We start from the raw sequence: 72,089 nt of genomic DNA, 5'->3' as shown, positions 1-72,089 counted from the left end.
AAACGGGATTCACAGCATCAGCAGTTAGAAATGGTTTGACATCACCTCCTTCCTTGGGAAGCCAAGGACCAGGGGCAGAAGAGGTATTGGGAAGGTCAGCCCCCCAGGTGAGGGTCACACAGACTGAGGCTGCTGCAGGAAATGGTTCTTACCTGGAGCTTCATATGCTTAAAATCCAAGGTTTGCACCAAAACAGGGAGGAGATCTGAGGCAGATATTAGGAGCTGGGGCATACAGTCTCAGGGTTGAAGAATGGGGGTAGACCAAACAGGTAGAACTCAGGAGACCTGAGTTCAATTTCTGCATCTGTCACTGGTAGTTTTCTGATGCTGAACAATTAATCTAAGCTTTGTGAACCTTTGTTCTCTTTATGTAACATAGGGATGCTAGCATCTATCTTGTCTACCTCTCAATGTTGTATCAAATGGGAAAATATCCGTGAAAGAGCTTTGTATACTAAGAAGCCTAGACCCAAGAAAGACATTGTTAATGAGGGCTTCCAGCCTGCAGGGGCAGGTACTGGCCATGACCTTCTTGGGCCTGCAGGAGCAAGCAGGGAAGGGGCTGCTCTTGGCCAGGGGAGGAGGTGGGCAGATTCTGGCCAAGGGCACTGGCAACAAAACTGGATTTTCTACCATTTCTGACTGCCCCCCCGCCCAAGAATGACCTAATGGGGCTGGCAAAAATCCAGGGGAGGAAAGTAAGTGGTGAGGGGAAGAGAGTAATTTCTAGAAGATCCAGCAAGGTGGTGAGGGTTCTCCCAAACAGAAAAATACTGAGGGGCAGTGAATGAATTAATAAGAGGTAACGTACTCAGCAATGCTATAACAGAATCAAGCAGTAAACAGGTAAAGTTCAGGAGGGATTTAGATTTTCACAGACGAGAAAACTGCAATGAATTTTTGAGCACCTTGGGAAATGTTTTGGGTAAACCATCATGAACTCGCTACCATAAAAGAGTCCCCTTAAAATAACTTTTTAAAGAATGTTTATTTATTTTTGAGAGGAGAGAGAGTGAGAGAGAGCTGGGGGAGGGGCAGGGAGAGGGAGACAGAGGTTGTGAAGCAGGCCCTGCACTGTCGGCAGAGCTGGATGTGGGCTCCAGCTTACAAACCGTGAGATCATGACCTGAGCTGAAGTTGGGTGCTTAACCTGGGGGTCCGAAATAACTTTTTTTTTTTTCAACCTCTCAGGAGACTAGGGCTGGAGAGCTCTGAAGTCTGACACCTATTTTCAAATCTTCCTCATTAAGGAATTGAGTGAAGAAGGGTTGAAAAATGCTCTTTTCTTTGCTAACTGGACTTCCTTGCAGTGTTCATTGTACCTGTAACTACCAGCACCATGTCTATGTGTCATGTCTTTCTGCTACGTGCAAGCTATGAGGACAGGAATAGGCCAGTCTTACTCACAGCGGTTCCCCAGTCCTGGCACAGCTCCCGGTATGCAGTGGTGCTTAATCAGTATTCAAAATTGAAAGTTGTTTTCTCAAGAGTGGCCTACGGGGTCCTTTTGTCCAGAGAAGCTGCCCATTTAGGACCCTGACCTGAGCCAATGGAAACATACCGGAATTTCACACAGAGAGATGTCGGGCCTCTGGAGGGTTTGCCATGAACCACCCACACTACCCACTTGGGCCAGCCTGCCTCTCTGTCTGCTCCATGTCTGACTCTCACTGTCCTACAGGTTTCTGCTTTCTTTTTCCCTGTTTGTGGTTATGGAGCCTCTGTTTTCTGCTTGTAAGCACAGGTAAATCTCTAAGTCAATGGCCTATCTCCTTGGGTTCCTTTTTGAGTCATCTGATTTCTTGGGCCTGGACATTTGCAAATTTCTCCCTTGGGCAGCCCTAGTGGTTTCAGTACCAAGCCCAGGTTTTGGGATGCTGCCTTCCCTTTGGCCTTGAGGAACAGGAGGCTGGGGCTGGACATTGTCCTGAGGATCCACAGAGGCACCAGGGGATCGAGGAGAGGAGAATGAGCAGAACCCAGGTCAGTTCTGTCTCTCTGCCTGAAGAAGGAGTTGCTTCGAGGGCAGTTCATGCTTATTTGATGAGGCAGTGGGGGCCCTATTGGAGAACTGACCCTGGTCCTGGGTTAAGCTCTGCCCTTCCTCCAGCACTGCCACAGCTAAAGCACAGGCTTCCCTTCCCATACAGTCACCAGCCCCATTTGTCTGGATTCCTGCAAGAGTTAGAAATTGTGTGGGTCTTTGGGCTATGACTGTCCAGGCAGGCTGAGAGCAGAGCTTCTTAGTGTCTCCATCCACAGAACCAAGAGGTTGGTAATTGTTGATTCCTACAAGGAGACCCACATGTGAAAGCTATGCTAGGCTCCGGGCCAACACGCCCCCACAAAAGTCTGCCCTGGCAAAGATTCTGGGAGGGGTACAGACTTGGGCAGGGCCTCTCTGTGATCCAACTGCTTCAAGGTAGCAGGGCCTGGCCCATTGCCTACCACTTGGCCTGGAGCAAAGTTGCCTTTTGCTTGGTTCCATGAAGGGCTGGCAGAGGCTCTATGGGATGAACAGGCATAGATACCGGGGTTTCTGGTGGGAAAGGAGCTTGGCTGAATTTACTCATCCATTCTCACACCAACGCTGCCTCCACTAGCACCCTAAGCAGACTTGTCTGCAACAAATACCGCAGATTGGGTGGCTTCAACAATCAACATTTATTTCTCACAGTTCCGGAGGCTGGGAGGTCCAAGGTCAAGGTGCTGGCAGATCCAGTGTCTGAAGGCCTGCTTCCTGGTTTGCAGATGGCCATCTCCTTGTTGTGTCTGCAAATGGGGAGCAAAAAACTCTCATGTGTCTTCTTATGAAGGCACTAATCACATTCATGAGGGCTCTATTCTCATGAACTAATTATCTCCCAAAGGTCCCACCTCCTAATACCATTCACATTAGGGGTTAGGATTTCAACATAGGAATTTTGGGGGACACAAATGTTTACTCCATAACAGGGCCTCAGCCGAAGCTGGGGGCCCAGGTTGCTTACCTGGATTCCTGAAGCCTTACAAAAACTTCATGGCCCTGGGCTTCAAAAAGTCTTGAGGGATGAACATTCAGGAGGCAAGGATTCAAGAAAGCACAAAGCCTGCATGAGGAACAAGGCAAAGTTGGCTCTGATGACAGTGAAGGAAGATGGGAAATAAGCCTGGAAACATAGCAGTTTGACCACATAGGGCAAAGCTCTAAACAAAACCACCCGGATTGGCCTTAACTTTTGCCATAAACATCTGATATTGTGTGGATGTGTTTGTTCTGGCCAGAAGTTATCTGGAGGCCGGTGCAGAGGATCAAATGTATATGTTTCTGGAGGAGCTATTTCAAGGAGCCTGGGCTCTCCACCTCTGTGTCAGGAGCAACGACAAACTGCAAGTGCTATATACATCATCTTATCTACTTGGAAAGCAAATAAGCAAAGAGCAGATAAAAACTCTGGCCAAAGTCACCAAATAACAGAAGAGATAAGAGCGTGGGGGGTGGAGGAGAACTGCAGTTGTCTGTGGTCTGTCCATTAGCTTGGGATGGCTCAGTATGATGTCAGCTGAAGGGCTATGGAGTGGCCTAAGGATGGACACCAGGACCACCAACCAACCATCAGCCCCATCTTAATTAGATATTATATTGAAAAACAGGCTAATGGCAGTCAATTATAGTGGCTTTGCCCAGGTGGTTTCTGCTAACACAAGGAAAACTAAACTACTCCAGTTTGTAGGGATATTCTTGTTTTACCCTTTTAGGTTTCATTGGATCTGAAGATCTCTGGAGTTAAGAGACTGGGCAGAAATCATGCAAAAATTCCAAACAAAATGAAAGTGGAAAACTTTAACTTTAGACTTGGTTAGTAAGCTCGACCACATACCTAAAAGTTCATTAAAATGGTTTCATATCAGGTAAGAGTTACTAGAAAGACAAGAAAGTGCCCAAAAGATAAGACTTTCCAATTTCTATGCTCACAATAATTACCCAGGGTATTTCAAAAACACAAATATAGGGGTGCCTGAGTGCTTCAATTGGTTAAGCATCCGACTTTGGCTCAGGCCACGATCTCGTGGTCCGTGAGTTTGAGCCCTGCATTGGGCTCTGTGCTGACAGCTCAGGGCCCGAGGCCTGCTTCCCATTCTGTGTCTCCCTCTCTCTCTGCCCCTCCTCCTTCTAGCATTCTGTCTCTCTCTCTCAAAAATAAGTAAACCTTAAAAGCACAAATATAGGGGCACCTGGATGGCTCAGTCAGTTAAGTGTCCGACTTTGGCTTAGTGATCTTGCAGTTCATGAGCTCGAGCCCCGCACTGGGCTCTGTCTGACAGCTTGGAGCCTGGAGCACACTTCCAATTCTGTGTCTCCCTCTCTCTGCCCCTCCACCTCTTGCTCTCTCTCTCTTTCTCAAAAATAAGTGGACATTAAAAAATTAAAAAATAAGAACACAAATAAATAAAATAATAAATTATCCTCTGTGAGGTTAGAAAAGACATTATAAGGGGATTTTCCACTTAGTCATCCATCTACCCACCTACCCCGAGAACTACAGAAGGAGCTATTTTTCCTTCTATATAATTGTTAATTGTTTTATTTTTGCTTTGACTGAATGAAAAGCCATAGAATATTAGAACCAGATCACTGGATATCATTCATTCCTTAAATGAGTATTTACTGAGTGCTGATAATGTGTCTTGTGGTAGGTACACAATGGGGGTCAGATGGCCAAAAAGAGTTTATATTCTAGTGGACAGTGAGACTAAGAGCAAGTAAAAAGAAAATACTTACAAATTATGAAAGAGTCAAAGAATGGGCTCACATAGAGTAGAATGTGAGAAAGCTTACTTTGAAGAGGAGATCAGAAAGGGGTCTGAGGTGCAGTAGGACAAAGGGGCCTGCCTGGGGTCACCATACAGTCAGTGGTAGGGCCACAACCCCTGTTTCCTAACTCTGGCGTTCTTTGGACTGTGCTGTCTGCTCTCATGTAGAGTCTGCCTCTGTTCTTTGGCAATCTGTGTGGATACTGGATGATTTCTTGGCTGGCTTTCAAAAGCAGGTGGGAGGCTGTGTAGTGGGGAGAGGCAAGGTTCACTGACTGGAGGTGTGCTACGTGCTGCTGCATGTCTCTGAATAGCTCAGAGAGAAGGGACACGGCAAACTTTTAGAGGTCATTGCCTTGTAGAAGACCGATCATGTAATGTGATTCTTAGCAGTAGAATATGTGTGTGGGGGCTTGCTGCCTTTTCTCCCATCTCAATGGGAACTGTCCTCTTGAGGGCCCCCTTCCACTGTCTTCTTCTGCTGGTTTAGGCAGGGCTGCTTGTCAGCTTTTGGATTAAGTGCTAAGTAAAATCATAGTGAATGAGGCCTCTGGCTCAAGGATATTACCAACAGGAATAGAAAAATTGGACTGATAAAGATAAATGTCACGGCCTGTAGCATTTTATTAAAGAAGTATTGAAATCATATTTTCTAATGCAACAGGCTGGGGTGGTATTTCTCTAATGATGGGGGTTTCCACTGATGAATCTAATGACCCTGAAAATGGTAATTAAAAAAATTCAATGGCTGAGTCCAGCTCTTCTGGGGTTTCCAGCCCTAGGTCTATGGCAAACAAAATTTCAAGGATGAAGCAGTGAGGCAAGAATGAGTTCACTGGCTCCAGTTACCACCCTAGGAAGTCAGTAGGTCTGCCCTGACCATCAGAGAGTGGGTCACAGTGCCCTCTGCCCAGATTAAATCTCCAGCACTCTGTAAAAAAGGACATAACTGTTATATATAGTACGTTATATATAGTAATAGGAAAGTTTCCCCCTTGTGGCCCTGGGGACAAGAACACATGCTTATCTGAGACCTCTGATTTCTTAATTCTCTCTGCCATCCTAATGGACACTTCCAGCTGGGCCTGACCACACCACAGTCTGTAAATCATCAGACCACCTTGAATAACCCTTAAGTCATAACACAGCACATTATTTTGGATAATCTACTATTTTAGATGACTTTTTAAGTACTTGAACAACTGAAGGCATGGCTGGAGTTCCAGTGAGATTTCAAAATAATTAGCCACATCCTAAACACGATGCAGTATAAACACAAATTTAAAAAAAATCAGTAACTCAAAATCCCAAACCCAAAACAATTTAGTGTAAGTAGTGCCAATCATTTTCCTAAAGGTAATGGAAATATATGGGATGTGATTTTTCCATTTCTTATCAAAAGGGCAAATACCTGTGGTTTTCTGGGCCATTGCTTGGCTTGGTCCATCTTGTGGATGCAGAAGTTGAGCTCCAGAGATACTCTCCCCGGAAGTCCAGGGTAACAGATCTACCCTGGTGTCTGAGATGCTGTAGTATCATCTGAACAGAATAAACAGATGGGTAAGACCCCAAAATGGGAAATGGTACATTTGGTAGGTTGGATTATTATTCCCAATTCTTCTTTCCCAATTCCCATTTGGCTCCCTGTTATGGAATTATAAGTCCATACATTTTGCCATTGGCTTTGTTGACACTGTGGATGGTAGAGTATATCTCCTATTGTTGATATTGGTCTTGGCTATGTGACTTGTTTTCGCCAATGTAATGTTAGCAGACATGATAGGACCAGAGTCTATTAATGTGCTTGCATGATTTGGCTTGACCTCTATGTCTTGTGATCTACTAGGAGAAGAACACGTCCACATAGGTCCTGGTCCCAGAACGAGGAGACGTGTAGAGAAAATCTGAACCCAACCTGCAGCCTGTAGCCCAGCTCAGCCAAATTGCTGTCTGAAGTGGAGCTGCCCTAGCTGAGCAAGAAAAAGAAATACTTTTTCTTCTTCTTTTTTTTTTTTTTGAGGCAGGGGTAGAGAGAGAGAGGGAGGGAGAGAGAGGGAGGGAGAATGTGTTTGTTATGCAGCATTACTACTTCAATAGCTGATTAATACATTAAACATCTGTGGATCAGGCTACAGATATCAATGGGGAAAACTGGTCTGGAATTCACTTATTCATCATATGTGAATACATACTAAACTAGCCCTTTTGGCAAGCATTGTGCTGGGCTTGGAGCATCAAATAGAAATAATACACTGTCATGGCTAGAGGGGCAATGACAGTTCAGTAACATAATCGCTAACATAACAGGCCTAAAAGACAATGCACAAGGGCAATAGTAGGGCCATGTACAGTGGGCTATGGCCACACAGCAAGCCTGGAGAGACTGACAGACGGTGACACAGGGGCTGTTATTTGGATCATGTCTTCAAGGAGGACTTTGTCAGCAAAGAAGAGAAAGGCATTCCAGCCAGTGGGAATAGTGCAGAGGCAGGGCCATTGGAGAGTTCATGAAATACCAAGTAGCTCAGTGTGCAGGAAATGAGGCCAGAAAGTTGGATTGAGGATAAGTTGGAGAGGCCCATGACTAAGGAATGTGGACTTTATTTAGTAGCTTTAGTCCATGGACTTTTTAAGGGAACTCTCTGAGATTTTTAAGCAGTGGGTAATATAATCAAATCCATGCTTTAGAACAATGTTTCTTAAGGTGTGGTTCCAGGACCAGCAATATCAGCATCACCTGGAAATTATTAGAAATGCAAATTCTTGGCCCAGACTTTGTAAATAAGAAACTTTGGGGTGGACCCAGCAATCTGTGTTTTATAAAGTACTCTAGGTGATTCTGATACCCACTGAAGTTTGACATTCACTGCTTAGGACAATCAGTCTCCTCTTAGGCATCAGAGGATAGATAGAGTGGGGAAATCATGCTGGGAAGAGTTTCTGAAGAGCCCCAGAGAATTCAGGAGGCTCCTTGCTTGAGGGTAAGGAAAGATGAGACATTCTTACCACTTACTTGGCCCCAAGGCAGCCAGATCAAGGTGGCCAGACCATAGGCAAGAGGAGGCATTCACTTTTTCACTCCTTCATTCATTTGCTCAACAAACCTTTCTTTCTTTTTTTTTTTTCAACGTTTTTTATTTATTTTTGGGACAGAGAGAGACAGAGCATGAACGGGGGAGGGGCAGAGAGAGAGGGAGACACAGAGTCGGAAGCAGGCTTCAGGCTCTGAGCCATCAGCCCAGAGCCTGACGCGGGGCTCGAACTCACGGACCGTGAGATCGTGACCTGGCTGAAGTCGGATGCTTAACCGACTGCACCACCCAGGCGCCCCTCAACAAACCTTTCTTGGCAACGACTATGATCAAGCATTGAACTGGGTCCTCGAGGCAGAATCTGGAAAAGATGTTGCTGCCCCTGGAAAGGACTCACTCCTAGTGGCATTAACCTCGCTGTAAATGGAGCAAGATTCCATATGCTTACTAACCTGTTTCTCTTTTTCTTTAGTGGTGAATGAGCAAAACTCTGATTAATTTCAAGGTCTTTGATGATTAGGATGATGATATTGGCTATCAATGATTGACACTTACCATATGCCAGACCCTGTTCTAAGCTCTTGAAACTATTGAGTCTTCATAACAGCTTCATGAAGTAGATCCTAGGATTAACCACATTTTGCTGAGAAGTAAATCGAGGCACACAGAGGATACACATCCTGCCTAATTTTATACAAAACTTGTAAGTGCAGAAACAGCATTTGAGCCCAGGTAGTCACCGTGCTGATGACATCTTTCAAACTGCTGGGCTGGCAAAAATATTGAGAATTCCTGGGGAAACTAGGTAAGCATACATTGCAAGAGCAGAGCTTTGGAGAGAACAAGGGGAAATGAACTTCATTGTTTTCCCTATCACCTGCTTGAACCTGTTCTGTAGAGTTGGTAGCTCCCTCTGTCCCCAGCTGTGCTGAGGGCAGGTATGTCCAGCTATGCTGAGGGCAGGTCTCCAGACTTTTCTAGTCACATGTAGATAATTAAATGTTTTCCAGTTACTTGTTGTCACAAACATGATGTCATTTCAGAAATAAAAAGTATCCAGTTATGGGTGTTAGTTAAAACTCTACATTTCATTTAAAGTTCTTTTAGCCTTGCTCCAAGCTTGGATGCTTGACTGGAGGGTAGCAGTTAGTTGGCCTCCCCTTTCAAGCATATTTTTTTTCTGTAGTATTTGAGGACAATAAAGGGATAGAGAACAAAGAGTCAGATTGGTGTCCAACATCCCCAATGATGGCATGACGGCCTCACTGTGCTTTTTAAGTGGAGACATCTTTTCCTCTGATCACAGCCACCTTATGGGGGTCGGGCATGTCCCAAGGCCCTGTTGGAGTGGGATCTGTTGCTAACAATCTTCCAAAAGGATACAAGCCAACATATGTAATTCAAGAGGTCAGAATAGGAAGGGAATCAAGTTCAAAGATGGAAATCTTAGGGGCACCTGGGTGGCTCACGTAGTTAAGCATCCAACTGATTTCTGCTCAGGTCATGATCTCACAGTTTGTGAGATCGAGCCCCACACGGGGCTCCTTGCTGACAGCACGGAGCCTAGTTGGGATTCTCTCTCTCCCTCTCTCTCTGCCCCTCCCCTGCGCTCTGTCTCTCTCTCAAAATAAAGAAATAAACTTTAAAAAAAGTTTGGAAATGTTTTGAGAATTCTTCACAGTCCCCATCCTCAAGGTGGGTGGCTGTGTGTGTGCGCGTGCAATTCTGCATTTGCCCTGTGGCCCCCACTGAGTTTAGTTTCTGAAGATAAACATGCATTAGAGTTAGTTGAGAAAACACCTAAATCATTATCTTTTTAAAATGTTTACGAAGAATTCTAGGTAGTCTCCCCAGTTTTTAACCATTATAGTCAAGCATTATAGTCACATAGTCGGTGCTCAGCAAACATTAATTAAATCAATGACTTAACGGGAAATTCGCTCAGAGGTAGAAAGATGACAATAGGCCAGATGACATTTGGGGACTCTCTGTCCTTCACTCAGCTTTCTGCTTGGCTAAGTCAACATCTGCTCGTCCTTAGGGGCTGCCTGCAAATGTCAGCTCCCCTAAGGAGCTTTCCACAAATCCCTCTACAGAACAAAACAGGGTCTCACAGCACTCAGACCTGCCATGACCTGCTCTGCCAACCACACTGTAATAGAGCGATTTGTTTGTGTGTTTGCTGCCCCTGTTCTGGGTTCTCATCTCCGTTCCCACAGTGCCTCGCACAGTGCCTTCCCAGGGAGGGTCAGTAGATGGGCTTTGAGTGAATAAATCCTACCGCCCATACATCAAATACTAATTGTACACACTGTTCTCTAGCACACCGAGGAGTCTGTTAGGTATCCCAACTCAACTGCCAGCTTTGAAGAACTACCTTTTCCTTTTGTAGGTCATTTAGAGCTCACAGTAATGCCTCCCAGCACCTTGTCTGGGTGCCTGACACCGCCATTCTGTTGGAGGGGCTGGGACAAAAGGAGAGCCCTTGGGGGTCTTTGCATCACCAGTTATTAGGTATAGGGAAGCTCTTTTGATTCTTAGTTTGAGAGCCTTGAGTTGAGAAGTGGACATGGCCAAACCAAGAATAACTCGGTTGACTCTGTAGCATAGAGGGAGGCCCATGCATGGGGTCTCCAATACCCTCACCCAGAACTTGAATTACCGTTCTCTAGAGTAGGAGCACTCCTCATGAAGAACACCAGCTGTTGCTAGACTGACCCGAGGCCTTAGAGAGCCTGAGGTTCTTCCATTTTTAGAGACTCCTGGGACATCAAAAAATGGTGAAATGTCAAGTGTTTCCATGCTAAGAGGTGACTATTTTACCCATAAAATTTATTTTTTAAAAACAATTACTTCATAGTGTGGTAGGTAAGCACAGGGACTCTGGAGTCCAGACAGCCTGAATTTAAACCCTGACCCAACACTTAATTAGCTGTGTGGTCTTATGAGCTGTGTGATTTTGGGCACGTTATTTGGTCTTTCTGAACTCAGTTTCTAATCTATAAAAATGGGCATAGTATTACATCCTCATAGGGTATTTTTGAGGGTTAAATACAAGTCTTAGAAGAGCCCTTGGACTCTTGGAACAGTATACATTACATGAGTGTCTGTCATTATTGTTATTTTAATAGACTCCAAGCGGTGGCATCTAGTAAGAAGCAGCTAATTTAAAGTTTTACCCTGAATGCCATTTTCCTTCACCCACCGTCAGGGAGTCTCGGTGACTGCATATACAATTTCTTTTGCAGAGAATTTCAAAATTCGAAACTTGAGACCCGGGCCACATGGTCTCTTGGTACCTCTCGTGAACTGGGAGGCCTGCCCTGCTCCTGCGAGTGGTAGATACTCCACTTAAAACCTGCCATCTGAGGGACGGGCCCCTCCCCTCCCCCAGGGGTACACCTCCAGCTTCGGGATTAGGGCTGTGGCTGGACATCCATGATGACAATTTAGTGACTGACTCCCAGCAAAAGACACAGACGCACAGGCTGTCGGATTCAATCTTTTGGCCAACCACAAGGGTGTGGCTCTTTAACCATCAGAGGCTGGTTCTCTCCCTGGCTGAAGTTCAAAGTGATTGTGTTGCCAGCTGGCCGGGAGCAAGTTCGGCTTTGCTAATAGGCTCCCTGAGCGATGCAAAGAGCTCCTGTGCCAGTACTCGCGGTCCCCACCGAAGCCTGTGCTAATCTCCATCCCCAAATATAGTTGTGGCTGTCACCTTCCAGCTGGAGGGTGGGGTACAGTCCCCACTTGTACACTCGCAGGGCTCTACTGTCACCTAACACCTTTGTGTTGCTGCCCCAGCAAGAGGCTGGTATGTAGGAAGCCTGGCATAAAAGTGGCACGGAAGTTGAGTAAGGGGGAGCTGGGTAACAGGCAGGGTGTCCTGACCTCCGAGGTCCTTGTGAATGTACCGTGACTTTGAAACCTACCCCGCAGTCACAGCTCAAGTGCTGGAGCGTATGCCCTGTGTTTAGACGCCTGCTCTTCATTCTGTCAAATCCTGGCCATGTTCCAGCGCTACCAATTATCCCTCGCCTAGCAGCGGCGAGGTGGCAGTCACAACACAGAGGTGGGGGTGGCTGCTCTGGGCTTCCGGGCCTGTGTGGCTGGGGAGCATTGCTGCACAATCCTCACCTCTTTCCCACCACTCTCCCCCCAGCAGCAGGCGAAGCAGCACTTTGCAAGTGAGAGGAAGACATTTATTTTCAGCTAAACATTCCCAGTGAGCCCAATGGCTGCGAGCAGACTTTCGGCAAAGCTTCTGAGGTGCTGATGTGCACCATTAGCTGCTAGCAAGCCATTACCTTACCCCCAGGAAGTGTGGGCGCTTGGCAGAGTTTGGGTGTGGGATGCCCATCGACTGAGTTCTTTCTAGGGCAATTATTTCCCTGGTTTCTCTTCCTGTCTTTTTTTTAAAAAAGTATATTTATTGGGGCACCTGGGTGGCTCAGTTGGTTGAGCACCCGACTTCGACTCGGGTCATGATCTCACGGTTGGTGAGTTCGAGCCCTGAGTTGGACTCTGTGCTGACAGCTCAGAGCCTGAAGCCTGCTTCGGATTCTGTGTCTCCCTCTCTCTCTGCCCTGCCCCCGCTCATGCTCTGTCTCTCTCTCAAAAATAAACAAACATTAAAAAAAAAAAAGTATATTTATGTATTTTGGGGAGAGTGCAAGCGGGGGAGGGGCAGAAAGAAGGGGACAGAAGATCTGAAGTGGGCTCTGCACTGACTGGCCGACACCAGCGAGCCCGACGCGGGGCTCGAACTCACGAACCGTGAGACCAAGACCTGAGCTGAAGCTGGATGCTCAAATGACTGAGTCACCCAGGCGCCCTGCTCTCTTTCTGCCATCTTACATGAAGTATAGATAAAGGTCAGTGGCATGTCTGAGCGCTCTACGTTCCTAACACGTTTTGCCTGGAGCAGGCAATGGGTGCTACCTGCCATCTGGTGAGGAGAGAAGGGTGGACAGAGGGGTGAGCGCGCTCAACTCCCTGGGCCTGCAGGAGAGGGGCTTGGCCCTGAAGTTTTCAAATGTCTACCTGGCAAGGACAATATTTCAAACTCTCATTCTGAATACTGAGAAAGAGCTTAGCGAAAACATTTTTTTCCTCCCAGCACTGTTCCTTTATATACAATGAGGGGAAATGGTCTAAAGGAAGGGCTTCCAAACCATGTCTTTTTTAAGCCAAAGAAACATTTTTTCCCAAGTGAAATCTTATGCTACAGCCTCGGATATAAAACTGGAACAGCAACAGGAAATCCTCCCTGGTGGCATCCAGAGGCGGCACCAACTGTTTCCCCAGCAACCTCAGCAGCAGTCACACAGACTTCCAACATCCTCGGTGCTGTGAAACCTCCTCTTGGTCTCCACTGTCACCTGTTCACCATCATCTACCTCATGCCCAAAGCTCCCAATTTGATTTCTCAGACTGGCAAGGGGGCCTTTGCCGGCAACCGAGTGTCATCAATGGGGCTTTGATGCAGGATCTCTGGGGCCCGGGCATTTTATCCTGCATGATTCAGGCACTGAGAGGTGGGTGCACGGAGATTCGAGGTTCTTCTCCCCATTTGACTTAGCAATGGCCAGGATTTGGCAAAGACAGGTAATTTGTGGAATCATTTGTCATTGGAAAAATAGGAACTGCACTCTGCCTTTATGCTGCCAACCTCCCTGACCTACCTCATGGGTTTTATATTCCCAAGTTGGGAAGATGAAATAAGTAAGGAAATAGAGAGCAAACAAAAATGACTATTTCTGGCAAGTGCTAAAAAGAAAATAGAGCAGGTTAATGGGATGGGGGTAAGGGTTGGAGGGTAGTTCTTTAGACTGGGTACTTGAGGAGGGCCTCAAAAACGAGTGACACATAAGCTGAGACCTGAACAGTGAGCAATTATCCAGCCAGGAGAAAACCTGGGGGCAGAGTATTTGCAGAAGAGGGAACAGCATATGCACAGTCCTTGAGGAGGCACGTGCTTGGCTTGTCTGAAGAGCAGAAAGCTGGCTAATGTGACTGAGACCTCAATGACTGGGGGGAACAGGGTTTGCGGGCTTAACCAGATAGCCCAAGGCTGGGTGTTTGGGTTTGAAGATTAATGGGACTGGGGTGGAGGGTTTTCAGGTTCTCCCCACTCAGGCATCACTCCCTTCTTTCAGCTTCTGGATTGCCATTTATACCCAGAAAATGAGCAAATTTATCTTTATCTGTTAATAATGCCTCCTAATTAACACTAAAACCTACAAGTACCCCAGATTGAAAATATAGTGGGTTCTCAAAGGAACCATAAATGCTAGCATTCACGTAACACGTATTAATTTCTTTTAACAGAGGAGTGTTAACTGTAGTCATCATGTACATTACATCCCTAGTACTTGTTTATCTTCAAATTGGAAGTTTGTACCTTTTGCAGAATTTATACTTAGAGCTGTGTGACCACAGGCAAGTACTTAACCTCTCTGTTCTCAGTTTTTATCATCTGTAAAAAGGGAATAATAATAGTGCTTCCATTATAGCATTGTTTTGAGAATAAAATATCTGTAAAATTCTTAGAATACATAGCAAATATGAAATGCATTTGCTATTTTTATTTTATATGCAAAGGCACAATTGACTATTTTGTAAGTATTTTTTGGGTACCTACCATGTGCTCAGTCCTGTGCTAGGGACTGAGGATACAACAATGAACAAAACCAGCTCCGTCCCTGCCCGGCACCCGGCTTCCTGCTCTTTACCGTGTAAAAGAAGGCATGGAATTGCCGAGGATGGGCTTGCCACCTGTGGCCAATGCATGTGGAGGGAAAGGTGCGGGGGCTTCTTTACTGTACCGGGAGCCATCAGGGGCCAACCCAGGTCCCGTCCCCTAAAGAGCCTCTGGACTCGGCAGAGAATGTTCAAATATGAAGAAAATTCCCTTAGAAGGACCACATATGGGGTGAGCACAGGCACCTGTTGGGTCCTCCCTGAAGCCATCTAGCTGATATTATCACTGAGCCCTCGTCTTGAATCTTGAGCCTTACCTCCAGTCCCCACTCTTGGCTTCTGCTTGAACTGGTATCTCAAACGAATGGTATACATCTCTCTCCTGGACTTAGGTAGATCCACCAGGCATGTCCTAAGAGGACAGAATCAAGCATGAACATTCAGCAAGCCAAATTACCTTCCCGAATAAGGCCAAGGGTTGCTTTTCGAATTATAATTAAAAAAAAAAAAATGGGGCACCTGGGTGGCTCAGTCGGTTAAGCGTCTGATCTTCGGCTCAGGTCATGATCTCTCAGTTTGCGAGTTCAAGCCCCGCATCGGGCTCTGTGCTGACAGCTCAGAGCCTGGAGCCTGCTTCCGATTCTGTGTCTCCCCCTCTCTCTGCCCCTCCCCTGCTCATGCTGTCTCTCAATAATAAATACACGTTAAAAAAAAATTAAGACAAAAAAATCACACCAGTTCCTTGATTCACAGTATTAGAGCAGGAAGGTCAGTGCGGTGACCTAGAGCAGAGCATCTTTCTAAACTACAATGGTTCTAAACGGTTAAATGCATTCTGTGCTCGGCATAGCTTTCCAGGTGACCTAGACATGTTGGTGTTGGGCCTTCATGACGTGGCTCCTTTATGCGGCAGCGGCCTCATCTCTTCTCACTCCTCCCCGTGTGTCCTAGCACACCACACTGCTTGGCGTTCGCCCGGTGCCCCTGGGGCTCTCTCCTTGCCTTTCTTGCTAACCCTTACCCAGATTTATCCTCCTGGAACACCTACTCAACTCTCAGGACTCACTGGGGCATCACCTCCTCCAGGAAGCCTTCCTTCCTCTGGGCATCACCTCCTCCAGGAAGCCTTCCTTCCTCTCTCAACGCTGGATCAGACCCCTCCTCTGTGACTCCCTGGGCGCCACACCGGCACAGCGGAGCGCGCCCGGTGGCGCCTGGTGGGAGCCTCTTTCACAGACCTGGCCTTCTGAGGCCCCGTCTCACCATTTCATCTCTGTAGCTTCCTGGGGCTTAATAAATGGTTTTAAATGAATAAATGAGTGAAATATCATTATTTCCTATAGTCCTACTGAAAATCTCTGTAGGTACGTTCATATTTATAACTTCTTGTGTATCAATTCTGGGGCCGGGGATGGAGGAGATACAGTCTTTACACCTGTAAAAGGCCTTAGAACACTGAGAAAGTATCTTGTGGGACTTTTTTCTCTGATACACCTTCCCTGTATCAGATCATTGCTGATTTTCCTTTCTCTGCTGCACAATGGAAAGAGTATCTTATGACTACAATTTTTTAGAATGTCCACTAAGGTATATCTCCCTAGTTTTTGCACTGGGGCTTGAACCAAAAGTAGTACCAGAAATCTTCTATAATTAGGTAACTATAACATTTACGATTAATCTCAACTACATATAACAGAAATCATCAACACAACACTGGCTGAGACAGATTTATTCCTCTCTTATATAAAAGAAGTCTGCAAGTTGGCAGGCATCTACTTTATACAGCAGTGAGAACTTGGGTGAGTTAACGACGTCGAAGCCCTCCAGATACCTGAAAATTAAGAGTGATGTCATTAAAGGGCTTTTGTAAAGATCTAATGTGATAAGCCCTGGCCTGGCACAGAGTAAATATTCAATGGATGTCAGAAAAAAAAAATCACATCTATTATTTTATTATTAGTGCTCGTTGATTCTGCGATCAACTCCTTTTTAGGTTTGCTGCTTTTTAGAACTGGTCAGCTCCCAGAGATTTGTGTAATTTTCCAGACATAGTTGGAAGGCATTGCTGTGCCATTTACCGTTTACTGCAAACATTTGTTTTCAGCATTCCGAGATGGACCCTGACACAGCAATATCACATCCTCCTGTCCTCAGCGAGTCCTCTGGAGGCTGTGCTTCTTGCAGCGAAATAAGACTTACAGGAGTCAGAAGGGGGCCCTACTGCCTCAGTGCCATGTTCTCACAGCTCACACAAATAGCTACCGTTGGTATCCAAGGTGGTGGGTTCCGTCGTTCTGGAAGAAGGCATCCCTCGTTCCTTTTGACTGGAATTTAGTAATTAAAATAAGATGGTCTAGTGCACAATAATTCCTCTGGATAATGTTTTTGGACAAAGTATTCAAGGGCAGATTCACCTACTTTGTCTTAGTCGGGGCTCTCCAGAAAGAAGGGCCTGAGATAGAGGACTTATAGGCTATTTCTCGACTAGGGATTGTGAGCCCAGTGAGCAAGATGGAGACAAAGAAGTGGGGCAGGAAGACAAAGAGAGGGACTGTTATAAGGTATGGAGGGGAGGTTACTGAGTTGGTCCATGCTAATGGTTTGATCCCAAGGGACCATCATGATTGTCCTCTAAAAGTGAAATAAATTTGGTATCCAAATAGTCCACTGGAGAAAAGAACAGGAAGAATTTATTCATTGACTCCTGTCTCCCATTGGTTAAAGGTATGTCCCTGGAGGTAATAACTCTCCCACATTTCCACATTACACATACATGGTGGACTTTCATGGCGCACAGACCTGTGTGTCCAAGGGAAGCCCCAAGGCAAGAAGCAGGAAGTGTGGAGTGCAGGTGAGGCAGGTTTTTTGAGCCTGTGTGAAGATGTTCAGAGGCTACTGTAGTGCTGCTCTATGCAGTGGCTGGAACAAGAGGTAGGGGTGGCTGACGGAATGTTAAATGGCACTAAGAAGTATCTTATACGCTTTCATTCATTCAACAAGAAGGTATCATAGACCTGGTATATTCCAGGTAGAGAGATAAGAGATGGTAGTTCGGCAGTGACCATGACAACACAACCCTTACTCTCAGGAAACTCATGGTTTGGGGGTTGTTGTGAGCATAAAAGGAGGTAAGTACTTAACACAAAATCCGTAAAGAGCTGCTCAATTGTCGTTAGCTGCTGTTAGTTTTATTTTGTGGCGCTGCTGAAAATGGGTAACACATCTGGGCTAGTTCCGAGAAACCTCCATGGGTGACCAGCTCACAAGCCAAGACCCCAAATGATTCCATCATTTTTTTTAAAGGAATAAAGTTTGTGTGTTATTTATGGTGAAAATTCTGACGGCTAATGAGCAATCAGTAGAGAGACACTTGCTCCTCAATAAAACTTCCTTTTTATCTGTAATGTTTACTGAGGATTCTAACCCAGACCAGTAGTATCATGATGGTTACAGACTTCCCACCTCCACCACTCCTTCCAGGGCAGTACTTTTATAACTTCCTCTGATTGGTGGGGGGTGAGGAGAGCACAGGAATCCTCTGCGCTTAGTAATAAAACAACGTTGGAAACTGCTGTGAAAGGACAAGTGAAAAACATCCAGCCTTTTCCAACACTCCCAGGACTAAACATTTAGGAAGTACACAAGAAATGAAAAGGGAGTCATGCACAAGCATGAAAATCAAGCTTTTTGGCTTTAATCCTACTTTGAGTTCAGAACATTAACCATACTTTGCATGCGATGAATTCGGTCTCCTAAATACAACAGCTGATGACTTACATACAAATTTTAAATTCAACATATTATGTATTTAGGATTGAGAAGCAGCCTTACACATTTTTAAGCAGAACTCTACAAAATGGTTGCAAGTGGAAATAACACTGGCAAGGTGCCCTGTGTTTTTAGCCAGTGCTAAACCAGAGACGTCTCAGGTTGCTAAGAAAAAACAAAAACAACATTTTCCAAGTTAAGAATTCTGTGTTTTGGGGAGGGCAAGAGAGAGAATAACAGCTTACTCTTTGGCTTAAAATACTCAATAGTTCAGAGCCATTACACTTAAAACCAGAAGGAGCAAGTCCTAAGGTAGTCTGTGTTCTGAAGAGGAAAATGCACAGAAACCAACACTGGCTGTTTCTTTACTCAAATCCTTGCAATATGCTCAGTCGAAGACCGTCTCACTTACAAGCTGTCAGGGACTTCAAAGGTGGATATTTGGTAGTTACAAACAAGGTTTTCATTTAACAAATTATGTTATTAATGTTTTGTTAATAAATGATGTTTATTAACTGGGATGAGTGATAACTTGTGAAATGTTCTTTTTTAAGAGAGGAGAGTGTGAGTGGGTGGGGGCAGGTAGAGGCAGGGGCAGAGGGAGAAGTAGAGGCAGAGAGAGGGAGAGAAAATGTCAAGCAGGCTCCATGCTCAGCAAGGAGCCTGATGTGGGGCTCCATCCCACAACCCTGACCTGAGCTGAAATCAAGAGTTGGATGCTCAACGGACTGGGTCACCCAGGTGCCCCAGTTTTCCCATTTTTGAAACCTAAGGGTCTGCCTGTATCCTAACACACATATCCCACCCAAAGCAGGCACTTTGGAGGGGTGGGGGGAGGGTCTACAGGCAACCCACTGGTCTACCAGTCCTGTAAGCAGAAAGCATGGACTATGCTGAAGGGACTAAAGTACGGCTGTCAGTGGAGCTAACTGTAGTCCCCTTTCCACCCTCACTTGTAAGCACAAATATGCTCTTTCCCTTGATATTCTAATCTCACAGGAGGCTTTTTATTAGCACGTTTTTCCTTTGAACACATGGTGCATACCAGATTGGCAAATTGCAGGAAGGCAAGGAAAAGCATGTACTCCTTTTCCCTGGTTTTTCTGGAATCCAGGCTGGTCCAGCATAAAGCTGCAGGTGAACCCAACTGTCCATGTCTTCAGAGAGACTTCTCCCATGGACCATACACCACGAGACACTACAAGTCTCGTCATGATTCTACTGCCTCCATCTTGCTGGCCCTGGCTGCAATTCTGGTCCAGGAGGCCAGCACAGCCTCTGGGCTGGACTGGTTACTACAATGGTATTAACTCCCTCTAGAAGAGTGGTAACTCTAAAAGCTCTGGCACACCCTCCTCAGAAGAAGGACCTGGTTCTGGAGGATCAGTCCCCTCAAGTCACATTTTTGAGCTTTCCCCTTGTCCACCTTTGATTTTCCATGGGACCTTGTCTAGATGTTGGCCTCCTTGGCTGTGACAGGAATATTCTTCTGATTTGGGTAAGTATATTCACAGAGTTACTTATGTGCTTCTAGTGTCCATCTCTGGTGCTCAGCTTTAACTGATGGTACCAGGCCCACACAGTGTCTCTGTGAAGTAGGTTGACTAGTTGTAGTTTAGAGGGTAATGGAGGAATAGGTATCTTCTTCCAGTTTTAGGCTGTTGTTGCATTGTGCATTCTCCGGTGGATAGGAAACTTGGTTATCTGCCACAGATCCTTCTTGTTTTGTCCCCTTCAATGAGGTTCTTGATAAAGCTGAGATGCTTGACTCACTCAAGCCCACTGTTCCTCTCATTTCCACCAACATGAGTTTGAATTTGACAGTCACATATTCTTCCCCTGACTTCCCTGTGGAGTCCCACTCTTTGCCTTTTGTGTTCTGCATAGTCTGAAGAGAGTTGATGCAAAGAAAATTCTTCTGACTTCTGGCTCGAGATTGCTCTTTTAAAAGATTCCTCCCACTTCTTGGGGCGCGTGGGTAGCTCAGCCTCAGTGGGTAGCTGAGCCTCTTGATTTAGGCTCAGGTCATGATCTCAGGGTTGTGGGATCCAGCCCTCTGTCGGGCTCTGCACTGAGGATGGAGCCTTCTTGGGATTCTCTCTCTCCCTTCTCTGACCCTACCCTGCTAACTCCCTCTCAAAATAAACAAACATTAAAAATAAATAAAAGTTTTCTCCCACTTCCTGTCACTCAAAGGCACTCTCAATTCCATAATTCTACATTCTAATTTTCAAATTCTTAGATTGCTAAAATGAGGACAAAAAGAACAGGCAGACAGGTACAAAAGCCCTCAAAAGGGAGATGAATTTTAGGGAACTGGGTTTAAGTGATATGGCCTCATTCTCTGAGAATGCCTTACAGAGTGAGTGATGTGAACACAGATGACCCTCACATTTTCCCTGAATGATTGAACCTTGCTGGGATAAGGGTGTAAGGAGTTAGATTCAGAGCTTCTGCTGACTTGGTAAAACCAGAATTGTGCCCCATTCCCCACTCTCTGTGTACAGCCTAGACTTCACCCCAGGGGATCCATCCAGTAAAGGACATGGTTTATACAGCCACCCAGACTGGGGTTCAAATCCTGAGTTGACCATCTCCTAGCACTGTGATCTTGGACAATCATTTCTTTTAAATCTCCTTGTGTATATCTGGGGGTTGTTGTGAGCATTAAGGGAGGTAAGTACTTAATATAAGTAAGGCCTGTTAAAGTAAGTGCTTCTATGGTATGGTCTCCATTTCCAAGATCACCTCATGGTACAAGATGGTGACTAGAATTCCGGCCACCTGGTTTTTCATTCCAGTCAATAGGAAAAAAGACAATAAAAGGGTGAAGCCAGCTGATTCTTAAAGTTCCTGAAAGGTCCTGCATGAATTGATGTTTACATCTCATTGCCCAAAAAGTAGTTTCATGGCTTCTGATAGCTGCAAGGGAAAATGTAGTATTTATTCTGTATAGCCATGTGTCTAGCTAAAATTGCTATTACTACGGAAGAGGGGGAGAATGAACATTCGACGCCAATTATCATTCTTTGCCACAGAGAGCCATTTTAGGGGCAGCCAGAGAAGGAAGAGTCTTGGGACTTTGATTAAACTTGATGGCACAGGGGAAAATAATCATTAAAAGTGGTTGATGCTGGGGCGCCTGGGTGGCTCAGTCGGTTAAGCGTCCGACTTCGGCTCAGGTCACGATCTGGCGGTCCGGGAGTTCGAGCCCCGCGTCAGGCTCTGTGCTGACACAGCTCAGAGCCTGGAGCCTGCTTCAGATTCTGTGTCTCCCTCTCTCTGACCCTCCCCTGTTCATGCTCTGTCTCTCCCTGTCTCAAAATAAATAAACGTTAAAAAATAAATTAAAAAAGAGTGGTTAATGCTGATAACTTCTTGATAAGATCAAAGGCAAATCCAAGTGATCTGGAAGCGCTCTGTCCAGTGAGGTAGCCATTAGCCATATGTGCCTTATGCTCCCTCATCATATCCCCCCTGAACAAGTTTGATCCCTAAATCTTTAGGGTTAAAGATGGAAGGTCTCATCTTCTGTAGCTTCTTCCTGCTGAATAGGAGTGTAGAGATGTCCCTACCTATGGGTCAACATTTGTAATTCCACTCTACCTTCCCGGACTGACCAAGGGAGAGGCAGCTGAATCCAATGTAGAAAACATAGTTGTACAGACCTTCTTGAATAGAAAGACTCGTCTGTTGGCTTGAAGTTATTGCAGTGAAGGAGTCCAGTGTCTGCCAGTGGTACCAGCAAGAAGATTTTTAGAGGTCAGGCTTGAAGCATCCTCAGATGGAGTGGGAACAGGCAGTAGGAATCAGATGGGTCTTTCTGGCTTGTAATTCAAATGTCTGTGGTGATCCTTTTGAATGTCCCGCTGTTAAGAAAGAATTGTGAGTATAAATTGGGAAAAAGAATGAAAGAAAGGTACGACCATCAATTTTGTTTGAAGGGAAGTGTGAGGTCTTCTATAGGCTTACAGGAATGAGAAGGCGCATTAGTTGGCTTCTGTGAAGGAGGTAGAGGTTTTATTCTACATATAGGAGCCCATGAAGAGTGCCCCTGTAATTTTACTGCAGTGGACAGTACATAATATGACCCGGTAGGGGCCCTTCCATTTTGGAGTTAAATCCCCTGCTGTATTAGACCTCCATTAAACCACATCTCCTGGGTTGATATGGGGTGGGTTTCTAGTAACTGGCCGATGAGGTGTAGGGAGGATATGGTTTGCATATTCACTTAGAGATTTATGAGTGAACCTGGCCTCAAGTGAATAATAAAGCACTATAGCCTTTATCTATTGATAGGTCTCTACAGTGAGAAAGGCTTTTTATATACGCAGAGGATGGTCTATACATGAAATATTGTGACAATTTTTCTGAAATCTGCCTCAAGTTGTTCAGCTTAGGCAAACAACAACATTTAAAGACAATCAGAACTAGAATTTAGTATCCATAAAGGTGTATTATTGAGGCATAGTTTTCCTCTCTAGAATCATCCCTATTTTTGAGACAGCCAAATCAAGACTAATTTGTTTGTAAAACAAGTACAATTTTAACTTAGCCTAATTATTTACATAGGTTCATCAAGAACAGTGATTGGTTATATAGATCTTTTATAATTTGCTTTGCTGAAACTTTTTATAAAGAATCTCAAGATTGAACGTTTAGTAGCCTCTCCAGGCCAGAAGCCAAGCCAAGCACTTGCCATCAGGCATCCCTGCAATACTTGTTGATTTGGATGAATTCCTCTTGAGGAGGTCCTCAAGATATCCTGAAGTTCCTGTGCCTTCCAGGAAGTGACATTCCTCACTCACCTGGTAAGGCCTCTGGGAACTTGGTAAGCAAGGTATCAGGCCAACATTTCCAAGTGGCTTTATGGCTCCATGTTTCGTATAGTCAACCTTAGTTCCTCAGAGCCGTATGGTCATATCCGAGTCTATGCATGTTGCTCTCAAATAGGACATTCCAGCCAAAGCCTTGCTGAAATAACCAGGATTTCCAATGGTGTCCTGTTATATAAAGGAGAAGACTCTTACTGAACTTATGCAAGTAACTGTAATTTCCATGAAAGAAAGAATACTGAGAGTTTTTGAATTTCAGAGCATTGAGGTAGAAAGAAGTTTGTTAAATGTTTCAGGTTTACAAATGAATACTTTACCACATTTTTGTATATCATAGATATCTTAGGAGAATGTTTCCTTAATCTGAAAGAGCAAGCATTAGGAAACCAGCAACACTTTAAAACAAGGGTCACAAAAAACTAATTTGCCTCGGTTCATTTGGTCCCATGTTCCTCATTCTTGTTCAGTTTGAGTGCAGCTTTTTTAGTTCTAAAAAGTCTTGCCCATTCTAGTTTTAGGATTTTAGGGATGTTAAATACCTGTATTTGTCCTAAATGTCCTTTTTATAAATCTCCTTGAAGATAAAACATGTTTTGTAAAAGCATCAGAATTATAAATGACAAAATCTCAGAAACGGGCATAGTTAACAATCTGATGAGAGTTCATTATGGTGCAACTGACGAGGTAATCCAGCTATTTCTGTGATACAGAATACTTCAATTATCAGAATATCAAGTGATGACCTTACACCAAAACATTAAAACTTTAGGTATTGCATATGTATTTGAGCAGTTCTAGCATTTACCCCTACAATACAACCTAAGGTTTACCATTCTTTGACAGTGCTTTTCCAAGTAACTTAGCATACCAAACAAAAAGGCCTAAATGGTCAAAAAGACTTCATTTACAATTTAAGCCTTGGAAGTTTGTTAAAACCTTAGAAAGTTATAAAGCACCTCCTAAATAGGTTTACAGATCATTACATAACTTAAAACTAACTTACTTCACCAAGATGGCAATAAGAGATCCCAAAGGCAAATATGTAGGGTTATATGGTTGTTAGCAAAGCGAAGCTCCTTTAATATTGAGAAGTTTTAATGAAGTAATCAAACACCTGAAAAAGACAAACATAAGCTTTGGCTTTGTGGGCAGACAAAAGACCTTTGTTTACACTTATCGAGAGCAGAACAAGAATCCAAGAAAACTTTGTATTTTGAACAGAGAGAAAAGGATACTTATCCCAGTATACTTTTAAAATCCATACATTTCAACCTTAGTCCATCCTGACCACACATAAAATTCCTTTCCAAAGATTTCCCTTCACGAACCTTCTACAACTTTCCTTTGCTTTCAAATTTTGGCCCAAGCCATTTCTTTCCAAGTAACCAGGCTCATTTAGGACAAAATTACTTTCTTTTCCCTTTAGTAAAAATTTCCATTCCTTGTATCTTTCTTACACATCTCCTTCCTTGTTTTGTTTTTTAACATACAGAATTGCTTTTCTCATTTCCATCAGTCTTAACTACATTTAGCAGAATTTTAACTCTTAGAAACCTTAGTCTCCAGTGAAAACTAAGTAGTAACCAATTGTGAATTGTTACCAGAATTTTTTGATGGCAAATTTATGAATTAATTGAGCACAAAGCAGGTTTTTCCAACAGATCCGAATATCCTTTGTTTCTCTACAATAAGAAAAGTGCAAACCTACGTTCAGTAACCAATGCTTTAGCATTCCATTTGATTTGAAGACACAGATGTCCAACGAATTCAATCCCATTTATCACACAAGCAAAACTTCAAAGTTTTAGATTACCAAAGACTGAAAGTCATCTTCACAATTACCCATGAAAACTTTGAGACATACAAAATGAACCATTATTTTAAGTCATCTTTTTGCCTACAAATTGGAGCAGAGAGAACATGAGCTTATTTGACATTCAGCAAACCTAGATAAAGTAAAAAGTTTATTTAATGCTGATGAACGGGTCTACCTCAAACCAACAAATTTAAACTAGCTTAAACATCGAATATGATCCACCTGCATCCACTTAAGTCAATCGATTTGTTCCCATTAGTTTTTACCTGGAACACCAGTGGGGAATCGGAAGTGGGCGGTCCAAGGGGGTGCTCTTAGCTCCTTGACAGTGAGGGTGGGTGGAGGTGTCGGAGACACCAACGATGGTGTAGAAGCCAGTTCTGTAGACTGCACCCAAGGTGGTACAGAAACAGGAGGTGGGGAGGGGAAGGCAAAAGAGGTCAAGTGCTAGAAGGCAGAGAACCAGTTTGTGGGACCCAAGGAATTTAACAAAAATCCCCTACCCCTGGACAAGCAGACCAAGACTAACTCCATTTTGTACTACACCCACCATCTCATGTATAACCCCCACATGACCTACTTATTGCTTAAGACACTCCCCCACCCTAGTCAATACGGAACCCCTAACCGCCAAAGAATGAAAACCCCGCCTTTTGCCCGCCAAACTTGCGCGCCAATTCTGACCAGAGTGATAGGCTACTTCAAACAGTTACTATAGGGTAAATTGTAATTCAATTGGCCACCTACGTGTGGACTGACAGGACTATGCAACTTTCTGTGTGTGTTACAATCTCATTAGCCACTGGCCCCTATAAAACTGCTACGCCTCTTAACCTAGGGGTCCAAATCCCTGCTCTGCTGTGTCGGATATACTTGGGCCCAAGCTCGAGCTTGCAAATAAACCCTCGTGCGTTTGCATCAGTATCGGCTCCTTGGTGGTCTCTTGGATTCGAAATCAGGGGTATTACACAGTTCCTGGTTCTAAACCTTGTCAGCTGAGGTGGGGGAGGGGAGCGCCTTGGTGGCTCAGTCAGTTAAGGGTCAACTCTTGGTTTCAGCTTGAGTCATTATCTCATGGTTTATGAGTTCAAGTCCCACATCGGACTCTGTGCTGACAGTGAGAGCCTGCTTGGGATTCTCTCTCCCTCCCTTTCCTTTCTCCCACTCACTCTCTATCAAAAATAGATTAATAACAACAATAGTAAAAAAAAAAAAACAAAAAAACTTGTCAACTCAAACAGAGGAGCAGATGCCATGTTTTCTTTTTTCCCCTTTTAATGTTTATTTATTTTTGAAAGAGAGACAAAGCACGAGCAGGGGAGGGGCAGAGAGAGAGGGAGACACAGAATCCGAAGCAGGCTCCAGGATCTAAGGTGTCAGCACTGAGCCCAACACCGGGCTCAAACCCATGAATTGTGAGATCATGACCTGAGCTGAAGCCGGTCACCTAACCGACTAAACCATCCAGGCACCCCTGGTATTTTTTTTTTTTTTTTCCCCACCAAAGTGGAAATGTGGAGACTATGTCAGGCTGGAGAAGACATGGGATTTCCCTGAAACAAAGGGAGTTTTGGCAGCTGCTTGGGAATATTCCTTAAAGTCCCTGTCCTGAGGTAGACTAAGCACAGTTGGTTCCAATTATCATAGTCATCAACCTGGGAAATGAATGATGCAGAGGCCCTCACATCTACTAGGAAGAGGAACAGAGGTAGCATCCCCTTTGTCAGGGATGGCCTGGGTTTCCTCCAGCAACTTGGATTTATTTAGAGGCCTATTTAGACATCCAATATGTTAGGGGGGAGTTTACTAGTCAAACACATTTGGGCAAACACCTTCTGCAAGAGGCCTTTTGGTCTGGGTCCTGATTTAGAGCCGTGAAGGTCTGGACCTAGGGTACCTCTGTCCATTCGCCCTGTTTACTGAGGCCATGCAGTGTTAGAGGAAATCAGCTCTTTTCTAAATTTTGCAATCTGAATGGTTTCCAGTGGGTTAAAAAAGCACCCCCAAGGGAGAGCCCTTGGGGATGAAGAGAAGCTCCCATGCTCCTCTGAGAGACAGAAAGCGGAGAAGGTCCATTACCATGAAAATTCCCCCCACCCCCAACTCCTGGGTGGAGTCCCACAAGCAGGATATGTCAGAGGTTCCTGAGGTGTTAAAGCGACCTGAGGCATCCCTCAAATGAAATCAGTATGATCACTGATCAGCTACTTAAGGGCCCCTGTAGGAGGGACGCTAGCGTTCCCCCCCTTCCCAATTGCACCCTAGGCTACAGGTGGGTGCCAGCGTATGGACCTAGTTTGCCTTGCTGAGAAGGCTGTGAAGAAAGCACTGTTTTTAACACATGAAAACAGTGGAAAAGTTTTACAAGGGTTGGGAGGGATTACCCAATTTTGTAATTTAAGTAGTTAGTAGAGGACAGTGACAAAACAATACAGCTAGAAATCCATCATGATCTAAGCGACATTCCAACACATATAGTCTTTATAGCCAATTTCCCTAGGAAATAGTCCCTGGTTGGGTTTTAATTCAATAGGGTACTGGGTTTCAGCTGGCTCTCAGTGGAGGTCTCACACCCAGAGACCCTTATCCTTTGTATAAGGATAGGAATAAAGAGAAGGCAGAAAGTTTCTGGGTCTTATTACCATTCCAGCCAGGGTACTAACTTCTGGCCAAAAGGCAGGCTTCTTCCTCCCTGTAGGGTAGCCACAGGTTCGAGGATTGCAGCCTGAGCAATCAACGTGAAAGTGTTCCAATAAGACCATACTTCTCGAAAAGCCCCTGAAACGAGAGTAAAGGAAGAGAAAGTACTCACCAAGTTTGCACTGGCTCAGAGTCCAGTTGAAAAGACTTGAAGTCCCACGGTTTAGGTGCCAAATGATGGGGTTTTGGAGTGAGGGTGGGGTTCAGAGCTGACGGCCAAGAATTCTTGAAAATGTCTTTGGTATAAAAAGGCAGTTAAAGTACGGGGATGAGACCCATGGGCAGAAAGAGCTGCGCTGGGGTTGTGAAGAGTGACTGCTTATATACTGTGGAGTTAGGGGAGGTAAAGTCGAGAGGAAGTTTCTTAAAGGGATTTCCACATGCTAAAGGAGACTCACAGGTTACTGGAGACCTTGGTATTGTCAAGCTCAGGTTGTTTTTCCTTCTCGTAAAGCATTACCCTTAAGACAGTAGGCGTTCCTGGAGATTAGGCCATTGATGAATTTGCCCTTTTCTTGTAATATTACTAAAGATACTTGTAAACTGATGGAGGTTCTATCAGTTTAACCATTTGTTTTCTGTCCTTTCCTTTATTCTTGGGCAGCCAGGAGTGTCTGAGGAATGTCACACATATTCCACCCGGGGGTGGTGGTGGTGATGTGCTACTTTGTGCTTTGCCCTCAGCTTACCTTATGCTCCCTCATCACCTGTGCCCTATCTTGCGTCCCCCCCCACCCGGATTCCCATCTCTGAGTGACGGTTTTTATTTCCCAGTCAGCTGTTCTCACTTTTCCACTTTAAACCATGTGAACAGTTTTATCTTGTAAAGCCCTTCTCCATTCCTAATCCCTTAATCAGTCTGTGCTTGACTCTGCAGATATCTGAACCCAGTTCTTCTAAGGCACATAATCTACGATTCCACTCTTGAAATACGATGTATAATGACAGTTGCCCCCAGCAGCAGTGGGGAGAACGTGTGGCACGCTACCCATCACTAAACTTGGGAAACTGCAAATATGCCAGGCACGCAGATGGTGGGCCAACCTCTTTGCTTGCTGAGTGGCACCCCCTAACTCCACGCCAGGGAACTGGCAATTACCCCAGAAACTGAGTACTCTTGCCTTTCTTGAATTGCTGATGGAGTCATGCCTCAGACTCAGGCTCTCCTGTCAGCAGATTATACCTTTTGGGGGTAGGGTTCAGGTGAGGTAGGAGTGGGATATTACTGGATCTGAAAACTGATGCCTTGCCCTTTCTAGCTCTTGCACAGGCAGGCATCAACAATGTGTGTGGAGCTTTATAGTTTCCAAGACACTTTCAGATTTCATCATTTAGGAAGCAACCCCACCTCTCTGAGAGGGGAGCAAGGAGTTACCGTCCTAAGTTTTACAGATGAGATAGCAGATATGGAAGGATGCATTCTTTTCCCAGGTGGCTCAAACAAGAAAAGCAAAGGTGTGCTTATAGCAAGGTTCTGTCAACTTGAAGTTTGGTTTACCAACTCCTCCTTGCTAAGTGGGTAAAATCTCACACTAACAAGCCCAAGGGGCATCTTAATGGCTTTGTTTGGTGAGGATTTGACACAAGGAATGCATTTACTGAAAATGCATTTGTATTCAGATTACAAGTGGCCATTACATCCATTACTTTATCTAGTCTCTATAGCGAACTTACACTTTACATAGATGCTATTGTGAGTCTTGGTTTACAGATGACAAAAGTCAGGCTCAAATAGGGTGAGTAAATTGCTCTACCCACAACTGAACCTCTGCCCACCACGTTCAGCCAAGTCCTCTCTGCTGGGAAGTCTAAGGAGATGAATGCAGTAAGGCAACGTTTCTCAAACTTTTTTATTTTTTATGTTTTTTAAATTTATTTTTATTTATTTGGAGAGAGACAGAGAGCAAGTGGGGGAGGGGCAGAGAGAGAGGGAGACAGAATTCCAAGCAGGCTCTGTGCTGTCAGCGCAGTCTGATGCGGGGCTCGAACTCACGAACTGGGAGATCATGACCTGAGCTGAAATCAAGAGCTGGACGCTTAACTGAGCCACCCAGGCGCCCCTCAAACCACCACGTATTTCTGTTCTAGAAATAACAGATGCTTGGGCATCTCCCACTTTCCATGAACTCTCTGAAACCCCAGGGGTGGGAGCAAATGGTCCAGGTGTTGCTTCTGATTGGCTGAGGCTGGGAGACATTGCATCTGGGGGAAAGACACATGTAGATTACTGCAATTTGTTTCCTCTAAATGCCTTGATTTTTTCATAGGAGGTGTTTCTATTGATGGATATTTTGGGTGGGCCTTTGGGAAGGAGATCAGTGAGAGGACTCGACCACTGGATCTTTTACTTTCTTCTTTATGCACAATTTTGTATCCATCTGAGGTTTGGCTTCCCTGGATAGCAACCACAACCGACTGTTAATTAAATTTCATCTGGTGCAACATTGACCTGGTTCAGTTAATTTTAGATTCAAGTTTCATCCTCTAAGGGATAGCTATTTCTTCCATCTTGCAAATTCCGTGTAGTTCTGAGTCACAATTCTTCTGAAAATAGATATCAGTTGTTAAATTAATTCTTAAATATTCCCTGTCAAAGATTCCCACTGTTGGAAGACTCTAGGACTTTCAACCAGCATCAGCATCATCTGGAGCTTGTCAGCAATGCAGAAGCACAGACTCTCTGGAGTACTGAATCCCAGTCTGCATTCAGCAAGACACCCCAGTGATTCATCTGTACATTAGCATTTGAAAAGCACTGGTTTAGGACACCTTTCCTTTCAGGAACAGTTAAAATGTATTAAGTACCCACAGTCTCTTAGGGGAGGCACTTTACACTTTTTAAATCTGGTCCTCACAACGAACCTGCAGGAAAAGAACCTTCGATTTATGAAAGCAGAAACTGCTTCTGAGAGATTTAATCATTTGCCCAATTAGTAGTTAATGACTGAGATGAAATTAAACTTGGTCTACTCTTTTTTTTTTTTTTTTTAAACTTTTAGACTTTTTTTTTTTTTTCAACGTTTATTTATTTTTGGGACAGAGAGAGACAGAGCGTGAACGGGGGAGGGGCAGAGAGAGAGGGAGACAGAATCGGAAACAGGCTCCAGGGTCCGAGCCATCAGCCCAGAGCCTGACGCGGGGCTCGAACTCACGGACCGCGAGATCGTGACCTGGCTGAAGTTGGACGCTTAACCGACTGCGCCACCCAGGCGCCCCAGGTCTACTCTTTTTTGGAACACTTGGCTTAAACCTTTCTCTTCCTTCCCTTCCTCAAGCCTCTCCACAAATCTCAGTTTTTTCCCCCCTCACAATCTCACATTTGTTGCAATTGATGAAGCAATATTGATACATTATTAGTAACTTAAATCCACAGTTTACATTAGAATCCACTCTTTGTGTTGTACATTCTATAGGTTTTGCCAAATGATGATGTAATTCACTGTCCTAAAAATCCCGTGTTCCAACTATCCACCCCCACCCCAATCCCTGGCAACTGCTATCTGTTTATTGTCTTTATAGTTTGGTTTTCCTTTTATAATAAAAAAGTGATTCTTGTACATGGGAGAGGAGTAAATAACCAAAAATCAAGGGTGGTATTTTGTCCATCTAATTCTTCACTGTGTCTCCTGTATCCAGAATAGTGATAATGGTAGCAATAACTAGGGGAAACTTCTTTACAGTTTGACATAAATACTTCCATATATGTGATTATATATGTATGTGTGGTTATGCATATACTCATATGTACAGTCTCCTGTGTTTGAAAGGATAATCCATTTATGTGATGATTTATAAAATGTTTAATAGGCTCCAGACATCCCGTGAGACACTTCATATCTATCTCTCTTAATCTTCACCTCAAAAAATTGATAAATTATAGAGAAGCTCAAGGTGATTCTTAATTTGCTGTAGGGATTTATAATTTAATTACAATAATATTTGATAATGGATATTTGTTGTTTGCAACAATTTTTCTTTCTCATACGAATGATCTTACCCTTCAAATAATCTTTTGAATTATTATTAACTTTGTTTTGCTGTGAGTTTCAGTGACTTGCCTTAGAACCACATCTAGTGTTAAGTTTTCTCGGGCCACATCCTGCCCATTGCATCGCTGATTCACAGGGAGCTTGTGGCAAACGGGAACTTTTCCCCTACTTGTCTCAACGTTTAACCATGTCGCCTTCATTCTAAACTTGTGCACTTGTTGCAATGCAGTCATGTATTTTTCTTTCAATAGATATAAAAAAAATATTTACTAAGCAGTTACAGTTCTACTGGGAGCTTTGTGTACATGGATGAATAAAAATATATTTGGTCTTTGGGGCGCCTGGGTGGCTCAGTCGGTTGAGAGTCCGACTTCAGCTCAGGTCACGATCTCGCGGTCCGTGAGTTCGAGCCCCGCGTCAGGCTCTGGGCTGATGGCTCAGAGCCTGGAGCCTGTTTCCGATTCTGTGTCTCCCTCTCTCTCTGCCCCTCCCCCGTTCATGCTCTGTCTCTCTCTGTCTCAAAAATAAATAAACGTTAAAAAATATATATATATTGGGGCGCCTGGGTGGCGCAGTCAGTTAAGCGTCCGACTTCAGCCAGGTCACGATCTCGCGGTCTGGGAGTTCGAGCCCCGCGTCGGGCTCTGGGCTGATGGCTCAGAGCCTGGAGCCTGTTTCCGATCCTGTGTCTCCCTCTCTCTCTGCCCCTCCCCCGTTCATGCTCTGTCTCTCTCTGTCCCAAAAATAAATAAACGTTGAAAAAAAAAATTAAAAAATATATATATATATTTGGTCTTTGTTCTTGTGGGGCCTAAAATCTGTTCAGTTTACACCTGTGTGATCAACTAGAATGCAGCGGAGAAGATTTCTTTAATTCTGTTTTGCCATTAAGCTAGCAGATGCACTTTCGCATCATTTGCAAATTTAGGAACCATATTTCATGTTCTCCTCCACGTCTCTGGATCTCTACGTCAAGCCATTTATTTTCTTTCTTGCTGGATTTGTAAAGGAGAGCTCATGAGTAAGGCTGTTTGGCAAAAATTTGTAGCTAACATTTCTTCATCTTGTCCCTAAGGGTATCATGAAAGACTTTATCAGATGATTTGCAGAATGTAAAGGTCACTCGGTATCAGTATTCCCTGGGTTTCTAGTGGTTAAGTGCAGGTGCTTGGATGCCTTGGGTTCAAATCCTGCCTCTACTGCTTATTAGCTGTGTGACCTTGGGCATGTTACTTGATCTCTCTGTACCTCAGTTTCCTACGTTTATAAGATCATTCATAAATTCAAATTGTGTTAATAAATTATAAATTGATAAATTTCAGTAAATCTGAAAGTCTAAACAATATGAATGATTTTCTGGCAAAATATAAGTGAGCAAAATTGGTACAAGAAGAGACAGAAAGCCAAAAACTATAGAAGAAATGAAAAAAATTATTAAATTCTTCCTTTAAGGAAAAATACTTATTGAAATAGTTTAGTTTTGCAACTGAATTCCATCTAACTTTCAAGCAAGAGTTAATCTCTTTAATAGGTTAACCAAATTATTTCATTCTCTAGAAAGGTATGGAAAGTTCCTCAATAATATTATGAAACAAGCATAACTTTAATACTAAAATCTGATAAACATAGCACAAAATGTTTCTGTAGTTCAACTTATGCATATACATGAAAAGATTCTAAATAAAAATTTAGCAAGCCCATCTGAAAAGTAAGAACAAAGTTGAGGACTCACAGTACCTAATTTTAGATTTACCACTTATCAAGAAAGTGTGATAATGGCAAAAGAATAGTCTTACAGAACAATGGAATAGAATGGAGACCCCAGAAATAGACCCAAACATATTTATGATCAATTGAATTTTGACACAGGTGCAAAGGAAATTCAATGGAGAAAGGAGAGACTTTTAAATAAATGGGGCTGAAGCAGTTGGAAGTCTATGTGAAAGCAGAACAAAAGACCAACAACAGTAACAATAAAACCTTGGCCCTTACCTCACATCTATAAACATACTAAATTGAAACACATTATCAACATAAATGTAAGAGCTAAAGCTATAAAACCTCTAGAAGAAAGCATAGATATACAGGGAAAAATCTTTGTAATGGTGGGTTAAGCAAAGATTGCATAAACAGGACATTTAAAAAACATGAACCATAAAAGAAAAAATTGAAATGAACTGAAAAATTAAAATGTGTTTTGTCAACATAGAAAACTTCTGCCCTCTGAGAGACAACATTAAATCAATGAAAAGCAAGGCACGTGCAGGGAGAAAACATATTTGCAACATATATACCTAATAATGGACCTGTATTCAGAATATATGAATAACTCTTATAGCTCAATAACAAAAAGTCAAACAGACCACTGACGATACCAAATGCTGCCAAAGATGTAGAGCCACTGGAACTCTCCTACCTTTCTGCTGGGAATGCAAAATAGTGCAGGGATTTTGGGAAAGGGTTTGGCAGTTTTAGATTGTTAAAATACAGTTGTCACACGACCCAGAAAACTCACACTTACGTATTTACTCAAGGAATGAAAGCATTTGTTCACACAAAGGCATACGCAAATTTCTATAGCAGATGTATTCCTAGTAGTCAAAAACTGAAAACAAAAACCTGAAAGTCCATCCACTAGTGAGTGGATAAACAAATTGTGGTACACCTAGAGATGAACAGTAGCAAAGAAACAAACTACTGATATATGCAGCATCATGGATGAATTTCAAAAACATTATGTCAAGTGATAAGACCATTCACAAAAGCCTACATGCTGCATGAACCTTATTTATAACACGACATTCTGGAAAAGGTGAAACTAGAAGGATGGAAATCAGACCAGTGGTTGCCAGGGATTTGGGTGGGACAGAAGACTGACTGCAAAAGGGCATAAGGAAATACTTCGGCGTGATGGAAATGTTTCTATGTTGATTGTGGTGGTGGTTATGTGACTGAAGATATTTGTCAAAACTCATCAAATTGTATACTTCGGTAGGATGAATTTTTTTTTTTTATTTTATTAAAAAAATTTTTTTTTTCAAAGTTTATTTATTTTTTTTGGGACAGAGAGAGACAGAGCATGAATGGGGGAGGGGCAGAGAGAGAGGGAGACACAGAATCGGAAACAGGCTCCAGGCTCTGAGCCATCAGCCCAGAGCCTGACGCGGGGCTCGAACTCATGGACCGCGAGATCGTGACCTGGCTGAAGTCGGACGCTTAACCGACTGCGCCACCCAGGCGCCCCAAGAATGAATTTTACTATATCCAAATTATGCCTCAATAAACTGGACTCACAGAATGTAATAAGTCTAGTAATGGTGTTGAAAGAATAATAGACACTAAGTTATGCCAGAAAATTTTGCCATTAGGAAATCCAACAATATAATTCCCTATAGCAACAAATTAAGGAAAAACTATGAAGTCATCAGTAAATGCCAAGAAAAGGTTTTGATACAATCAGTAGTTATTTCTAATTGAAACTTTAATTAAAATATTGAATGTACAAAAGAAACTCTTTCAAAGATATATCAGGAAACGTGTATAAGAATATTCATAACAGAAAGCTGGAAAAAACCCAAATGACCATGACCTTGAGAATGAATACATAGTTTATGGTTTATTCACATAATGTACTATTATATGACATTCAAAATGACTCACAGTTACACATAAGAATATGGATGAATCTTAGCAATACTATATGGAGTGAAAAATGTAGGTCCCCAAAGGTTACCAAAGAGTAACATGATAGGAAGGGAGGTAAGGTGGCAGTGTAGTAGGAAGACCCTAGGCTTGTTTAGTCCCTTGAACACAACTAGATAACTATAAAATCATTCTGAATACCCAAGAAATTGACCTGAGGACTGGCAGAACAAACTGCACAACTAGAGGGAGAAAAGAGGTCACACTGAGGAAGGTAGGAAGTGTGGAGACTTAGTTTAGGGGAGAAATAAATCACAGGTCCTGCAGTGGGGAGGGAGCCTTGGTGGTGGAGAAAAGCAGAAAGAAAGAGAGGAGTGCACAGGGGACTCCACAAGGAAAACACTTCTCTGAAGCCACTGGCTGGGAAAACAAGAGAGGTTGATTTTCGTGGGTTTTGCAACCGGTGGGACTTTAAGACTGGAGGTTTTTAAAGAATGTTTTATTTATTTATTTTGGGGGGGAGGTGGGAGAAAGTTCACAGGAGCAGGTGACAGGCAGAGACAGAGAGTGAAAACCCCAAGCCAGCTCCTTGCTCAGCGCGGGGCTCCACGTGGGGCTCGATCTTGCGACTGTGAGATCATGACCTGAACTGAAATCAAGAGTTGGATGCGTAATTGACTGAGCCACCCAGACATCCCAAGACTGGAATTTTAAAGGTTGGTGAGCTTGGCTGGGATAGAGCCAGGGTGCTGCCCTACTTCTGGAGAGAAAGTAGGCACGCAACTGGGGCAGGTGGCAAGGAGGCAGAAATCTGAGGATCGCCTAGGGCACACAGTGGGAAGACTGTTGACTCTTCTTGGAGTGCATCTATGAGAGGTGGTATTCACAGAGACACCTCTCTGGGGACAAAAGAGCCTGTGGGCACCATTGCCCTCCTCCTATCCCTTGGCATAGATGCAGAACCACCTGCTGAGAGTGGTTTGCCTGGACGCTGGCTGCCTAACCTGCTTGATGCAACTCCCATGCCCCTGCGCTCTGGTGTGACTGCCCTTCTTGGCCAAACTTGCCTCAATCCTAGCGCAGGGGGACCCTTCTCTAGAAACCCAGCAGAAATCCCTGCATGAACCATGTCTTCCAACCAGAGAGTTCTGCAAGCCTTCAGTTCTAGTTGAAGTAGCATCAGGTCTCATTTAACAAGCAAACCAGAGCACATCCAGTTAAAACTTGCCACCCTTGGACCAATGTCCAAACAGTGCCCACTGTAAGCAAGGAGAATCTCTGGAGATGATTGGCCTAAAGGATAGAGCAGCTAAAGCATAGCAGCAGAGTATATGCAGCACACACCAGAGACACTCTCTGAAGCTCCAGGCCCCGACTGTTATATGGCATCTTCTTCATAAAGCCATTACTCTCAGGAGAAGGAAATAGAACAAGCTTTTCTAATACACAGAAGAATACAGGGATGTAGACAAAATGACAAGATGGAGGAATTTATCCCAAATGAAACAATTAAGAAAAGGGCATGGCCAGAGATGTAATAGAAACAGATATAAGTAATATGCCTGATGGAGAATTTAAGGCAACAACCATAAAGATGCTTGCTGGGCTTGAAAAAAGCATGGAAGACTTCAGGGACACCCTTACCACAAAGGCGAATGAGTTAAAAAATAAGCAGTCAGAAATGAAAAATATAATAACTGATTATGAAACAGACTGGATGTACTGAACAGCAGACTGGAAGAAGTAGAGGAATGAATAAGTGATATAGAAGACAAAATAATGGAAAATAAGGAAGCTGAACAAAAGAGAGAAAGAAGAATGATAGAATATGAGAATAGACTTAGGGAACTCAATGACTCCATCAAATGTAGTAATGTTTATATCATAGGAGTCCCAGAAGAAGAGAGAGAAAAAGAAACAGAAAATTTGAGGAAATAATAACTGAAAACTTCCCTGATCTGGGGAAGAAAACAGACATCCAGCTCCATGAGGCACAGAGAACTCCCATCAAAATCAACAAAAGCAGGCCAATATCCAGACATACTGTAATTAAATTTGCAAAATACAGCAGTAAAGAAAAAAATCCTAAAAGCAGCAAGACAAAAGAGTTCCATAACTTACACGGGAAGACCCATGAGGCTAACTGCAGATCTCTCAAAAGAAACTTGGCAAGCCAGAGTTTATTCAACATGTTGAATGGGAATAATCTACAGCCAAGAATTCTCTATCCGGCAAGACTCATTCGGGATAGTGCTGGAAGGCGAGCTATCCAACCAGCTTGATGGCAGGGCCCGGGCGGTGGATGGATTGGGACTGTAGGGCAGCCCACCGACATTGAAGCTTCTCGTACTCCTGCTTTTATGTAATTTGGCCTTAATAAAAGTACCTGGGGAATTGTCTGTTGGGGAATTGCCCTGGACAGGCCCCCTGGGAAAAGAACTATTGGGGAAAGAAATAAGGTTCCGCAAGGAAATTGTGCAGCCCTACATTTAGCCTTTGCCACCCCCTATAAAGACTCCTCTACCTAAAGGAAGGATAGCCTCATATATTTCTCAGCCAAGGAAGGAATAGATAGATTTGAAAGCCCCACTCTGGCAACAAAGAAGTGTATCTATGGGCACAAGTTACTCCAACCCCTAGGCCCACTTGGCCCCCAGGAGGCATTCCAGATGATGACTGAACCTAGTCGGTTAAGGTACAGAATGGTTTATTAGTTCCTAGGTGCATTGCCTCTCTGAGAATGTATAAGGCGTGGGTTTCTAAGGCCCTCTTGGCCCCCTCCTGGCTCCTTGGACTGAGGCGAACACTTTTGTTCCTCAAGCCACAAATGGTTCAGAGAAACAACTAAGAGGTCGTGTCCCTGTAACTGTTCCACTTGAGGTGTTGAGAGATAGACGACCTTTCATGAAAACAGCAAAGCAAATGTTTTATAGATTATAGATAAACGTAGATACATAATGAAAATAATGTAAGAAATTAATCAATAAGCAAAGGGCAGGAGGAAACGTTATGAGAAAATAACCATGTTATTCCTTAAAGGGTGATTATACATAGGAACATTTTTAGAATTAGGTAATGCTAGAAAACATAGATGACGTACACTACAAGGAAATTTCTAACAATTATAATGCCACGTTTGCCACAATAAAGTGGCCAGTTCAACACACTGCTGTTGTCTGTGTCCGTTTTTATTTTTTTTATTTTTATTTTTTTCACTTTCTCGCCGACGTCGTTCATCCTTTGGGAACCCCTAGATCTGCTGGAGCTGGACTCCGGCAAGATAGGAGGAGAGATAAAGAGTTGACCAGACAAACAAAAACTAAAGGAGTTTGTGACTACTAAACCAGCCCTGCAAGAAATATTAAAGGGGACTCTAAGTGGAAAGGAAAGACCAAAAATGACAAAAGACAAGAAATGAACAGAAAAAAAATCTCCAGAAACAACCATAAAACAAGTAATAAAATGGCAATATGGCAATAAATACATATCTATCAATAATCATTCTCACTGTAAATGGACTAAACACTCCAATCAAGACATAAGGTGTCAGAATGAATAAAAAAACAAAAAACAAAAAACAAAAAAACCTAACAAGTCCCATGTATATGCTAGCTACAAGAGACTCATTTTAGACCTAAAGACACCTGCAGATTGAGAGTGAAGGGATGCAGAAACATTTATCATGCAAATGGACATCAAAAGAAAGCTGGAGTAGCAATCCTTATAGCAGATAAACTAGATTTTAAAATAAAGACTGTATTAAGAGATGAAGTAGGACATTCTATCATAATTAAGGGGTCTAGCCATCAAGAAGATCTGACAATCGTAAATATGCCCCCAGCTTGAAAGCACCCAAATATATAAATCAATTAATAATAAACATAAAGAAACTCAGATGGCTTCATAGGCAAACTCTACCAAACATTTAAAGATTTAATACCCATTCTTCTCAAACTATTACAAAATATAGAAAAGGAAGGAAAACTTCCAAATTCATTCTATGAGGCCAGCATTACCTTGATGGCAAAACCAAAGACTCCACTAAAAAAGAGAACTACAGGCTAATGTCCCTGATGAACATGGATACAAAAATTCTCAATAAAATACTAACAAATTGAATCCAACAGTACATTAAAAGAAGCATTCACCATGATTAAGTGGAATTTATTCCTGGGCTGCAAGGGTGGTTCAATATTCACAAATCAATCAATGTGATATACCACATTAACAAAAGAAAGGATAAGAACCCTATGATCCTTTCAATAGATGCAGAAGAAGCATTTGACAAAGTACAACATCCATTCATGATAAAAAACCCCAACAAAGTAGGGCTAGAGGGAACACATCTCAATATAAAAAAGGCTGTATATGAAAAACCCACAGCTAATATCATCCTTGATGGGGAAAAACTGAGAGCTTTCCCTCTATGGTCAGGAACTATATAGGGATGCCCACTCTCACCACTGTTATTTAACATAGTACTGGAACTCTTAGCCTCAGCAATCAGACAACACAAAGAAATAAAAGGCATCCAAATCAGCAAGGAAGAAGTCAAACTTTCACTATTTGCAGATGGCATGATACTCTAAATAGAAAACCCAAAAGACTCCACCAAAAAATTGCTAAGATTTTCAGCAAAGTTGCAGGATACAAAATCAACATACAGAAATCAGTTGCATTTCTATGCATCAATGATGAAGCAGCAGGAAGAGAAATGAAAGAATCAATCCCATTTACAATTGCACCAAAACCATAAGATACCAAGGAATAAACCTAACCAAAGAGGTAAAAGATCTATACTCTGAAAACTATAAAGCACTGATGAAAGAGATTGAAAATGACACAAAGAAATGGAAAGACATTCCACGCTCATGGACTGGAAGAACAAATATTGTTACAACATCTACACTACCTAAAGCAATCTACACATTTAATGCAATCCCTATTAAAATATCCACAATATTTTCCCACAGAGCTAGAAAAAACAATCCTAAAATTTGTATGGAATCACAAAAGACACAAATAGCCAAACCAATCTTGAGAAAGAAAAGCAGGTCTGGAGGCATCACAATTCTGGACTTCAAGTTATATTACAAAGCTGTAGTGATCAAGACACTATGGTACTGGCACAAAAACAGACACATAGATCAATGGAACAGTACAGAAAACCCAGAAATTAACCCACAACTATATGGTCAATTAATCTTCGACAAAGCAGGAAAGAATATCCAGTGGAAAAAAAGACAGTCTCTTCAACAATGATGTTGGGGAAATTGGACAGAAACATGCAAAAGAATGAAACTGGACCACTTTCTTATACACAAAAATAAATTAAAAATGGATGAAAGATCTAAATGTGAGACAGGAAAACATTAAAATTGAAGAAGAGAACACAGGAAGTAAACTTTTTGACATCAGCCATAGCAACTTCTTACTAGATATGTCTCCTGAGGCAAGGGAAACAAAAGTAAAAACAAATTATTGGGACTACACCAAAATAAAAAGAAATAAGACTTGGGGTGCCTGGGTGGCTCAGTCAGTTAAGTGTCTGACTCTATTTATTTATTTATTTATTTATTTATGTATGTATGTATGTATGTATGTATGTACTTATTTATTTATTCTCAAGTTAGTTAACATAGAACCCAGTGATCCATTGCTTACATATGACATCCAGTGCTCATCCCAAAAAGTGCCCTCCTTAATGCCCATTACCCATTTAACACCCCCGCCCCCCAATCCTCCCCTCCATCAACTCTCAGTTTGTTCTCTGTATTTAAGAGTCTCTTATGGTTTGCCATAAGATTTTACCTTCCCCAGGCCGGCTCCATGACTTCCTAGGGTTGTTGCCTCTACTGCCTGCTCTGGATACTCTGCCAGCTATCCCAGCTGGTCACAACAGAACCTTGCCACCATTGCTCTCTAGCTCAGGGCATGCACTCACCATTTCACTCAAAGAGGGATGGAGTTGGGGGGGTGGTGGTGCCTGGGTGGCTCAGTCTGTTAAGCACCTGACTCTTGATTTTGGCTATGGTCATGATCTCACCATTGGTGCGGCTGAGACTGGCGTCAGGCTCTGTGCTGGTGGGGCAGAGACTGCTTGGGATTCTCTCTCCCTCTCTCTCTATGCCCCCCCCAAATAAAAAAAAAAGATGGATGGATGGGAAATGACTTCTCCTTGGAGTTAGATTCTATTAGAGGGGTCTCATAGCAAGGTAGGTTGGTGCCACAGCTCTTTGGTTGTTATGTATTTCCTCCAGGGTAGGGTACTGAGTAGAGGTAGGTTCAAGTAACAGCTTCCCTGCTGTACCTGAAAACCCTTTTTTCTTTCTCAGCTCAAGTTCTGTTGCCAAGTTCAACATACCAAGCCAGTCTTTTTTTCTTATAGTGGATTTTCTCCTGGGGGCTCCACAATTCCCTTCCCTATTGTGATTTGGCCTTGTGGGTCCTCACACTCATCATCCCACATACCACAATGCCCACTATCCATGCCTGCATGTGCCTAAGTTCTATTCATTGACACCAATGGACTTCATTTTCTGGGAGCCCCATTTAATTCAGTTGATGTAAGCCACTCACACACTCAATTTTCATTTAGGTTCCACCAGAATCTTGGGTGATAGAAATGTGAATTAACTGAGCACATACCCATGGGTTGTGGCGTGAGACTATCTAGATGTGAATTCTGAATGGCCCAGGAGATTGGTCTTTATATTTAAAGTTCCCTGAGGTAGGGGCACCTGGGTGGCTCAGTTGGTTGAGCATCCAACTTTGGCTCAGGTCATTATCTCACGGTTTGAGTCTGAGCCCTGCATCAGGCTTGCTGCTATCAGTGCAGAGCCTACCTCAGAACCTCTGCCCCTTCCCCACTTGCTCTCTCTCTCTCTCTCTAACAAATAAATAAACATTAAAATAAAAGTTCCCTGAAGTAACTCACAAAATGTTAAATGTAAACATTTTGGTTAACTTGCTTCTTATTGATTATATACCTAACATAGATGGTCTGAAGGTAAAATTAGCTTGAATCTCTTACAAAATATGGTTGTGAAAACCATTAATGACCAATTTTATTCTTGGAACTGATACCTAACAAGACTTTGGCTGGTCTGTTCACCTGATCTTTTAGGAAAAGAGGAAGAGACCTTTGATCATTTGATCTGGACCACCTTAGAACAGAGACATGGGGCACTAGTTGGTGTTGAAGTAAGATGTCTGTCCTAAGGAGAACTACTCAAGGACTATGGTCTCCTTTTCACATACACCAACCCCATTGTTAGTTGAAATGTGTGCACCAAGCCGCTCTGGAAAGCAGTGTGGAGGTTCCTCAGAAAATTAAAAATAGACCTACCCTATGACCCAGCAATAGCACTGCTAGGAATTTATCCAAGGGATACAGGAGTACTGATGCATAGGAGCACTTGTACCCCAATGTTTATAGCAGCACTCTCAACAATAGCCAAATTATGGAAAGAGCCTAAATGTCCATCAACTGATGAATGGATAAAGAAATTGTGGTTTATATACACAATGGAATACTACATGGCAATGAGAAAAAATGAAATATGGCTTTTTGTAGCAACGTGGATGGAACTGGAGAGTGTGATGCTAAGTGAAATAAGCCATACAGAGAAAGACAGATACCATATGGTTTCACTCTTATGTGGATCCTGAGAAACTTAACAGAAACCCATGGGGGAGGGGAAGGAAAAAAAAAAAGAGGTTAGAGTGGGAGAGAGCCAAAGCATAAGAGACTGTTAAAAATTGAGAACAAACTGAGGGTTGATGGGGGGTGGGAGGGAGGGGAGGATGGGTGATGGGTATTGAGGAGGGCACCTTTTGGGATGAGCACTGGTGTTGTATGGAAACCAATTTGACAATAAATTTCATATATTAAAAAAAAATTCTTAGACCTTAAAAAAAAAAAAGAAAGAAAGAAATGTGTGCACCATGATCCTTTACCTAATCTAGATTTCAAACATATGGCTGAGAAATTGTTCTCTATAAAATAATTCCGCTCTTTAATTTGGGATTTGGCTTAATGGATTTGTTATGTTTTCAAGTCATTATGATAAATCCTTGGCATGAGGATGAGTGTGAGCTTTATCTATAAAATGGGGTTATGGTAATTCCTGCTCATAGGGTTGCTACAAGGATCAAATGAGTAATATAGACAGTAGCAAATGTATATGTGATCCCTGCTCAAGGTGTTCAAAGGCATGCTATTGTCCACAATAGAATCCAGATCCTTGGTGATTTGATTTCATTCCCATTTTCCTCTCCTATCTTAACTGAACTACTTAATACAAACACATACATTTCTCCACCTCCATGCTTTATTCCCTTTGGTTCCTCTGTCGAAATATCCTCCTTCCCATCTTTGCCAACTCCTGCGCTTCCTTCATGACCTGATCCGCCCACTTCAGGAGAGGTTCTTCCTATCACCTAAGCTGAAGGGAGCCATTTTCCCTCCATACACTCCAGATCATTCTATTTGGATCACTCTTACCACAACCCCTACTTTCCACTTTTTAATGTACTAATTTATGTACATATCTCATCTCCATGAAATTCTAAAGGACAGGATCTGAAAATATTTCATTTTGAATATCCAGTCATACTTGGCCTTGGTCCTGACCAGAACAGGGATTAAATAAATGTTTTATGAATGAATGGGTTAAAGAGAGTTTATACTTGGTGTGGTGGTGCCTGAAGTTTGAGTTTTCACGGGAATCAGCTTATGTGTTTAGGATTGTTTTTCTTTCTGCACTGCAAATTGATTAAGGAATGGGAGATTACTCTCTTGATCAAAGGTAACTGATCTGAAACTGGATCAGAATACCTCACAGGTCCCATCTAACTTTAGGAAACTATGAGTCTATTGTCTGGAGAGATGCCAAGATGACAGCCCTGACTCATCTTTGTAGGTATTCAGGGATAGGAGCCCACAAGGCTGTGGGTAGAACTAAATCATTGCAGCTAATAGATTAATTTGTGTCAGTCCAGAATTAACAATCTAGTGGACAGAATCCTTAAATCGTTCCTTACCCAAATTTCCAATGCATATTTGAGTTTCTGGACAATAGAATAACAGAATTTTTGCATTGGAATGAAACGCCCTTGCCGCTGAGGCCATCTTCCCAGGTAGAAGCATGCTGCCTTTAGCATCTCTGACATACCTTCCAGGCTTTGCCTGAGCACGTCCAATGAGCAAACTCCCACTAGTTTTCCAGTCCATTGTTGGATAACCCAGTTGTTAGAAAGGTTTCTCTTATATTAAGTCAGTATTTGTCACTTTATCATAATGGTGAGACTTTATCATGTTGGTCCTATTTCAGCTTTGGAGCAACAGAAAAGCCTGTTCTCTCTCCCATACGTAAACTTCAGATTTTCAAAAATGTATCTTGGGCATTCTCTAAGTCTTCGCAGGCCAAACTCCTTTAGCCCCTTAGGCAGCATGGGGGACACATTTCTTGTCCTCTTTTAAATTTCCTGTTTGGCAATGACCCTCCTAAAATGTAGTGAGTGGAACACGCTACTCTCACACTTAATTATAACTACCATTTACCACTCAGTCACCTTACTAGAGTGGCTTTGCTTATGTATTTCATCTCACTTAACTTTCCTCACAATGGTCCCATGCAGACAGTTCTTACAACTGTTATTTTATAGATAAGGGGTCTGTAGCTCAGATAAGTTAAGTCATCACTGGACTTAGGGTTAGGAGCAGTAGAAAGCAGAACTGAATGAGACGGCTTTCAAAACTCATAGTCCTCCACCAGTATGATTAGTTTTACTACCCAACAAGCCAGTTACAATAAACAAAAATCTAATTTCTTTTGCGCTGTTCTGCAGTCTACATAGTCCCTGTTTTTAAGGCAAATGTGATTCAGAAAGTCTGGTGGCTGGTAGATAGCTGGCAGTACCCTGGCCGGAGGGTCTGGCAGTGTGGCCTAAACAAATGCCAGTGAAGACCGTCATCCCCCAGCACTGCCTGAGTTCCCTGTTGGTATGCTGTAGGCATCCCAGTGTTCATTTGTTAACTATTTTTACAAGTGCTTCCTTGGAGCAAGGAGCTGTTAGGAAATGGGGTAACCGTGGGCAGGTGCTTTGGGGGAATTGACAGTGAATCAGACCCGGGTTGCCCTAGTAGTTTATTATAAAAAAAGATGACACATGCTAAGCAGCAGTAAATGGAGTGGAGGGGTGATGTTATTGTGGTGCCTCAAATTTCAGAGGAGGGAGGAATGATTTTCAAGAGTGGGGGGGTATCTGGCAAGTTTTTGTGGAGAAGGTTGCATTTAAGCAAGTTTCTTACTTTCTCTGCTTTAGTTTCTCATACTCTAAAGATGATTAAAACTGGTTCTTAACTGGTAGGGTTGTTATAAGCATCAAGTAAAACAATTCAAGGGAGTGCACGGCACACTGCCTGTCATTTAGTGAGTCATAAATAAAGTTAATTATTTTAATTTGAGAAACATTTTTAGATTGGAATCAAACACAGGATTTTGAAATCATCCAGGCCTGGTTCAAGTCCAACATGGTAGGACTGTGCGCATTTAATTTCTCTGAGCCTCAGACTCCTCATCTGTAAAAGGGGTGAATGAAAGCCCTGCTTCATAGATAGGTGGATTACGTGAACTAATGCTTTTAACACAGTGACCAAAAAGGAGTAAGCTCCAAGAGACTGTTAGCTGTAATTAATTAATACCTTTTGAGCTGGGCCTTGGAGGATGGGTAGGATTTGGGTGAGAGCAAGAACATGACAGAAAGAGCACACCAGGTGCAAGGTACATTGTGATTGGTTGGGAGGTGACTTCATCTGGGCCATAGAATGTGTATGAAGGGAAGAAGGGGGTTCAGGGACCAGAGGTGGCCGGTCTTGGAAGCCAGAATGAGGAGTCTGGGGTTTACTCTGTAGTCAATGAGGCCATGCAGTCACATACACTATGTTAAAAATCTTGCTGGATTTTTGTTGTCCCTTAGTTCCTCCTATTTCTGTGTCCTGATCTCTGTGGTCACTCTCAACTTATTCCATCATGGCGCATCATTTCCATCTTCATGGCTGCAACTGCCTCCTGACTAGCCTCCTTGCTTCTACTCTTGCACCTCTTCCCATCCGCTCTCTACGTGGCAGTTGTTCAAGTGATTTTTTTTCAATGCAAACCTGGTCGCCTACCTGCTTAAAACCTCTCAATGACTTCCCAGGTACTTAGGGTAAAATCTAAACCCCTTATCATAATTAAAAACCTTCTGTGTGATCTAGCCTCTTATTTGCCCTCTCTATCAGTCAGCATCCTGGCAGGAAAGTAGCATAAATCAAAACGGGTAATTTGATGAGTGTCTAATAAAGCTGCTATTTACATGGGTGCGGGAGGATTTGAAGAAACTAATAAGGAATAGTGAAGTCTTGGGGGGGGGCAATAACTCCAGGAATTGTTCCCCACCTCTAGGTTGAAAGGACAAGCAGATAGAGCCACCGCAGAGACAACGGAATAGATCCATGGGGTTTACTGCCTGACAGAAATCATGGCTGTTGGCAGAAGATCGAAGCCAACCAACCACAGCCACCTGCCAGGGTGGAAGCTGGGGAATAAATACTTTGATTCATTCTCCTCAAACCCTCTGCTTTCCTTTTAGTGCCTCTTGTTGACCAAACCCAACCAAAAGTCAGAGGACATGGAAGCCCATTGGTGCAGTCCATACAGGTGAGCTTTCCCAGGCAAAAAAGTTGGTTACAAGAGTGTGGCAAGTGCATCTGGAGGGCTCTTATATTTTTTCTAAGGTACCTTGTACCTTATATGCTGTTTCCTTCTGTCTCCTCAGGCCCGCCCCTTCACCTAGCCAATGCCTGCTCTTCCCTCTGCTCTCAGCCTGAGTATCAGCTACCCACAGAAGAATCTTCCCTTGACTTACCCCAGGGTAGGTCATCTCCCTCTGTCACATGCTCTCATAGCACCCTTTAGTTATCTTTTGATATGCATATTAAAATTGCATCATGATTAATTATACAATTATTTGCTTAGTAATAGTTGTTCTGTTAGATTGAGAACATAGGACCCAGTTGGTCTTTTTTTTTATTATTATTATAGTATCTTCAGTCCTGAGTACAGTGAACTCCATAGTAGCCCAGTAAATACTTGTTGAATAACTGAATAGTAAATACCAACATTGTTCAGTCTTCAAATTTCTCTTTGCGTGTCACCCAACTTCGATCAGAACAGGTCTTGCTGATTTTAGGTGTGAACCTGACACCTTAATGGGCCCATAAGACTACAGGATATTTCAACAAATATCTTTGGAGTGTCTACAATGTTCTAGGCATTGGTAAGTGCAAGGGATACAAAGATGGGTAACATTTGGTACCTGCCCTCAGCAGTTCACAGTCTATTAGGGAAAAAAGTAACATAAACAAATAAATAACAGTGTTTCAAAAGCTATTCTAGCTGTCTAAACAATTCCTCTCTGGAACACAGAGCAGAGAATAAGGAATTCTGTTCTGTCTCTAGGGCTGGGAGAAATTTAACACTGGACATCTGAGCTGGACCTTGAAGGACGGATAAGGTTTGATCAGGTGAAGGGCTTCTGGGCAGGGGAAATGGCGAGAACAAACAGAGAATGTGGCACATGAAGGCAGAGACTTGCGTGACCTATGTACTTCCCACAATTAGGGGAGTCCGATAGTCAGCAGAATTTTCCAGGAGGTTTTAAAGTCAATGGTAATTTTATATAAGTAACACAGTGAAGGACAAAAGCAGGAGACACTGGAAGGCAAAGGAGGAAGGAGACATTTGAAGTCCTGCAAAGAAAAGGGCAAGCTGGACAACAGCCAGAAGTAGCAAGAGATTCAAAGGATGACAAATGGTTTTACAGGTATTAAAAGAATCCCTGAGGAGTTACTGCCTTAAAAAACTCAAGTCTACGTCTGTCCTGGTCCTGATGCCTGACTTGTGATCTGAAAACCAATCTGCCATGTCCCAGGACAATGTGTACTTTTGTGGAGGCTCCTAAGACCGGGACATTAGGTGGTTTTGTTGGCACTGCTCTGTGGTACTTTTGAAATACCTTTTCCCTCTGAGTGCCAACTTAATGGTACACTATCTTCTTTTGGTATTTTTGTCAGTGCTCCTCGCTAGACTCTTTTTTTGACAATTCATATTCTTGCCACCTGCCTATTTGCCAAATTCACATCATTTCAATGTTATCTTCTTATGTTTTCTGTTTTGTGGAGGATTCTGAAGGCAACAACCATTTTTCTTTTTTTTTTTAATTTTTTTTTTCAACATTTATTTATTTTTTTTGGGACAGAGAGAGACAGAGCATGAACGGGGGAGGGGCAGAGAGAGAGGGAGACACAGAATCGGAAACAAGCTCCAGGCTCTGAGCCATCAGCCCAGAGCCTGACGCGGGGCTCGAACTCACGGAGGGCGAGATCGTGACCTGGCTAAAGTCGGACGCTTAACCGACTGCGCCACCCAGGCGCCCCAACAACCATTTTTCTTAATTAACACATCCAATCTACCCAATGGGCATGTGTTGTTAGTGCTAGGTGCCGAGTCCTGGAGATACACAGATGAATACGATGTTGTCCTTGCCCTCCAGGAGCTTACAATCTAGCAGAGGAGACAAATGCAAAACAGATTTTTATGTTACCGAGATGAGATTTTAATCGTTTCCACCGCAAGAACAAATGACAATTAAGTGATGTGATGGGATGTGTTACCTAATGCTACCTAGTAATCATATTGCAATACATGAACTGTGTACCTTACACTTACACAATTGACATTTTATGTCAATTGTATCTCAATATAAATAAATTAAAAAAGAAGAAAATTAATTACAAGCAAAAGAAAAAAGAAAAAAAACTATGTCAGCTTTTTCAGATATTTTTCTATGGTGTTCAACCTTTCTTATCTTTTAAAATCTCCCCTGATGTTCCTTCCCTAAGCAAATATTCCTCTTTTGAAAAAAAAAAACAAACAAACTGTGAGATCTGGAACTGTTTTCCATCTCAAAATAACCACGAGCGTTCCCATCAGATAATTCTTCCTCAGTCTTCTATAGACTTATTTGTGATAGGCAACATTTATCATCTTAGAGGAATAAAACAGAAATTGAAAAATGTCATCATTCCACTATACTTTTTAAAAGAATGAAAGCCTATTTTCTCTTTTTGATTTTTACACAACAGAACTGTTAATATTCTAAGGGTAATAATTATTACTTAAAAAATAAAACGCCGTCAAAATAATACAGATAATTCAGAGATCTCTTTCCCTAGGATATTGCAGAATAAAAACAAAACCAACCAGCCAGCCAGATTTTTATAAAATAAGATAGTGAGTGAAATGATGAAGATAATCCCAGGGTCTTAAAAAAACACAGAAGTAGTTCCATGAAGCAGTCTGGAGAGGAGGGCATGGGAGGTACTGCTGGGAAATGACATCTGACTGAACCTCAAAAGAGGAAGAGAACATTAGTCTAGCACAGGTGAGTGCAGGGAGCACCCAGGCAGAGGGACAGTGTAAGAGCACATAGAGGGTTAGGGAATGACAAATGGGGTCTGGGAACATCAGGAGTTTGTTTATTTTGGTAGATTTAGATTATAGGAAGCTATTGTAGGATTTTGTGATCGAAGCTTCATTTTAGATACACTGTTGGAGGTGAGAAGAATGTGTCTGAGTGACAGTATAGGGTGGGAAAGGCCCGTCAGAAGGCTCTTATGACAAGCCAAGCGAGAGAGGGTGAATGGCCAAAGGATGGAGAAGAGGACTTGGATTTTGAGACATACTGAGAAGGCAAAAGCAGGCAGGATTTGGTGAGGGACGCAATACGGGAGTGAGGAAGACAGAAGTGTCCCAACAGAGCACTCAAGTTCAGATCCTAGTTTAATGTCTGTGAACAAACCAGCTAATTACTCAGATGAGGTGTTGGCACATGAGGTTAGGTCTTGGCATCGAAGCTTAAATCCCATTACTTAATAGTTTCAAACCCTGCTATCATTATTCAGCCTTAGTGAGTCTCAGTTTCCCCATCTGTAAGATGGAATAAGGTTTTAATGAGAATTAAATGAAATAAAATATATGAGGCCTTTATAAAGTTAAAGGACTAATCACACGTAAACGTTTTTGCTCAAGAAGTGCCACTGTGATCTTTGCAATCAAATCTTGCACTTCTGTTTGTAGTCTGCAAAATAAGAACCTCTTTCAATATTAGCCACAGAGAGGACTACTTCCATAAATACCATCAAAATTTTGGATTTGAGGGTAAGACAGGATGGACGTAAGACAAGAGAAAATGATGCTTAGTCACTGTCCTGTTTTAAGCAGTAGGCCTCTGCTCTAATAGTAATCGACTTAAAAGAAGAATTATACTATAACAATATTATAGCCAGTGATTGTCATAAAATATAGGAAAGGACCTAATAATGCTGGATACATGATTTATTCTTATAATGTTATTTCTTTAATCCTTTCTTCAGAAAGAAAAAAAAACCTCTTTTAATCACTAATTGAGCTCCAAAACTCGGTAACAATGAAAGCTCAGTGTGTACAAGAAAGCAAGACCTGATGCTTTTTTCTCAACATTCTCACTTTCCACGACAGGAGAGGGTTTTTTGATAGGAAAAATGAAGGAATTTTGGAATATTTTGTCTTCCTCTTGGTGGTCTCAAATAACTTCTGATTTTACCAAGTGACTTAACAGTTTAACAGTTGTTCATTAAAAAAAATTAATATCTTACTAATAGATTAAATAAGGCTTGGAGGAAGTGGGCTTTGAAACATGCTTTCAAGGTTGCGGCTGCCATTCTAGAGGACTTACTACGCTTCAGATGACCTATGAAAGCTCTGATGAGAACAGTTGACTCAGTAGGATCTGGGAAATTGTTCACTCTCTCCCAACTGCCGCCCACCCCACAGTTGGAACTTTTCACCACTTCCTAGGCATATAGCAGCTAAACAGAAATAATTCTCTGATAGATGCAAAGCCATAGCTTGGGCCAAATCTGCTTTGACTATACATGGGTAGGGGAGATGCTACAGCATTCTAGTTAAAAAAGGGAATAGAGGCGCCTGGGAGCCTCAGTCGGTTAAGCGTCCAACTTTGGCTCAGGTCATGATCTCGTGGTTCTTGGGTTTGAGCCCCATGTTAGGCTCTGTGCTGACAGCTCAGAGCCTGGAGCCTGCTTTGGATTCTGTGTCTCCCTCTCTCTCTGCACACCCCCCCCCCAAGTAAATAAAAACATTTAACAATTCTAAAAAAGGGTATAGAGTTTTGAATATCCCTTGAAGCTAGTAGTCATTAAGAATTATATCCAGAGTGGGGTGGGGTGGGGTGATGTGATGTGTTTGTGTGTATGTCAGGGAGTAGATGGCAAGAGATATTTAATTTAACATATAAGAAAGGAAGTATTGTGGTATGTTATAAATCAGGGATCTGTTTTCAGTTTGGATTACTTCTGCCAAAAGTACTTTAAAACTCCAATAACCATAGTTCATAGCTGAATCCAGACACTAGATGACAGAGCAGAAAAATATCTGTCTCTAGACAAAATGAGCCTGGTGAATAAATTGTGGTTAGACAGAGAGCTGCTGCATCCCATGGGCTTTTTGAGTTTGCAAGCAAAGAATCAAGATGCAGAGTCACAATGATTCAGAATGTTAAGATTTAGCAAAATATGGGACTGAAACAGAAGGTTGCACACCCCAGCCCAAACAGAGCAATGAAAACAGAGCATCAGACCCACCCAGCATAGATGAACCCAGTCAGCCATGTCCACAGAGGGACTTATCCAGCTTTTTTTTTTTTTTTTATTTTAAAAAGTGTTTATTTGAGAGAGTGAGAGAGCATTCATGCACATGGGGGATGGGCAGAGAGAGAGGGACAGAGAGAGTCCCAAGCCAGCTCAGAGTTGTCAGCACAGAGCTCGATGTGGGGCTCAATCTCATGAACCGTGAGATAATGACTTAAGTCGAAATCAAGAGTCAGATGCTTAACCGAATGAGCCACCCAGGCACCCCTCTAGCTTTTTAGAAAGGAGGAAGTGGATACAGGGAAGAACAGAACTTAGGAGTATACAGTGTATCAATGTTCTCTTCATGAGTAGATTCAGTCCTTGCCCCAGGGCTTTCCTATAAGCCCCGAGTTAAAAAGAAAATTCTCCAAGTCACAAAAATGACAGTGCCCAGAGCAAGCTGAATCAGGCTGGTAGTCCCCTTACAGAATTTCCTTTGGAACTGCCTTATTTGTGCACGTTACTATGAAGTCCCCTTCCACAGGGGCATGAACTAAAAACAATTTCTTGTACATGTCCTTCCATTCCCACCCCCTCCAAAATGGGCAGCTAGCTGCCCAGTTATTGAACAATCAATTCTTCCCCTCCTTTTATTAGACATGCCCACCTGTAACATATGTTAAGTAGGTCCGTTTATGGACTCTTTAATCTCACTGACCTGATTCTTTTTTGCCATGTGCCAAATGATTATTTACTTTTGATTTTTTTATTGATGCATAATTGACATGTAACATTATATTAGTTTCAGGTGCACAATATAATGATTTGATATTTGTATATATTGTAAAATGACCACAGTAAGTCTAGTTAATATCCACCACCACACATAGTTACAAGTTTTTTCTTCTGATGAGAACTTTTAAGATTTACTTTCAGCAACTTTCAAATATACAATGTAGTATTCTTAACTATAGTTACCATGCTGTACATTACATCTCCATGACTTATTTCTATAACTGGAAGCTTGTACCTCTTGACACCCTTCATCAATTTCTCCCATCCCCCACTCTTCACCTTTGGTAACCACCAATTTGTTCTTTGAATCTATGAGCTCCACTTTTTTTTTTTTTGATTCCACATAAAAGCAAGATCATCCAGTATTTGTCTTTCTCTGTCTGACTTATGGACTTATTTCACTTAACATAACACCCTCAAGGTCCCTCCACATTGCCACAAATGACTGGATTTCATTCTTTTTATGGTTGAATAATATTCCACTGTGTGTGTGTGTGTGTGTGTGTGTGTGTGCATGTGAAATAATTTATTAATCCATCTTTATTCATCTGCACTTTGGTTGTTCCCTTATCTTGGCTATTGTGAACACTGCCGCAATGAACTTGAGGGTGCAGATATCTTTTTGAGTTAGTCTTTTCATTTTCTTCAGATAAATACTTGGAAGTAGAATCGCCAAATTATATGGTAGTTCTATTTTTAACTTCTTGAGGAACTTCCACACTGTTTTCCATAGTGGCTGCACCAATTCTCATTCCCACCAACAACGCACAGAGTTCTCTTTTCTCCACATCCTCACCAGCAGGTATGAGCTGCTGCTTGTGGTTTTGATTTGCATTTCCCTGATGATGTTGAGCACCATTTTGTGTACCTTTTGGCCATTCAGACATCTTCTTTGAAAAAATGTCCATTCAGATTCTCAGCCCATTTTTTAGAGTATTTCGCTGTTGTTATTTTGTTTTTTTACTTTTATTGAGTTGTCAGAGTTCTGTATATATTTTGAATATTAACCCATTATCAGATACACATCATATTTGCAAATATTTTCTCTCATTAGGTAGGCTGCCTTCTCATTTCATGTCATTCATTTCCTTTGCTGTGCAGAACCTTTTTAGGTTGGTGTAGTCTCACTGGTTTATTTTTGCTTTTGTTGCCTTTGCTTTTGTGTCAAATCCCAAACCAAAAATTATTTCCAAGACTGAGGTCAAGAGGATTACTATCTTTTCTTCTAGAAGTTTTATGGTTTCAGGTCTTATATTCAAGTCTTCAATCCATTTTGAGTTAATTTTTGTACATGGTATAAGAAGGTGGTCCAGTTCATCCTTTTATATGCAGCCGTCCAGTTTTCCCAGCACTATTTACTGTAGACACTGTCCTTTCCCCATTGTGTATTCTTGGCTTCTTTGTCATAAATTAATTGACCATATATATGTAGGTTTATGTCTCGTCTCTCTATTCTGTTCCATTGATCCATGTGCCTGTTTTTATGCCAGTACCATACTGTTTTAATTACTAGATTGTAATGTAGTTTGGAATCAGGGAGTGTGATGGCTCCACCTTTGTTCTTTCTCAAGATTACTTTGCCTATTTGCTGTTTTTTTGCGGTTCAACACTAATTTTAGGATTGTCCTGTTTCTGTGAAAAATGCCATTGGAATTTTGATAGGGGTTGTATTGAATCTGTAGGTTGCTTTGGGTAGTATGAACATTTTAATGAAAGGAGTTCTTCCAATCCATGAGCATGGAATATCTTTCCATTTTTTGGCGTCTTCTTCAGTGTCTTTCATTAGTGTCTTACCGTTTTCACGGTACAGCTCTTTCATCTCTCTGGATAAAGTTATTCTTAGGTATCTTATTCTCTTTGATACAATTATAAATGGGAACACTTTCTTAATTTCTCTTTCTGGTAGTTTGTTATTATTGTTAGCTTACTGTTATTGTGTAGAAATGCAACAGATTTTTGCATATTGATTTTGTCCCCTGCAACTTTACTGAATTCATTCATTAGTTCTAACGGGGTTTTTTTGGTGAAGTCTTTGGGGCTTTCTACATATACCATCATGTCATCTGCAAATAGGTACAATTTTATTTCTTCCTTTCTGATTTGTATGCCCTTTATTTTGATCGGATTCTTTTTTTTTAAGCTTATTTATTTATGTATTTGAGAGCGAGAAAGAGAGAGAGAAGGAGAGAGAAAGAGAGAGAAAGAGAACACATGAAGGCAGAGAGAGAGAGGAAAGAGAAGGAGAAAAAGAGAATCCCAAGCACGATCCGCACTGCCAGCACAGAGCCCTATGCTGGGCTCAAACCCACAAACCATGAGTTCAGCTGAAACCAAGAGTCAGACGCTCAACTGACTGAGCCACTCAGCACCCCTATTTTGATTGGATTCTTCATTCATGCACCAATACCAAATTTGAAAAACACTAAATTTATAATACATTTTTTGCTACTAGGGCTAGTATGTCATTATTATCTTTTTTCCCCCAGAATATTCCTTCTCATTTTGAGGTTTCTTATGCTGACATTTCCTACTTAGTACATTTTGGCTAGTTTCTATCCTTCCTCGGTACCACTCATCCCCCCGCCCATCTTCCATAATATTCATATTCAAAATGCTCTTCAGTAGTGACTTTAAGTCCCCCCCCCCATAGGTCCTTTCTGACATGTTTTCTTCGCTCTAATCCTTCAATGAATATGGAGAACCTGAAGCAATCTGGAGACGTCACCATCAACACAAGGAATGATTTCTCCTTTACACTTAGATTGTTATTTCATTATTTGCTCATTTAATTGCTTTGCACTCACATCTCTAATTTTCTTCAAGACAGTCCAGGAGATTTTCTTTTATTTTAACAGTTAAGGTTCTCTTTCCTTTGACCCGTCCCCCAGTGTACCCTCCAGCTAGAATGCACACTTCTAGCCAAATTATTCTCCCTGCAGTCAACCATACACATCCTGGCCTCTAAAGGCCACTCCTTTCTCTCAAATCCTAATGTACATACAACAAATGTATATAATGTTCATATGACCCATTTTCCACTTAGCCAACCTGGTTACTGGTCTTTTTACTTTATATCCTTCTTCCCAACAGATTAGAGAGGCCAAGTGCATCCTGTCTTATTTGTTCCCTTCTTCTTCACCTCACCTGCGATACCACACATGCCTGAGGTGGTGTCTTGCACTTTCTTTAACCATTTTAACGACTGTTTCTTTAATTACTGTTACTGTCGGCAACAACAATTGCACCTTCACACCTGCACCCGGATTGTTCTCTTACAGGGATGTTTGCAAAGTGGGGTGTGAGCTGAATCCAGTTTAGAGGCTTACTGAGTTTTGACTCCTCTTTGGAGAAAGCCTGTTTTCCTGATTTCTATTTTAAGGAGTTCAGAGAGGCGGATTTCATGGCATGAGTCAGCACCAGGGGGCAGGAGAGAAGGCAGCATGAATGGAAACAAGCATAAACTCAAAAGGACCGTGTGAGTAAATGGCATAAGCATGTGAAAGCCTCCAACACGGTTCTTGGGACCTAGTAGGTAGGCTATATAGGTTAGTTGAATGTGGAAGTTTTAAAGTCCTTTAAGAATGATTTCTTGGTTATAGAAAAAGTCCTTGTTCATGGTAGAAAAATTTAAAGATACGAAGAAGCAAAATTACAAAGAAAATTTTATTGATTTTATTTTTTTAATGTTTATCTATTTTTGAGAGAGACAGAGTGCAAGTGGGGGAGGGGCAGAGAGCGAGAGAGACAGAGAGACAGAGAGACAGAGAAACAGAGAGACAGAATCCAAAGCAGGCTCCGGGCTCTGAGCTGACAGCACAGAGCCCGATGCGGGGCTTGAACCCATGAACCGCGAGATCATGACTTGAGCCGAAGCTGGACACTTAACCGACTGAGCCACCCAGATGCCCCAAGAAAATTTTAATTACTCATAATCTGACCATCCAAAAATAAGCACTGTTAACATTTGGGTAGAACATATTCTATTTTCTATGCAGGCACATTTTCCCTCTAAAATGGGATCACAATACAGTCATTATTTTATATTTCTCCATAACTTTAATTGGCAATACCCACTTTTTTAGTTCAACGTATTCATCGTGAGTAGAGGCACAAACTCTGCCCATGTTCCTGTTTGGGCTCTGACCTAACCAGTCCCTGGCAAACAGCTCAGCTTCTCTGAGTTTTAGATTCTTCCTCTGTGGGATGGGGGTGGGAGGGGGGAGAGGAAGACTTTGGAAAAAGAAAAGAAAAACAGACTGAAGCCAGTGATACCTAAGGCACCTTCCACTCCCATCATTCTAACTGTTGATGGGGAATTAAAGGAAGTCACTCTGGTGCAATGGTTGTTGCCCTGGCATCAGTCAGGTTCTAATCCCAGCCTTATTTATGAGATCCTGGGTAGATTTCTTGACCTCTCAGTGCCTCAGTTTCCTTATCTCTCAAATGGGATTAATAACACACCATTTAGGGCTGTTCTGGGAGATGAATAGCTAAGACACATGGAACACTTAAGACGAGTGTTTGGCACCTAGTACAGGCCCAACAAGCAGGAGCTATTGATTAATATATAAGAGCTCAGGCACTGGCCACCTGTGGCAATGGAATAAAAACTAAAACTGAGGGAGAGGGTACTGATTTGAGAACTACCAGGGGTTGAACACACGCACTGGACACTGCTGAGTTTTCTCATCAGCACAGTCTTATGTGACCCTTGGAACAATTTCATTATCTCTCCTTGAACCGTGAGGAAGGTGAGGCTGGAACTTGCCGAGATTCACGTAGCTTGTAAGTGTCAAACCCAAGGACTATGCCACCTTCAGCCAGTTTTGGTTCAGTTGAGGGGCTAGAAGATCTGCTACTAGTTGGGTGTTTCCTTCTTAAATTCAGACCCAAGCTTTAAGTACCTTCCTGGTGATACTCAGCATGGGTGTCTTTCTCTTTAGTAACTATTTTAACAATTCCAGTGTTTCACAGTAATTTGAAAGACACAGGGATTTTTTTACATTGTACATTGTACATTCTGTACATTTTAATTGACTAGTGTATATCAAAGTTAATAGAGGAGAGCTAGGATGTGGGTTTTATAAAAATAATTTCTACTCGACTTAGAAATTTAATTTTATGGTTGTAACTGATGGTCTAAAAACTCCCCAAACTAAACAAAGTAACTGGTTCGGGAGAGTCATTAAATTTACAGGGTGATATTTTAACATTTTGGTTTCCACCTCACTGCCAAAGGACGTCAGAACTGAGTTGAGGGATTTGAATCGAACACTGGCTCTGTGGCGGACTCACCACATGAGGAAAAAAGACCATTTCATTTCAGGCTTTAGTTTTCTCGTCCAGGGAGAAAAACTGAAGAATAGATCTAAATACAAAGTGCCTTTTAATTAAATGCCACGCCACCGTTCTAAGGGTCTAGCGTGCTTTATTAACGTTTGTTTAGAGAAGTTGGTAATTCCTAGCAGCCTTAGTCCACTCTGTGGTGCATTTTTAGATTTTCCCTAATTAAAAAAACATGCAGCCAACCTCTGATTGCTTTGGCTAAAGGTGAGGGAGAAAATGAGTGGATGCGCCAAGCAGTGAACAATATAAACATTTCTAGTATTATATACATTTGGAAGGAGCCACAACTCTGCGTGCTGGGGTTTAACTGTGCACAGACGCCTCAGGACGAAAAAGGCATCCCCTTGCCTGCAGTCCCGCCGAGCTGGCGCCCAGCCCGGGAGAGGTTTGCTGCTCTCCTCCCTGGCTTGCACCCGCTACGTGCTTCCCGGTGCGGCCTCTACGCCCCCCTCTCCCAGGGTTCGCATTACGGGGCTCGGTCCAGCTGCTGGCCGAGTCCCCGAGCACTCCCCCACGCGCCACTGCGGTCACGTTCCCTGGGCGAGGGCTCGCGCCCTAGCCGGGTGCTGGTTGGTCGCGGCGCGGGGCCAGCCGCCCGGTGATTGGTGCGAGGGACTGGTTCACGTGGTCCGGGGCAGATAAGCGGCCACTCCCGCGCCGCAGCCGCAATCGGCCGGAGCTACCGCCGGCACTGGGACGGCCTGCGAGCGGGGTCCGAACTTGCGCGGGCAGCGGAGAGCCGGCTTTCACGGTCCGCCGCCGCCTCTCTGCCTAATGAGCTGCACCAGGTAGGTTCATTGCAGACTCCCCGCCTCAGAGCAGAGGGGAGCGCACGGGTGCAGGGAGGCTGGGCTGCGTCGTCCTTCGGGCATCACTGCAAGTGGAGACCCTCGGAGGATGGCTAGCTGGCTGAGTTGACTGTGGTCCCAGGGAAGCCTCGCAGGTGTGGAGATGTGCTCGGTGCTTCTTAGGCAAAGCTCATTTTGGTAGTAAGCACCCCCAAACAGAATCTCTTAACGTGAGTCTGCTGTGGTTCTGATTCCCTTTTGGATTCCGACTGTTATCCCAAACGTCCCAAACGTCCCAAAGCACTGGGGCAGCTTGTGGGAACAGTACCTTGACGATGTTGGTTGGGTAGCTGAGCCTGGGGGGAGAACTGCAGTAGGATGTTTTGCCTTCATTCGCCCTTCTCCACCCTTCTTATCACGGTTTGCCGTAGTAAACTCAGCCTTGTGGAGTTTGAGCAAATGATGAGTTTTTAACTCTTGGCCAGGACTTGAAATTCCAGGGAAACTGCCAAATCCTAAAACTGTCTTTCTATAAGTGCAAAAAGTGAAAATACAAAACAAAACTACAAGACAAAAAACCTTCCACAAAACTACTTTAAATAGCTCCTCCAGACATAACTCACTTAGCAGAAGACTTCTCCCAAAATCCTGCTGTTAACTATTATTAGACTCGCAAATATAGCTTTAGCTTAGATTTGTTTGTTCTAAGTTTGTAGGCCTTCCAGAAAAATCCCAGGACTAATAAATTCTGTGAATGTTCTTTTATTACCCATTTTGTGTTAATGACCATTTGCCTATGTGCTTAGAGCTACTGTGAAGAGTTATTGAAGCCAGATTGAGAAATGTCATGTACGGTACACACAAGCCTCCTACCTGTAAGGATGGGGGGCGGGGAATCCATAAGCTTGGCAATATGTACGGAGGGCGAAAGGCCAGGAAAAAACTTGATGGGCACTTCTTAATTTAATATTGCTGAGCATAGTTATGTTTAAATTTTTAAATAGCTTCACTATCTTGCTAGTTATAAATATCCATTGCAAAACACTAGAAAACACCAAAAAAGTACAAAGGCGAAAATAGATTACCAATGATCCTACTGCCCAGAGATAAGTAACTTTTCGGTGTATTTCCTATTAAGTTTTTTATAAGTTCATATATATAATATACATTAAAAAGTCCAATTTTCAGTTTTTTCCACCTAAATGTGGATTTGTCATGAATATCTCCATATGAAATATAGATTATGGGATATGCACTTCTTTAAGTGCATGAATTGCTGACTTGCATTTCAGTTTACTTGTGAATAATGAGGGAGAACGTGACAAAGTGCACAGATAATCCTCTGACTTCATTCTTTCCAGCCTTGTCACTTTCAAAACTGTTCCATGAGAATTTTATGGCAATTTTTTTTCTTTTCAAGGGGATTACCCTTCCAGAGAAGTGTAATCAATTTAACAGCAAAATCAGCAGAGCAGCCAGAGGGAGCAGAGAGTCTGGAACCATGGTTCTGGAACCTGTATGGTCATTAGAATCACCTGGGAAGCTTTAAGAATATCTACCCTCCCTGTGGATGGGTTCTGCCTCAAGTGGCTATAAGTCCCAGGAATTGACATTAAAGAAAAAGAAAGAAAACCAACTCTCTAGGCCATTGTGACTAGACAGGTTTGAGAACCATTGGCTCAGAACAGAGAAAATGGTCCTGAGAGCTGTATTAGAGATTATCATATCCAGCCCTTTTATTTCTCAAATGGGGATACTGAGACCCTCAAGTGTTTTAAGCAGTTAACCCATGGCCTTGTAGTCAGTCAAGGGCACAGCCAAACATGGGATGCAAATCTGATCGTCTAATACTGTTTTTCTTTTACTACATATGATAGCACATCCCTGGTATTTACAGTGCTGGTATAGTTTAGTCAATACAGAAACAGTATTCACACACACACACACACACACACACACACACACACACACACATACTTGAGACCAGGGAAGAGCATTCCAGATCCAGGTGATAACCCCTCTTCTTTTTGTATTCCAGAATGATCCAGGTTTTAGATCCACGGCCTTTGACAAGTTCAGTCATGCCAGTGGATGTGGCCATGAGGCTCTGCTTGGCTCATTCGCCACCCCTGAAGAGTTTCCTGGGCCCTTATGATGACCTCCAGAGAAGAAATTTTGTGAACAAATTAAAGCCTCTGAAACCGTGTCTCAATATAAAACAGGAAGCCAAATCACAGAATGAGTGGAAGCGTTCACACGAGCAAGCCAAGAAGCGGGTTGTGTTTGCTGACTCCAAGGGGCTCTCTCTCACCGCCATCCACGTCTTCTCGGACCTCCCAGAGGAACCAGAGTGGGATCTTCAGTTTGATCTCTTGGACCTTAATGATATCTCCTCTGGCTTAAAACTCCATGAGGAGAAGAACTTGATTTTAGATTTCCCCCAGCCTTCAACGGATTACTTAAGTTTTCGGAACCACTTTCAGAAGAATTTTGTCTGTCTGGAGAACTGCTCTTTGCAAGAGCGAACAGTGGCTGGAACTGTGAAAGTGAAAAACATGAGCTTTGAGAAGAAGGTTCAGATTCGTATCACTTTTGATACCTGGAAGAGCTACACTGATGTGGACTGTGTCTACATGAAAAATGTGTATGGTGGCTCAGATAGTGACACCTTCTCATTTGCCATTGACTTACCCTCCATCATTCCAACTGAGGAGAAAATTGAGTTCTGCATTTCTTACCATGCTAATGGGCAGGTCTTCTGGGACAACAACGAGGGTCAGAATTACAGAATTGTCCATGTGCAATGGAAACCTGACGGAGTGCAGACACAGATGGCACCTCAGGACTGTGCATTCCACCAGGTGCCCCCCAAGACTGAGTCCGAGTCATCCATTTTTGGCAGTCCGAGGCTGGCCAGTGGGCTCTTCCCAGAATGGCAGAGCTGGGGGAGAATGGAGAACTTGGCCTCTTACCGATGATTAAGTAACCTTGGTGACTGGCTCTGACCTGGTATATTTCCCATGTAATTCTAGGTCTATATTGCTCAATATTAGGAAGTCTTGGCTACTTTCCTTCAGTAGGTTTAGTTTTGAGCTTCCGAGACCTGGCTACAAAAAGATAGCCACTTGAGAATTTAGTGTTGGGGTCTCTACGATGATACTGCCCAATTTTGCTTTGGAGGATCAAGTAACAGGCCGGAACCCTATTTTTGTAAAAGCAATACTGTTCCAATGCCCTTTCTCCTTCCCTCTCAATTCACTAGCTTTCATGTTGGGCAAGGAAAGGTTGAGAAAGGACAGCTGATGGTGATGGGAAGCTGTGTTAATGGTATGAGGAATGTCTAAAAAGTGCACACAAAGGGCTCTGCAGCTCATCAGAGGAGGAGCGGGAGGTCTGGTATTTTGCTGTTGGTGAGAAAAATGTAAGGTTACTTTGTATTTTTAAGTTGGTTTTACAGTTCTCTCCTAAGGAAATAATGTGTAGAGGTGGAGGAGAGATTCCATCTTCTGTATTCTTGCGGAGAAAAACCAAACAAACTTTAGGGGTGTTGGGTGGTATTGGAGAAAGGTGAATGAATTATAACTCGGGAGAATCAAGATTTTAAATGAAGTCTTTCTTTTCAAACATGATTTGTAAGAAAGCATGATTTGGGGAAAGTTTAAGCGAATCTGGCCTTGCAGTCCTCATGTTATGAGTGATCTTGTTTGTGACCAAGGCATCACGCTCAGATTCTCAGTACAAAATGCTGCCTGACCAAAACCCCACACCATCATCAATGGTTAACACCTTGTGGGGATTCTGTCGTGTCAAGGACAGCTCTTTGCAAGTGCCTTGATGAAGCCAGAATATTGTGCTGTTCCCAAACATCTGAAGGGTCATCTGATAACTCTTGAGTGTTTGACTTTGTGAGAAAGTCCACTCTGTATACTGGCCTCCCTTTCGCAATACTGTCGTATCTTTGGGAGTGTCGTCAGTATACAACTCGCATCCTTCATATTGAAGGTGACTCATTTTTCTGCCACACTTTTTCGATGTGATGTTGGAAATGAGGACTGACGTTGATTCTCAATTCAAGAATCCAGTACCTTACACATGCAAGTAGCAATGTATTTCTTGCCTATATTTGTCTTGTTGTTTTAAGTCTTTCTACCAATTTCTTTGAAGTAAAAAAAAAAACTTTTTTTAATGGATGTGGATTGTTTGGATGTGTTGTAATATACTTGTTTGGGGTGTGCATAAATCCACTCTGTAAGATCCTAAGAACAGTAGTCCTTGAATGTTTGCTTCTGTCATCGGGCACGTCCATTGAGAGGTATTCAGAGAATGCAGTTAATTTTAACACCTGATCTGCCATGCTGGAAAAGTACTATTGGAATAATTCTGCCGTGACAGTATTTGAGGTTTGGCTAGCACCCACAACTTTTCTACTCTAAATATTTCACTCTCCTAGAGCTATCCTTTGTGAACTTCTCACTTGAAGAATAAAAATGTTTGATACAAGATCTGAGTATGTTTTCTCTCTCAAAGTCACAGCTAGTCAAATAAGAAACCTTCAACTGAGATTCTCCTGTTTTGTGTTAGAACAACTGAGCAAAGATAGTTTGGAACGGGTACTGGATTCACCTGAAGGTATTCACATGGTTCCAGACTCAATAGTAAGGTCACTTTCTACCACCTGACCACTAGGGCTAGGGTCCAGGGGCAGTGACTTCAGCTGCTGTGACTGTCCCCCTGACTGTCCCCATTTGTGCTTACTGCTCTTCACACACACTCTGCTGGGGCAGGGTTCTCTTGGTGGCCGCTTCTCAGCTTTAAAATGGGGAAGGAGATCACGTGGGAAGAGCTGGAGTGGCTTCTACCTCATCAGCTCCAGCACCTTCCTGAAGGGGCAAAGCTTGGAGCTGCACAGAGGGCACAGTGGGCATCAGCCCTGGACTAAAAGGAGAGGCTAGGCTCCTTTCTATGAAACTTAGTTGTAGTTCTAGTTCTCGTGTAAATTCCAGAAAGGATTCTGCATGGGCTATCTTAAACTTAAGGTGAAACAAATGGCCAACCTATGGAAAGGGCCCAATTATGAAGAACGAATTTTATTACCTCTTTTTCATCAGAAGTTGTAAACTACAGGCCTGCAGGCTGTTGTCTGACCACAGGTGTAATTTGTTTGACACTGTCTATAACCAGGATCTTAGCCTAGATAGGAAGATATTTCACCTCTTCCCTTTGGAAGAATTTTAGGGGTTTTTCTAGTACCTAAAAAAGTGCTTCATAGCACGCTCAAAATTATACCCTGTACAACATGATCAAGATGACTATGGCCTTGAAAATGTAAAAATTAAAGTCGAGATTACTCCCCTCAAAACTCCTCTGGTACAAAACACCTAAAAATGATACAGAAACTTTTTAAATTATACTTTAATATAATAATAATAATAATATTTTAAAAGCATTGCTGAGCTAAGAAGAAAGGAAGGGTGGCCTTAAAGGCCTACTCTGTCCCCTAAATAAAAAGCAAAAGCAGGACCCCAGACAGTAAATGCGTACCAAAGCTGGACCTGTCCTGAAGTCACTTTTTAATCCCCTGGTGACCAACATTAGTCTTTAACATCAATAACTGCTAAGGGGACAGAAACGAAGGTAAGTGCCCATTAAGCTGGGAGGTGGTCCCAGGGAATATCTAGCATAACTGGGATAAGAAAGGATACAACTTCACCAAGAAAATAATACAACCCTTCTTACAAAGAAATTCAACTAGGAGAGATGCCTGTATCTCTGGGTCGAGGGAAAAAACTCTTCTTAAAATTCATAACCACAATTTGGCCCTCACATGGATTTGCAATCTGAATTCACATTCCTTGCCTTTTGAAAACCTCAAACCAAAAATTTATTAAAAATGGTCCCTGGTTGCAGTACCCACAGGTGCTCACTAGAAGCAAACACAAGTACTCTTTGTAAAAGTATGCCCTTAACCTAAGCCCCAAAGAATTTTCATCAAACAGGAGTTCATAAACAAAGCAATAAAAAGACAGGTCTCTGACAAGATGCATGAAGAAAAAGTAAGAAAGCTAAAAAAAGGGAATTAAAAAATATAATTACAGGTATATCATAAATAAATAATAGTGCATTATGAACAACTTTATGCTAACAACTCTGAAAACTTAAAGTGGAGAATTTCTAGAAAAATGTGTTGTATCAAAATTATTTCAAGAAGAAATAGAAAACCTGACTAGTCCTATAAACATTTAAGATTAGTAATTTAAAACTGGTGGCTTAAGGGATGCCCGGGTGGCTTAGTCAGTTAAGCATCCGACTTTAGCTCAGGTCATGATCTCGCAGTTTGTGAGTTCGAGCCCTACATCAGGCTCTGTGCTAAAAGCTCAGACCCTGGGGCCTCCTTTGGATTCTGTATTTCCTCTCTCTCTGCCCCTCCCCTGCTCATGCTCTGTTTCTTTCTCCCTTTCTCTTTTAAAAGGATTTTTTTTTCAACGTTTATTTATTTTGGGACAGAGAGAGACAGAGCATGAATGGGGGAGGGGCAGAGAGAGAGGGAGACACAGAATCGGAAACAGGCTCCAGGCTCTGAGCCAGCAGCCCAGAGCCCCACGCGGGGCTCGAACTCACGGACTGAGAGATCGTGACCTGGCTGAAGTCGGACGCTTAACCGACTGCGCCACCCAGGCGCCCCTCTCCCTTTCTCTTAAAAATAAACAAACATTAAAAAAATAAATTAAATAAACAAAATTGGTGGCTTACAATCTACTCACAAAAAAAAAAAAAAACCACCTGGTCCAGATATTCTGGCAGGTAAGTTGTATCAAACATTTAAGGATCAAATATTTCTAATTTTATATAAAATATTCTAGAGTATATCAAAAAGAGATAATATTCCTCAGCTTATTCCTGAGTTAGCATAACCTTGATACTGAAACTTGATGGGGACACTATAGGAAAGGACAAGTGTAAAGCAATCTTAGTTATTGACAGATACAAAAACTGACAAATTATTAAAATAAATAAAATGTATAAAATAATATATTGTGATCAAGGTGGGTTTATTCTTTGAATGAAAGATTGGTTTAATATTAGAACATCTAGGGGCACCTGGGTGGCTCAGTTGGTTGAGTGTCCAACTCTTTGATTTTGGCTCAGATCATGACGATCTCATGGTTCGTGGGATCAAGCCCTGCATTGGGCTCCGTGCTGACAGCATGGAGCCTGCTTGGGATTCTCTCTCCTTCTGTCTCTCTCTCTGCCCCTCCCCCTCTTGTGCATGTGCATGCACTCTCTCTATCAAAATAAATAAATTTAAAAAAAGAACATCAATTACTGTAATTTGACACATAAATAGGTTAAGGGAATAAAAATATATAGTCAGCTCAATAGATGTAAAAAAGGTTTATAAGATTTTATACTCTTCATGAAAAAAAAAACCCCTGAAACTAGGAATAAAGGGAAATTTGGAAAAAGATATATACTAAAAATAAAAACAAAACCTGCAACATCATACTATGGTAAATGTTGAAACTCCTTTTAAGATAAGGTCCTCTATCGGATGTGGAGAAACGGGAACCCTCTTGCACTGTTGGTAGGAATGCAAATTGGTGCAGGCACTCTGGAAAACAGTGTGGAGGTTCCTCAAAAAATTAAAAATAGACCTACCCTGTGACCCAGCAGTAGCACTGCTAGTAATTTACCCAAGGGTTACAGGAGTACTGATGCATAGGGACACTTGTACCCCAGTGTTTATAGCAGCACTCTCAACAATAGCCAAATTATGGAAAGAGCCTAAATGTCCATCAACTGATGAATGGATAAAGAAATTGTGGTTTATATACACAATGGAGTACTACGTGGCAATGAGAAAGAATGAAATATGGCCCTTTGCAGCAACATGGATGGAATTGCAGAGTGTGATGCTAAGTGAAATAAGCCATACAGAGAAAGACAGATACCATATGGTTTCACTCTTATGTGGATCCTGAGAAACTTAACAGAAACCCATGGGAGAGGGGAAGGAAAAAAAAAAGAGGTTAGAGTGGGAGAGAGCCAAAGCATAAGAGACTGTTAAAAACTGAGAACAAACTGAGGGTTGATGGGGGGTGGGAGGGAGGAGAGGGTGGGTGATGGGTATTGAGGAGGGCACCTTTTGGGATGAGCACTGGGTGTTGTATGGAAACCAATTTGACAATAAATTTCAAAACAAAAAACAAAAAAAAAAAAGAAAGAAAAAGATTAAAAAAAAAAAGATAAGGTCCTCTGTCATCACCTCTCTGTGCTGGAAATCTGAGCCAGTGAAGTAAAGCAAAAAAGAAATAAAAACAGGATTGGTAGGAAAGAAAGAAAATTATCATCATTTACAGATAGTATATTTGCCTGCACAGAAAATCCAAAAGAATCTACTATTACATTATCAGAATAAATATGAGAACTAGCAAGGTTGTTGGATATAAATTTTAACAGCTTACAAAATGGCCCCAATGATGTCAACCTTTTGAGATTCATACCCTTGAGTAATCTCCTCCAATGCTGTGTACCAGAGTTGCTCTGTGTAACCAACAGAATACAGTAGAAATTATAGCATGTCACTTCCAAAACTAGGTTATAAAATACACTGTGGCTTTCATCTTGCTTGCTGTCTTTTGCACTCTCTCTCTCTCAGATTCACTTGCACTAGGGGAAGCCAGTTGCCTTGTCATGAGCAGCCCTATTGGGGTTGCCCATGTGGTGAGGAACTGAAGACTCTTAACAAGAGCCATGTCAGTGAGCTTGAAAATGGGTCCTCCAGTCTCAGTCAAGATGACTGCACTCCTGGCTGACATCTTGATTACAACCTAATGAAAGAAGTTAAGCCAAAACTGCGCAGCTAAGTTGCTTCTGAATTTTTGACTTAAAGAGATAATGAGATAATAAATGTTTGTGGGTTAAAAAAAACTATTTATTTATTTTGCAGGGGGTGGGGGGCAGAAAGAGGGAGAGAGAGAATCCCAAGCAGGCTCTACGCTGTCAGGGCAGAGTCCCATGCAGTCTCATGAACTAGGAGATCATGACTTGAGCTGAAATCAAGAGTTTGATGCTCTGCCCACTGAGCCACCCAGAAGGCCCTGAATGTTTGTGGTTTCAAGTCACTAAGTTTGGAGTAATTTGTTACTCAGCAAGAGATGACTAATACAAGGATCAATACCCAAAAGTAAACTGAATATCTATCTATATACATGCAATAAGCAGAAAAGGTAGTTTTTGAAAAAAAGGGGATATTTTACAATAGCAGTAATGATATAAAAACTCTTTGGAATAAATATGCCAAAAGTTCAGCAAGACGTTTATGGAGAAAATTATAAATATATATTGACAGGCCATAAAGAAATTTACAAATAAAAAACTATTCTATATTCATGGTTAGGAACACTTAATATCATGAAGATGTTTACCATTCTATGCGATGCCAATCAAAACAAGATATCAATAGTTTTTTTTTTTTATAAGGAATTTGACAAATTGCTTCTAAAATGTGTGTGGAAGTAGAAAGAATCCCAGGAAGAGTCCAGAAATTCCTGAAGATGGCGGGGGGAGACTTGGTCTAGCAAATATCAAGATGTCTTATAAAATTATAGTGACAGATACAACGGGGTGTAAGCTCAGGGATGGACAAATTTCCAGTGGAACAAGACAGAATGCCCAGAAATCAGCCCACATATAGATGTAGGCTCGGCTTGTGACAGAGCTGGGAATGGTACTAAGTGGGAAGAGAATGGACTTCATGATAACTTATGCTGGAATGAATGGTTTCAACATGTCGAAGCATGAAACCAGGACCCTCCTACATGCCTTGCTCTAAAAGCACTACCAGGGGCTTAAATCATTAGGGCGAAGGGGCAACTTTTAAAACTTTTTGAAGAAGATATAGAAGGCTTTTGGGACTTTGGAATGGGAAAGGATTTCTAAGATAAAGGAACACAAACCACAAGGAAAAAACCTGATAAATCTAACCACATGAAAATTTAGAATTTTTTTTTTAAATCAAAAGACAAGATAAAAAAAGTGAAAAGATTAGCTACAAACTGGGAGAAGCTATAATTGACAAAGGACTAGTATCCAGAATATATAAAGAACTTTGACACTTAATAAGAAAAAAATCCTATAGAAAACAGGCAGAAAGACTTGAATAGATATTTCACAGAAGAAGAAACATGAAAGGAAATAAATGTACAAAGAGATTCTCCACTTCATTAATAAACAGGGAAATGAAAATGAAAACTACAAAGAGGATACTATTTCATATCCCTCTGAATGGCAAAAGTTAAAACATCTGTAAACAAGCATTGGTGAGCTTGTAGACAGTGGGTCTCATACCCTCTTGGTGAATGTATAAACCTGGTATGACCACTTGGGAGACAATCTAGCACTGCAAAGTTGAAGGTGCACAGCAATTCCACTTCTGTGTGAATATCCTACAGAGAAACTCCTGAGTGTGTATATCAGGACATAATATAAGTATGTTTGTAACAGTATTATTTGTAAAAGCAAAAACTGAAACCAACACAAATGTCCACTGACAATAGATTGGATAAATAAATCCTGTTATTTCAATGGAATACAAAGCACAAAAGTAAAAATGAATGGCAGCTAATCCTACCAACACAAACGAATCTCAGACATAAAGCTGAGCAAAAAGTAGGTTACAGAAAATAGGTAGAGTAGGATTCATTTACATAAGGTTCAACACCCCACGCATTTCTGAATATGCATAGTGGTTACTTCTGGGTGGGGGGGGGGGTGGAGATGGAGAGAATTGGGGATGAGTTAAAAATATTGCTAACACTTTTTTCCTTAAGCAAAATTCTTGTATATACATTATATATATCTCACAAGTAAATAATACATTAGAATAAAAAATTTAAGGTTTTATTGGTACCTATAAGCACAGAGAAATTTTCCCATTCACATTCTATACAGAACTTTTATTTTCAATATTTTTGAGGGGGAGGGGTAGGGATGATCTCTTTTCTATGTAACCCTTAAGAATAATAAATTGTTTTGGAACATCTGGGTTTTGAAACCATTGTACTACCAGATCTTAGGATGTGGTTTGAATATGTGACAATGGCCCGTTTTTACGTGTTTTTCCTAACCTTCTTTCCAGGTGCCAGACTGAATCAAGCTGAGTAGATGTTTCCTTTGTGTTCTCATTGCTGCTGCATAAGTAAAAATAGAAGCTATATCCTTAGGTGTTTCTATTCAGGACCAGCTATTCACTAGCTTCTTGGTGCTTACACCTGAGGTTCTAGATGACAGAAAGGGCAACCCTATTTAACATGGCAACTACCCTCCACTAACATTCTAAATGGAGTGAAAGCCCCTTGCTGCCTACACCTACAATTATACATCACCCTGCCTTGCTGAATCCCAGCACAGCCTTCCAGCCCTTATTTACCTACACTAAGAGTGCGTCAAACTTGTGTACAGAAAGGCACCCTCCCATCTGGGGATCAGTTCCAACTGCATTATATCATTATCTACTTTCTGCGTGCTTGGAAAGAATGATCAGGCCACACCTGTGCCCGAAACTTGCCATTATAGCAACAAAGGGTATAGATGCTACGCATCACAAAAGGATACAGATATAAAGATAGCCAGTGGGGGCTCTTGGCTATTTGCTGGTACAGGTTCGCACAGCCCATTTGCCCTCCTCATGCTCTGTTAATGGATCTAGGTATGAACAGCTCAGGTGTGGGTCCCCTGAGTCAGAGGAGCTGGTGAGTCACATGCTTATACCTAGTCTTCCAGCATATATATTTATATTTAATGCTTATTCATTTATTTTGAGAGAAAGAGAAAGAGAGGCCGAGAGAGAGGGAGACAGAGAGAATTCCAAGCAGGCTCCACACTATCAACATGAAGCCTGACTCAGGGCTCGATCTCATGAACCATGAGATTGTGACCTGAGCAGAAATCAAGAGTCAGACACTTAACTGACTGAACCACCCAGGCACCCCCTCCAGCAAGTATTTTATCCCAGCCATTTATAATGCTGACCAGAGTCAAAGTAACTAAAAATGGCTATAACCAGAGACACACACAGATTAAAATGTCCAATTATGTACACCGTAGGATGATGCAACTTTCAAAATCAATCTTTGGATATACCTTAGCTAATAGTCTATAAATTATTTGTTCCTATGTTCATTTTTCTGGATTTATGATACACTCTCTTCATTGTGGAAGCTGACACTCCAGCTCTGACTGTTTAGGTCATGTGGAATCAAACCTAACATCTAGCCAGAATCTTGATTTAGTTTCTATCAAAGTTCTTAGCTGGAAACTTTAAAAAGTGGAAACAAATCCCCAAAGCAGCCACCCTGGAAGTAAACAACATAAAATATATGTGCACATTTAAACTATTTTCATGACAACTGTCATTGTCATAAAACTGTTTTTGGATTTTAGAGCTTTATGTCGGAAGTGTTTACTTGAAATGCCTGCTGCAGGTGGATGTGGATGTTGTCACTGGATGCCTATGATTTAAGATATGATAGAAGGTAGATTCTCTTATTTCTCAAAGGTTGAGACTGCCTTGAAATGTTCTTTTTGTTTTTCCAACTTTCAAAGTCTGGTCTCTCATCACAAATAGGTTTTGTTTTTACATATATATGTACACACACATACATACATACATACATACATACATATATATACATACACACACATACTTTATGTTAACATGTTTAATATCAAATTTATATTTAATATATATTTAAAATTAACAGCATACTAAAGTAATAAAATAAATCAATAATGTATTTAATATAAAATTTGATATACTTTATTATATATAAATTTTATTAAATTTTAGCCAAGGGAACTCAGACAGAGATGAACTGGGTATTGGGAAAGGTGGAGAGGGCATGAGAAAATAACGCCCTTGTTTTAATTTGGGACATGGGAAAATGATGTCTCACCACCTGGAGCCCATACATGTATCTCCTTCTAGACTATGCTTTGGTACCCCTGGACCCCTGCTTCCCCAACTGAGCCCACCTCCAGGGCCTGTCCCTGTCTCTGCTTTGAGTGTGTGCAACTGAAGGTGGACTACACCAGTGGTAGTTGCACCCTTGGTCCTGAGAGGTGGTGGAAGAATTCACATGGACAAG

At 42.2% G+C, this 72,089-nt stretch overlaps 1 protein-coding gene and 1 pseudogene across 1 annotated transcript; one reads left to right on the top strand and one right to left on the bottom strand.

Annotated features, from left to right (window-relative positions):
• Nucleotides 1-16,258: 16,258 nt before the first annotated feature.
• On the bottom strand, nt 16,259-53,669 carry LOC122492624 (annotated as a pseudogene).
• A 5,142-nt stretch (nt 53,670-58,811) lies between these two features.
• On the top strand, nt 58,812-63,444 carry PPP1R3C (protein phosphatase 1 regulatory subunit 3C). The gene is made up of 2 exons (XM_043596966.1): nt 58,812-58,944; nt 60,983-63,444. Exons 1-2 carry the CDS (start codon nt 58,931-58,933, stop codon nt 61,920-61,922), a joined length of 954 nt encoding a protein of 317 aa, XP_043452901.1. The 5' UTR covers nt 58,812-58,930; the 3' UTR covers nt 61,923-63,444.
• The last annotated feature ends 8,645 nt before the right edge of the window (nt 63,445-72,089 follow it).

The sequence above is a fragment of the Prionailurus bengalensis genome, chromosome D2 (genome assembly GCF_016509475.1).
Source record: "Prionailurus bengalensis isolate Pbe53 chromosome D2, Fcat_Pben_1.1_paternal_pri, whole genome shotgun sequence".
NCBI classification, from domain to species: domain Eukaryota; kingdom Metazoa; phylum Chordata; class Mammalia; order Carnivora; family Felidae; genus Prionailurus; species Prionailurus bengalensis.
The sequence above is the reverse complement of the archived record's forward strand: the minus strand, read 5'-3'. Positions and strand labels throughout refer to the sequence as shown.